Source organism: Vanellus vanellus (assembly GCF_965231255.1).
Source record: "Vanellus vanellus genome assembly, chromosome: 7".
NCBI classification, from domain to species: domain Eukaryota; kingdom Metazoa; phylum Chordata; class Aves; order Charadriiformes; family Charadriidae; genus Vanellus; species Vanellus vanellus.
The window spans coordinates 12,279,688-12,351,776 of NC_138912.1; the positions used below are offsets into that span (position 1 = coordinate 12,279,688).

Below are 72,089 nucleotides of genomic sequence, written 5' to 3' on the forward strand. Positions count from 1 at the left end.
ATGTGATTCCATGTCCAAATTACCACGTGGCAAGAATAAGCATTATTCTGGATAGAACTAGTTAAGGTGGCAGACAGACACCTATGGCCACATAGGAGACTGGGAGTGAAGCGTTTCCCTTTACACTCTACTAGCAGAGTAGTAAAACAAAGGCTCAGAAGCAGCACAAACCCCACACTTGTGCGTGAAAAAAATACCAGAGTTGGGAACCCACACAGCAACACGCTTTCAGTGCCTTTATCTTTTGGGGTGAATGAAAATAACATTTTATTTATTTTTTTTTAAGGACAGAGTTTGGACAAAACAGACAGTCAGCTGCTGTGAGCACTTTTCTGGGGAAAACCAGCAAGTTTGATGCTGTATTGGATCTCTTCAAGAAGAGAAGGAAGGCTGTGCCACCATACAGTGTGACCTGGACAGGCTGGAGAGTTGGGCAGAGAGGAACCTAATGAAGTTCAACAAGGGCAAGTGTAGGGTCTTGCATCTGGGGAGGAATAACGTCATGCATCAGTACATGTTGGGGGCTGACTTCCTTAAGAGCAGCTCTGTGGAAAGGGACCTGGGACTCCCAGTGGACAACAGGATGACCATGAGCCAGCAATGTGCCCTGGTGGCCAAGAAGGCAAATGGCATCCTGGGGTGCATCAAGAAGAGTATGTTTATTCCAACCATAGACATGGCACTGTTTTATACCAGCTAGGAGAACAAAGCCATTACCCACCCCTTGAACTTCAGCATTTCTCAGCTGCGATATGTCTTTCTCAAGTGGCCATTTAAAACAAACAGGCATAACAAGAAGGAGGAGATGCTGGGACAGCTACAGAAAAAGGGTCGTAAATAAATAAATCCCACTGGTATTCAACTCCTCAGCAACAGGGCTGCCAGTGGTCAACACTTTCTAAGAGAATAATAACAATAATAATGATGAATAAATAAATCAGACCTTGCTCCAGCTAAAGTTTCCCACTTTTCATCACTCAGAAGACTGTCCCAAACCTTGCGTCATCCAGAGATTATATGGACCCCAAACAAAGTCCAAGCAGCATTTCTTCTTTGAAAACCCTCAGGCCCCTTTTGTTAACCTAGAGCTCAATTCAGTCTGTGGCAGACTCCTGCTCTTGCCAGGTCACCTCCCAGAAGGAAGAAGAACAGATGTACTGAGCTGCTGGATTACATACACACAAGGGAATACAGATTCAACAACAGCAACCTGATCCAGAATTAGTAAGCAAATTAATTTTAAAAAAACAAACCAAACAGAAATCTTCCATTACAGCCAGGGAAAGATTATTGTGTGTTGTGACTCTTACAGGGGATGACACATTTTGGAGGAGAGTGGGGGAAACATCAGCGTATTTAAACACAGGCAACTTCTCATAATGCAACAGTCTACAGCAGACTCGCTCAGGATATTCTCATCGCAGGATTGAAGGGCACAAGTAGAACAGAGTCTGCTAAAGTGATACAAATAACCAAGATGGAAGAACACGACTCATTTCAGATACAGAAATGTTTAATGGCGTTAAAGTGCTACTTTAATGGGGACCATATGCTAACATTTAAACACAATTCCACTGCACTGCTAAACATGGTTGTCTTTATTTTTTTTATTTTATTTTACCTCTTTTTGCCCAACCCTACCTAAAACAATAAAATAAAATCTAAAGGACTGAAATTAACAACCCATTCAAATCAGCAATAAGTTATGAATTTTATAAAGCATTTTTCCTTTTTTTTTTTTTTCTTAGTAATGAGGGGTAGTTAAATTACTTAAGGATATACAAAGTCTCAAACAATGCCATAGGTGAGGACTCTATTAAGGTTTTTAAAACTTGGAAAACAAAATAATCCTGGCCATTAAAAAGACAAAAATAAAAAAAGCAAAGCCCTCAAAGTGCAGGTTAGAATGCTCGTCTCTGAGAAAATTAGAAAAACATTTGCTATAATAGCTCTTAACAGCACCTGCACAGACAAGATGGCAAGGCCCTTGGGAACAGGACGTGCAGTAAAAACGTTACATTAACATGAGAGACGTGCTGAGCTTAACTAGGTTAACTACTGGACTGGAACTTCAAAAGTCAGCAAAGGGAATGATTCTAAAAAGAAAACCAAAGAAACCCCCACCAAACCTGGCCTCTTCCAGCTAGCACAGCCTTCATCCATTGTGTGCATGGCAAAAAGCATCTTTGCATTTCATTGGGTCAAGTGCTTCATCAAAACAGAGATCTTTTCATGGCATAAATTCATATAAAAGACATCTAAGGTTTCATATGGACGAGCTCTAAAAAGACGCATCAGACTTGGGGTGTTTTCCCTCCCAACACATTTACAAATGTTTATCAAAAAATCTCTTCAAATAAAAAGGTCATAGTGGCTCAGTATCTGGGCATGACTTTCTGGCATATCACCTCTCATATGTGCTGGTTTCTTTCTGTCCTCAGCTGGTTGTGTGCCTGCGTATGAGCACGCATCTACCGGGAGATCTGCTGTCAGTGTCACAGCCTGAGGCATGACACAGCCCATGATGTGCTGGTAGATTACAAGTGTGTACCTCTTGCTTTAGCCACGCATCAGAGGTACTTGCTTTTTAAATGATGTCCAAAAGAAAGCTGAGCTGAATGGTGTTCTCTCCTGAACATCTCTCTTTGCCGCCCCTCTCTCTCTGGGCACAGAATGAGACATTAATCATTATGATCACTGTTATTCCTAGGCTACATAAGCCTTCTTAGATTTCCTAGTACATTACGACAGCATTGGATTGTGATAAACTGTAGGACACGGTCCTTTTAGGACCAGAAAAGCTCTTCAGAAGGGCCTCAACTAGGTTGTTCAACCCGAATGCAATATAAGAAATTCTGACATTTCTCAGATCTCATGACAGAAAGAGAGGGATGAGTCTCTAGTATCCTCTTTCAAACAAATAAATTCAAAAGAAAGTGTTTCACCACTAAGGTCTAGATCCAGGTCCCACAGAAACAAATGGCTTTCAGTGACTTCAAAGGGACTAGTGTTTGGCCTAACTTTTTGCCAGCAGGAATTGAGATTGGTAACGTGACCAAGTGAACACATGTGGGTTTCTGTGGAGGCTTCCTTTACCCGAAAAGCTTTATATACAGGTCTCTCCAGGACTAGCTGTCAATATGTCATTTCTGAAAGAGGATACTGGCATCTACGACCCAGTTTATTAACCTCAGTGAAATCATTCTCCCTGCACTCTTGTCTCACTTGGTTCTAGGAAGCAAACGAGAGCTTGACACTGGCACTGGAGTAACCCTCGTCACTCCCAATACTCTGCAAGCTGCTGTGATCATCAATGTCACTGATGCTGGTTGTGCTGATATTGTCCACTTCTCCATGGGAGAACTCTGTGCTTTCAACGTCCACTTCAATCTCTTCTAAAAAGAAAAATGAGAGAAATGCACACAGGTTAGCACCACAGATCCAACTGCTCCCTTCAAGCCAGCAAGCTGCCAGGACTCCCCCAGTCAGGGATGAAGCAGCAGTCCAGCAGGAAGACTTGCAGTGTTCTCCCTTGGAGTGGGATGGGCTGTTGACAAGATTTATAGAAAGACTTGACAGCAGCTTGGACTTTTTCCTCAGGGCTTGGCAAAGGGATTTGACTCCTCCAGGGTGCAGGCCACGTATCAGCATAGGTGGGCCACCCCATGCACTGAACTTGTTCTGCTACCTCTTTCTTTGGAGCTCTACTACCCCGGCAACAAAGAGATAAAACAGAGGGCAACAGAGAAAATGGAGCATGAAATTTACCCTGAAATGTACTACTTGCTTGATATCATGTTGCCAAAGCTGGTATCACTAATACGGGGCATTACAATGCATTACTATGGGGACCGGGGTTACTCTCAGAGATGCTCTGTGGATTTTAGAACATAAATCTTATTTTTAAGAATGACTTAGAAAGCAGAGACCTAGGTAACCAGATATCTTGGTTCCCATACCATTTAGGAACTTTCCAAAAGGACTTTTTTTTTTTTTTTAAACTACAGACTCACATCCAAACTATACAGCATCTTTGGGTCTGTCATTAGGTATCAAACCATCTATTGTACCTAAATATCTCTCCACAGCTGAGATATTTTAAAAGAAAGTTATCTGAATTCAGTTAGCTATTCAGATCATCTCTATTCAGTTTTAACTAAGACTATGAGTTCTATGAGAAGCTTGTGAAAAAAAAGCAGGGGGGATGTAGAATGACTCCATGAATTTTAAAAGGCAATTTGCTTGGTTCTGTTTGCTTGGTTATACCATGCTACCTTTGTTATACTGTGGCCCAAATACAGAATGAGAAGCTGGATGCTGCTTTGCAACATCTGTTTCAGTCCCACTAATACCTTCTTAGATTTTCCTCTTTGTGCTGCTGAGAGATTCAGTAGACCAAGGAGCACAATGGATATCTCAACTTTACCATCAGGTATTTAGCTACCATCTTGTGGTCACATTATTGTTCCTTACTAATGCTTCAGCATTTTGAAGTGCTTTTCAGAGAAACAGGTCATTTTAAATGCCACAGAAATCAGCTCTAGTTGACAATAACAACACTTCTTCCAGACTTCATGCAAAATACTAAATTCTCCATATATATGTACATATGTGAGTGTGTATATATATATATGTGTGTGTGTGAGCAAAATTGGTAGCCTAAATACCAAAGGCAGTAAGAAGGGGTTAGCTGAGAGACAAGAAATGGATGAATCTCATGCCCTTATTTTTGCAGAGTCCTGGGGATTCAGTGCTAGTTCAGCAACACCCACCTCGCTCCGAGTCCGAGCGATCCGAGGAAATGGTAGATCCAATGCTGTCCATTCGTATTCGCTCTATCTCCTGAGGACCCTGTAGTTGTTCCAGTCTTCTCTTTAGGAATCTGTGTTCTCGTTCCAGGTTCTCAAGCTGGTGTTGGCTTCTCCTGTCAGTCTCTTCAAGTTTCTGACATGACCAAATATGACTCAATAATTAGTTTCATCCTTTTCCCCTTCCCTCCCACCTCCACTGCCCAGCCACCTGATTTGCTTAGAAGTTCCCAGGTCCCAGAAGGATTTAAGCTGCAAAAGAGCCTGGAATCAAGCTGCCTTGCAGTCTCCAACAACAATGCCATCTCCTCACATCTTTTCCACCTCCCAAGTACTGATAAGTCATACACATTAGTATAAAAAGTCTCTAAGGACAGAGGCTCTCCAGGGGAAACAATTTGAATTGCAGCAGTTTGTGGGTCATTCCACATGGGTTCAGCCACTTGCATTACCCAATCTGTCCACGAAGGGGCCTCAATTCCCTTAACCAAACCAATTCAGGGTTATGATCCACTGTAACATAAAAACGTGCCCTGGGAGTTCTGTATTCCTTGCTGCATGGTTTAGTAGGATTTCTCAGAAACAGTTTTCTATTCAGTAAGAGATTTACATAACCTACTACAGATTTCTTTGATCACAGCTGGGAAATCTACCAGGGCACTGTTCTTTGTTTCCTACAACAAGCACATTGCATAAGGAGTCATTTCAGGCTAACTCTGTCCCTTCGGCAGTGCTTTTTCTCCTTCACCACCCATCCTCCCGCCCGCTATCCTGACCTGCAACAAAGCACTTCAGCCTCTTCCAGATACTAACAATGCTGCATTTTCTTTTCATGCTTTGCTCTGCCAAAAGTGAAAGAGCACTGGGCTAGCTGGCAGGTTCACACATGAAACCTCAGCAAGCCAATGCTGTCTCACACTCTTGTGGTTTGTGCTAATGCTTCAGCAGGGGAAACTCACTAGCACATCAGAAAAAAAAAGCTGCATTTCCCATCAAAATGCATTCAACAGTAAGTATGTTTTTCTTTAAAGAGATGCAGCTGTCAATGAACGATCACAAATCACAATACAGAACAAGACCCCTGCTCCCCAAATCAATCATTTCCATAGTTAATGGAGTTCATTACGGACTCTTCCAACAGTGTGGCTTGCAGCAATGATAAATGATTGACCAAAGGGGCAAAGCTTGCTTGACTTTTTTTTTTTTTTTAAAAAAGGTGTTAGTCTCCTTCAACCGAGTTACCTCTAGGCAGCAAGTGTGAGCAATTGAATTGCACCTCCCAACAGCCCAGATTGAAAACAGTTGGGAAAAGCAGCTCTTACCTTGATATGTGCTTTGGCTTTGTTGAGCAGCCCAAGCGTTGTATGCCTGGTGCAGTCTGGTCCTAGCGGTATCAGAACTTTTAAGCGTTCTAGACACAGGCGGAGGTGAGCTCGGCTGCAAGGGGAGAAGAGGAGGTTCAGAGCTATGCTTTCAGAAAGGGAATGTAATTTCCTTCTCTACTTCCCTCCTACGAGGCAGTTTTCATGTCTCCCTCTTTCCACACATCACAAGATTCCCCACAGGTACCAGGACAGACTGCCACTAAACTATTTACACTGCAAACATTAGCTGCTCTCCAATACTTGCATTATTGCTAACCTCTGACAGACACTGTTTATTTTCTTGCTGTCTGAAGTGATAATCTGACTCATCTGGATGAACTTTGTGCAGGAGTAAGGCACACAGGCAAATGGCACAAGTATCTCGTGGGTTTCCTCTATCTCTCTCTCAGCTATTTGCTGTCTGTTTTGTTGAGAAGAACTTTTGTGAAAGCTGTTTTGAATGACTGCTACCCCGCACGCACTTGTGCGTTGCTGGCTTGGGGACATTTGCTATAAACTGATCTAAGCACCGTCCTTTTGCACAAAATTGAGAAGATTCATGACAAAAATGGTCAGCCCAAAACACCCAAACAATCTTCCACAATATGGAAACACGTTCTGGGGAAAGTGGTTTAGGCAGCAGTGGCAAAGCATATCATCCGCAGGCTGCACAGGAAAGCTGTTCCCGCTGTCTCCTCTTCTGTATCACGTATGCAGGAATGAACAGCAGATTTATGGACGACTATCAAGTGTGGGTTGCCTTTTTCCCCTCCCTCTCTCTTTCCCAGACATTAATGATTTATGTCCAAACTTGTCATCCCAGTCAATAACACAATGACATCAGCTCCACCATTCACATGTAAGAAACACCGGTGCAAAAGAGTCCTGAAAGCCTATCCCTGCCCCTGCTCATGCACAAAGAAACTGAATCTTAGCCTGATCCATCTCTATGCAGGGGAATAAAAAAAAAAAAAAAAAAAGAAAAAAAGGAAAAAAAGGAAAAGAGCATGGACAGTTCATTTCCATTTGTTTTTCAAATTCACTATTGCATCCAGTTCGAAAGGGATGGGGGAGAGGAGTCTGTAATCAGGCAATTATGTCAGTGACAAGCAAGGATGATTAAGGGTGGAAGGGTCAGGGGTTTTGCTGATGAACTGTCAGTGCAGGGGACTGTTCACTAGTGGTGCTGTAGCTGTGAGCTCCTCACTGTTTCTATTATAAATCTCTTTACAAAGGGTCCATCATTCTGTCTCAAGAACAGCCACAGGGCTGTGCATGACCAGCAAGGGCCTTGAAGAACATGTGTTTTTCATTAAATATTAACATCCAGAGGGGTGGGAAAAGGGAGATCATAATCCAAAAATCAAACTGAAAAAATAGTAATCAGATCAATCTCATCTTTTACTTCTCATCTTGCTCTAGGGCAAACCCTATTGACATTAAATCCATATGACTGACATGGGGGGATTTTTTCTACCAGGAAGCCCATTTTCAATGTAGAGCTTGGTCAACAGGAGTTGTGTGCACCCAATACAGGTGTTTGCCCAATGTCTCATGACCTGTAGGGTCAGCAATGAAAAAGCATTGCTGGTTCATACTGGCACTATAGTTCATGTCATCTGATGGGAAATTAGACACTGACTTCCTGCAGCTAGAGAAAGGAGGAGGATCTTGTGGTTAAAGACATTCTGGGTTTTGAACCCACCTTTGGCTATGCAACAGATTTTCTGAGTGGCTGCAAAGGCAAGTTACCGAGTCAGAGCTGTCAGAGCGCAGCCATCAACCTGCAGCACAAAGCAGTATGTGTCTCTTACACTTCAATTTACAGGACCGGCCCATGTTAACAATGCAGCTTGAGCAGAGCTAAAGATGTGTCCACAGATCTGGGGACTGAGGAGCAGGGCTGGTTCCACCTAACAGGGGACTTGCTACAGAGCACCTGCTACAGGTAGGGACTGCAGAGTCCCCCCTGCCCTGCTGGGCAAGAGCAGCTCCCAGCCCATGGTGAAAACCAGATTATTTGTGCAACAGAAAACAAAAAGGTGGGGGAATCAACATCTAACCAGTGCCAAATGTATCACAACCCACTCCTGAATACACAGAGAAATGGACAAGATATCTGCAGCCTGAGCTTTGGGCTGAGTCTCAGCACTGGAGGCTTTACCAGAAAGTGGGGAAGGTGCTGCACCAGGAATGGCGATTCTTGGAACCAGCCATCAGCTTCGGGCAGCAGCGAGCACTGGCTGAATTGCTGAGACAGCAGTTAAAACGATGGCACTGATCTGCCACATCAAAAGCAAGGTTATGTGCAGACTCAGTGAGATCAACCATGTTAAGCACCTGAAAGCTATATGCAAAGATACAGCCATGTAACAGAACCCTGGACACTGAAACACTTCCCGTTGTGCCCCAGGACCACAGTGGATCAACAAAGCTTACTGCGCTCTGCAGGAGCTGACAAGGGCAGGGAGAGGACAAAGCAGTCAGAGGGTCTGTCCTCATGAGGACACTGGAGGAGCTGGCAGAGTTACCTCCCCAGCATGTGTGGCCCCAAAGCAGACGTTCCCCCAGTTCTGGATCCACACATTGGCTCTCAAAGCCCAGAAGATTGGCCCAGGCTCACGCATGCGGTTTTCAGAGAACCCACTCCTGCCAGCAGCTCTGCTGGCTGGTCACCAAAGGCCATGGCGGCCATGGCCCACAGCAGGGATGATGGCCTCTGCCGGCACACCAGGCATTGGGAGGGGACACTTGCCTGTGACAGAGGGTGTGAGTGCAAGCTGATAAGCTCAAGAGGGCACATAGCATGGCTCCGGCAATGAGTGTACTGCAGGGGTGGGTGGTGTTGGCTGAGCCGAAGCAGGTTTGGAAGAGGTTTGACCAAAGCAGTCAGTTCTGGGCTGCTGTTGGATTTTCCCCTTACACTGCACCCAGAGCTGAGCCCCACTGAGTTTTGATGCCACCGCAAATGTAAGATGCACTTGTATCTCCAACCACAGCCTAACCAAGGGAAATGCACAGGGCTTTATATTAGCATACAGCAGTGGGACAGCCTCAGTGCGCAGGCTGGAGCAGACCAGGGACAGTCAGGCCCTTCAGACCCAGCAGTCACCTCCTGCTGCTGGGGATGACACTGGTAGAGCTGCTCGGGAGGTCCCTCGCCCAGTGCGGCTGGGATAGCAAAGAGCAACCAAGCTCACAAACTGTTCTGGTACACAAGCATGTTACCTCTCTTCAGAGAGATCAAATCAAACAGCTTCCCCAGCTCTCTCCCCTCCGCAGTGTTCAATACTTTGCCTTTTTATTTTTAAAGTCTAACCTGGTCACAGTCCCTGACCTCTCTCAACTTCCAGCAGCCCAAGTGGACCATGATGGGTTCGTAAAGCACAGCGCACACAGGCAGGTCTGACACACTGATGGGTGGCTTCAGTAAAACCCAGAAATAAAACTCCAGATCTCAAAAGCATGACAGCAAACTAAGGTAAAAGACCATTTCAGAGAGAAAGCAATCACAAACCTATTAATCTTTCTTATCAAGTCCTGGAGCTGTACCTGGACAGCTGTAATCCTACAGATCAGGCCATGACATGAACATCTTTTCCCTTTGTTTACCTGGACTCTGTTGCAATGTGGCTTTGACAATGCTGCAGGCTCTTGCATTCAATGAAAATACCAGCATTGTGCAGGCTCCAGACAGAGCCAGACGGCTTTCCATGTAAACCACTGGATTATGCCAATATTTGACGCATCTGCCAATATCTGGAAAAACAAGTCTAAATGCCCATATTGTTATGTAACAGAGAAACAACCCAGGCTTGGCGCGAAGGGCTGCTGCGTCTCCCTGCCTTGATCCCAGGGAAGACAGAAGATGACAGAAGGAGAATTCCAGTTTCAGCCGAGGTCGAAGCCTTTGCACGCTAGCTACAAGGGAGATGGCAGAAACTGGAGCCCTTTCTCCTGCCTAAGTGGCCTTGGAAAAAAATGAGGCTCTCACAGCAGCACCCTGAGCATATAGTAAGTACTGGATGTGCTGAAGAAAGAATTCATGGAGGATTTGAAAGGAGGGGGCTCTCCTCTTTCCCCAGAGATCAGCCTGGTGCCACCCTCCTGCTCAGCCTAACGAAGGGGAAGATTCCTATTTGAGATTCCCACATGGGGCATCAGGGTGGCCAGAAAAGGAGCAAAGTATACAACAGGCTTCAGAAAACCAGAGCCTAACACGCACCTCTGTCCCAAAGAGCTGAGGACAGCCTTTTACCCTGTTCTACCTGGCAATTCTGGCTGGGACAGAGCCCCTCTGCCGCTTCTGCTTCCTCCCCTGTGCAGTGCCAGGAGAAGCCTAGAAGTAAGTTTCTCTGGGATGCGGAAGGTAAGTAGAGCAAGGATGCCCCCTCTTCTCTGCCAGGAGCTGCTGTGGGAAAAGGTACATCAGCCCTTAAACAGACGGGCCAGGAGACTGAAGCAGAAGAGGGATGAGCAAGCCCAGCTGCCTCACAGCCCTGCCAGCCGATCTGCAACAAGCTATACATGTGGAAGAAGGGGGTGCTGGCCCCAAAAATGGCAGCCCCACTGCTGCCCAGTGGGCATGTGCTGTTCTCCCCCTTTTCTCTTTGTGCCTGTGCAGCAGCTTCTGACTGTATTTGGATTATCTATTTCTACTCCCCCCAGCTCCCCTCCAAGCCTGAGCCCCCAGGCACCCTGTCCTGAGCCTCCATCAGAGAGGAGCCTGGCCCTTGCTCAGCGCAGCCCCTCCTTGCGCTTGGTTCTGCCTGGCTGCAGAGGGCTGTAATTTCACAGCCTGCTCTCCTCTCCAGCTCCCAATGACATCATCTGCTCTGATTATATAAAGCACGAGGAGGAAGCCTTTATTTATGCCTGCTTTTTGCTCACAGCTTCAGCTGTCTCATATGCACCCAAATCCCACTGCAGGAACTGGGCTCCCTTTTGCCTGGATCAAAACTGCAGTGCAGAAAAAGGTGTGGGTGCAAAAAAAAAAACAAAAATCCACGTTTCCTTCCCCCACTCCTCTGAGGCCATTTTTGAGGGGTTTGGGTAGGAATCAACCTACCCCACCACTCTACACCACAACAAGCCAGGCACAAAGCCATCAGCCTCTTCCCTGCCTGTGAGGTCCCTAGAGAGCTGAGGGACCTGTGGTGGCAGCTCCAAGCCCTGTGTCTGCTGGTCACAAAGGGGCTACACAGGGGCTAGCTACCTACCTCCAATGCCCGAGAAGCCCCCTGCCAGGGCCAGCCCCTGGAGAGACTGCAGCTTCTTTGCTAGGACAGGTTTTGGGTTTGTAGGTTTTTTTTTCCAGCTTCCACCATAGGCAGAAGCGATGGAAACTGATACAAGAAACTTTCTCTGCTGAGGGTTCAAACACAGGTGCACACTCAGCTCTGAAGCAGCAGGTTTACCACATTCAGCAGTATCCCCTAGTCAGACACTGCTGATAGACTTTGCTGAATCAAGGCCTGAACAGCTGCAAAACACACACACGCACACTCTTCCCATCTTTAAAAGATCAAGCCTCCCTCCCAGCAGGAAATGACCAACTCGCCTCCAGCAGCATTTAAAAATGCTGAATTCTGATTTTCCTATATTGAAAGAAAGGAGCATCTGAGGGAACAGAAAAGCGTTTCCCAGATATTTTTGTACTATGCCTGCAGGTCTATAGGGCTTGAATTCAACAGTGGATTTAAGCATGTGCTTAACATTAGGAATATGCTCAAGTCCCATTGAGGCTAAATCAGACACTTGATCTCCAAGAGATGTTAAAAAACCAGAACCAAACAAGAACCACCAAATGAACCAGCAGAAGGAAGATCCTAACATGGAAAAGGACATTATCATCCTTCCCCTCTGCCCTCCTCCTCTTCCCTCTACACCTTTTCAAAGTTGAGTCTAATTTAACCCTGAAATTAGAAACTTTGTTTGGATTTCAGAGCTAATAGATTGCTTAAAAAATTCAGGAGGAATCACTGGTTAAAGAAAGCAATTCCTGGAGAAATACAAGTGACCCCACATCAATAATTCATTGGATGAGAATGATTTTGAGATAAAAGTAATGAGAAACACATGCAAAACCCACAGGGCAGGGAAATTGGGGGAAAAAAATACAGTTTCCTTCTAAAAGCAATTCACAGGTCAGAAGCATGCTTATCTCTAACAGCCATCATATGGCAATGTTTTTTCCTTACTCCTGTCTCTAACCCCCAGTCCATCCCTCTCCGCAATAGTATCATTCCCTGCTTTACTGAATGCTTGTCTTCAGCGAAGGAAGAGGAGGTTTTGCCAAGCACCTGGATCAGGAGCAGCGAGGCAGCCGGGTGCTGGGGGCCAAGCTGGTGCTTTCTCTGCTGCAGAGCATTATGCAATTGCTGTGAGCCCTCCAGCCACACGCAATAAAGCTGCGGTGGCGTCCAGCCAGCCTGCAATAAACACACTCACACCCGCTCACCCCAATTCCACAGGACACCAGAGACGAGATGCACATTTTAGAAGGAAATCTGGCTCAGAAATATGCAGTTAAAAGTTAACAATCTCCACCTGAGCTGTGAAATCATTCAGAGCAAGCCTTGCTTTCTGATTTTAAATTATGTCTCTTCTCAGGATTATTTATTTCCCTGCATTTGCTCTGGGTTGAAGGAGATACTTGCTTATTTGCCTCTTTTGTTTCAAGTCAATTTCTACCTATGGCTCCCTGGCACGTATTTGTGTTGCAAATGCTAATAAAATGTACCATGAAAAAGTAATTGGGGAAAAAAGCCTTTAGATCTTTAATTTTTTTTATGCCTTTCTATCATTTAAGAGAAACAAAGAAATGAAAATTTAGGATCAACAATAAAAAGACTTGACAACATATTATAAATAGCAATTTAAAGGAACAAAAAAGTTCTATGGGCAACATTTTCAGCCTTATCTTAACCATACCAGATCTGTCCGCAAAAGTTAAAAGATGAGCATGCACCCAACTGTATTCTCAAACGAAGGGCAGATGAAAAACAAACCACAAATGAAGAGACCCACAATTAAACTATAGCAAAAACAATAATAGCAACAAAAACAAAAAATGAGGCAATGCAGCTTTGCAAAGTCACACAAATCAGCATACCTATGACTGGTGACAAGCTGCATAACTGGGAGATATCTGGTAGTATACTGCTTAAGAAAGCAGCATCCTGATTCAAGCCTATAATCAGAAATTAAATACAAACAGCAATGTATTGATGCATCCTGAAACAGTAATGTTTTGTCCAAAGACCACCTCAGTCACAAAACCAAGACAAGGTGCATTGGGAAAGGAAGCATCTTGCCAAAGAACTGAAATACTTGGGAAAAACCTGGCTGTTCTTACAGCAGGCAAACCCTTCCCCGCATCTGGAACAGAAGCTACAAACCTTAGGGTAAGCATAAAGCAATGATTTTAACTTAAATTACACATTGTACGCCTTGAAAGAGGCTCGTCTACAAACGCTGCCCTGACTATCCTCCTGAGCCCAGCACGGCCTTGCACCTCAGCACTAGCATATGGCCAAGCGCACCCCTACAGGCACACAGGAATTACCTCTACCCCCAGCTCTTCTAGATAGGAAGACTCATCACTGGTTTCAACTTTGGAAGAGCTTCAGGTTCTTGGCAAACAGAGGCTGCAAGACCAATGAACCTTGTGCCAAGTGGTCTGTTGCCACCTCTGCTCTGTTTCAACATGGGTCTTTCTAGCCTACTGTTGCAGTATGGAGGGAGACATGCTCTCCCCACCTCTCCACATCACACAACTTTCAAGGTCTCTCCTTATCCTGAGGTCCTTCTGGGTATAAAACTGAATACTATTGAAAGGGCCCTCCTAATCTCACTACAATTTTGAAGGCAAATTAATTCCTTCAAGGCCTTTCAAAAATCAAAAAAGAGGGAGAGAGGGACAGAGGGCGTGGAAATCAGGGAGTCTCCAACTCCTTGGTGTTGAAGAACCTCTTATGGGATCTGGATCCCTATGGGGGATCTGGATAAAAGATCCAGCTTTTCTGCAGGGCAGGTGTCTCCTGGGCTGCAATATGGAGGGATGATAGACACTTTTAGCTGTATCTCCCAAAGGCTGATCAGTCTGTCCACACTGTGCAGACATTAAGTGTAAATCATGTACTTGGATGGGTGAAGGGGTTGGCCTACAAACACCTTGAGTTATGTGGACACATGGGAGAGCCTCCACTTCCAGGATTCAAGGCCACAGCACTGCAGACACAGCTGTGAAAATGACACTTTTGGAAGACTTGGGGTCCTCCTCTCATCTCGGAGGGCACTTCAGGGAGTAGGACTGCTCTCATCTCACACTGAGTCTCCGTTACCTTCCTTTTCACTCTGTGCTCTGTCCAGCACTGCAAAGGCTGGACTGTTTGGTCCATTTTGCTATCATTAGCCATCGTCCTTCAGCCTGCCCAAGTTGCTCCTGTCCTCTTCTCCAACAGTCTACTGGATTGGAAACTCTTTGGAACAAGAATACAGTTGCCAAATGCACTGACGTCTAAACAGCATCCCGTGGCTGCACTCAGAAATCCTAAATCAAGCAGATCCCAAACAGTAAGACTAGAGCAACATTATGATTCTGAAGCTGAAGAGAGATGTGTGGGGCTATTTTTATTCACACAATAACTTCTGGGCCTTTGGGTCCTATTTGTTGCATATCTTTAAGTTTTTTGCTTTGAACTAGAGGTCTAAAATACAGAAGCTTCATTTAAATTAATAAAATCATAATAAAATGATACCATTTTGGAAGGTGCCACCTCCAGAATGAACTCACAGCTGTTCAGTAACATGACTGCTCATCCCTTCCTAACCCCTTTGATCTTCAGAGGCACCAATGAGACAGAGTACTTCAGCTCAGTAGAAAAAGATCAAATACAACAGCCTGTGCTTCACAATGAAAAGGTGATGAGAGCAGCATAGGTGGCCATCTGCCCAGCAGAGGAATGTAGTAAATCAATGCCTGGCATTTTCTCTGGCCGCTTCATTTTCATCCAGATCTAGCACCAAGCGCTCAGTGCCTGTTCATCAGTTTCTCTTGCCTCCCAGCCCCTCTATGGCTTTCTGCCTTTCTTTGAAAGCAATTTGGACTGTTGTTACCAGATGTCAAATAGCAACAGATGCTCTGGAGTGGAGTCTATTATTATTTATCAAAGTTAATCCCCCCTAAAATTATATATTGAGGATCTACTATTATTGATCTTGGCCATTAGCCATAAAGTATTTTAATCTCTGGTTAATATAATTAACTGAACTTTTACTGTAGCACAATATACAATGCTACCAGCTAAACCACTTTTAGGCTAAGCTGTGTTTACAACAGTATGCAAAACCCTATAGCCATCACAGGCCATAAATGCTCTAGAACACATTCCCCTTTTGACCTATAACCACAACCTAGTTGCCACCAGTACGGTCACATGTAGGTACCTCTTGCACGAGACCATTCAGCACCAACTTTTCAATCACGCTCACTGCTGACCATGCAGGTATTGCAGTTTTGCTACCCTAGCAGTAAGACACGATTACAATCCTGCATTTGGCTATCAGGGAACATGCAATGCAAGCTATAAACACCAACATGCAACCCAGGCCAGTTAATTATAAAGCCCTGACTATCCCAGTCTAATAAAAACTCCACCTTTGTTAAAAGGTGGTTAAAAATATATCCCATCTTTAAATAGCCAATGGTGTCCTGTGCCCTCATTCTCACTAATACCATTGTAATTATCCTTCTAGGGATACTCAGTGTGCTTACAGCCACGGTCTGGCAACACTGCTCCAACCAGCACAGTGTCCTCCTCCATGCCACCAACACGCCTGCAAAGAAGCTGCACCATTCATCAGAAACCTGTCTCACTGAAGAGGAGGCAGTAACCTGCTTTGCTGTGACCTACGGATTTTCAGCTTTACTGCTAGAATTAGGTCACTGGCAAAGATAGCCAAGATTTTCCAAACTCGCCAGCTATTCTTGATTATTCTGTTGAGAGGTTTCCTGGCTAAGCATCATGCCTTTGAAAAGAAATGAGGAGGCATTTCAGGCTCCTGCAAGGTTTCTGCACTCAGACACCAAGAAGCAGGCATGTTCTCACCCCATAATCCTTAACTGCCTCTAAAACTGCCAGGCAGTGGGAAGAGCTCTCCAGATTGGATCTACTACCACCAAGTCCTTGCAGCCTCTCAAGGAGAAATCAAAGATGTTGCAAACCAGAAAACAGATGAATCATCAGGGATCTGCAGAGACCCTTGAAGGCCACCTGCCTGTACTGAAACTGGAAGAACCTGAGATACTAGGGAGCTTCCCACCAAGCAGCCAGCAGGTGCCCCTTGACTGCTCTCCTGGCTGCAGTGGAAAAGCTACCCAGGGTCCACAGGGTGCTATAGCAGCAAAGGCATAGATGGTCCCTCAAATCAGAGCCTCTGTTTCTTTGTAATACTACTGAAAAAGACTCTAGACTTCAGTGCCTACTAAATATAGTCAGGTTTTAAACTAGTAACACCATTAACCAGCTGAAAGAAGCAAGCACTTGCTTTCTAAGATAGATATTTGTCCATCAGTGAAAGAACAAAGGATGCTACCAGCTTGTTATTTGGGAAAACATATTTCCTGTGTTCAAAATAATAAGCGGGGAATATGCTGATATTAAGATTATATTCTGATCTGGTACTAGAAGTTATATTTGTCTTTAACATTTTTTTTTTTAAATTACACAGATAAGCTATTGCTATTAAAAGTATTTTTACTGTTCATTAAGACAGGACAAGAGTTTTCCCACCCCACACATTTATTTTCTGAAGCTATATTCCAGTTTCCCCACCTCATAGAAGAAAACCGCAATTCCTAATGAAAAAATATTCCAAGAATGTGACCATTTGGAATACTTGTTTACACAAAATCTCTTCTGCCAGAAGGAAAGCATGTGCTTTTCATCTAATACCTCTTCACACTGTCAGAAATATTTAAGGAGTTATCAAATATCTACTGTACCTTTCAGGTATAGAGGGCATGCATCTGGAACAGAGGAAGCAGTGCATGTAATTTCACCTTGTAAAATTATTTTGAATTTAACCTCAAGCTTCCCAGGAAAAATAAATTACCAGCCAAGGTCACTATGAGATGTATGTTTGGAAAAAAGCACTAGGAAGGAGAACTTAAGAGATCTATTTTTCCTATTGGATATGGATTTTTGCACACAAAGAACAGTAATACTGTATTTCAGAAGTCTAGGAATTAGCTAACATTAAGTGACAAACAGTTTTAACTGAAGTTAACTATGTAGGTTGCTCAGCAGGGGAACCTGAACAGAGAAGCACAGCTCCCAGCACTATGACAGCAGATGCGTCATGTCCTGATCTCATACATCCAGAGGTACCAGGACAAAAGAATTTTTGAAAGGAGGTACCATAGTGTGAAAACACACCTTGCTTCTGCTTAACTGGTGTGATGCGCTAACACAAACTCATTGTCAACACAGTTCTTCCAAAGAGGAGCAGGGTTTATCACCTAGAAAATTAAAACAATGTAAACTTTGGGGGGAACCCCCCCCCCCCACCACCACCACAACAACCCCCTTGTCTTGCCCTTCGCCTTTAACTACCCTTGACACCTTCCTTGCATTTTCTTTCTCTCCTCTGGGCACATGTGAAGGCCAAGAGATAGAAGAATGCTCAAACCTCAAACAGTGAAAAAGCATGGAGATGGCCACTTGGAAACCACTTCCTTGGGCAGGAAGCAATACAAAATGTATCCATAAGACATGAAAATCGCTTAACTTTTTTCAGCTCATCTACAAAACTCCTAGTGCTTCTAACAGGGCTCAAAAGTCATTATATTAAGCACAGGACATTCTACTTAGTGAACTCTTGATCAGTTGGGGAAGATCATTGTGATCACTGCCTGGGTCAGCAATGCCACAAAGGGATATAATTCTAATTCCCCCAAACCAAGAACAGCTGTAGTTGAGTAAACTAACATTTGTGGGAGGATTAGCTGCCTTACACTTGCTCACTCTGTATTCTCCCAGCAGAAAAAGGGTTAGGATCCCACCTGGGAACAAGCCAAACACTGAAAGGTTCATAGTTTGTTTTGGAAAGAAAAATAATTAAAAAAAGAAAAGAGAGGGATAGGAGCTGGAACACCCTAGTCCTCTTGTTTGGTGGAAACTGGTTTCCATTGCTCAACTATCAGGACAATATTAAGAAACAGAAATACCTGCAGTGGCACTGCACTATAATCACAATCACACCCCTCCTTCCCTGTTTTTCTGTGGTGTGTATGTCCCTCACAAGGCCTCAGGAATTTAGGCAAGATAAATTACTGCTTCATGGTCTGGTATTTTCTATACAGCATCCCATCCTGGGATCACTCCTTGTTGGTTTCAAAAATCATAGTGTTAAAAATAATAACGATGATGATAAAAAAAACAAGAAAAATAACAAAAAACAATTTTCACTGCAAACCATTCACCTGGGGAGAGGCTGAGGTGGGTTTCCTCACCAGGAGAGCCAAATGGCAGACCAGAAGCACAGACTTCTTGACTTTCCTAGTGCTGTGCTCACCAGGAGCCTGCAGAGTTTGCATGTGCTTTCAGGAAGGGCGAAGCAGCAACTGAACAGAGCTGACATTTCAACTCTCTCCACAAGCAGGAAAGGGCTGTGCAGCAGGCAAGACCTTTAAGTGAGAGTCAGGAGACCTGTCTGCAGACAGCTTGCATGACCTCAGGTAAATCTCTTGAGGAACTGAAGCACTCACTGCTCATCCACAAAATGGAGCTAATCCTAATTCCTTCAGAGAGTACCGCACAGCTAAATCCACTCTTGGTTTTCAGGTGCTCATGTAGCTCAGCAATGAAACCAGCATGTGAAGTGCCTAGTGAGTAGGAAACTTTGGGAATCTAATTCATTCAGCCTTCTCTGCTAGTTAATAACGCCCAGAGAACAAGATGGCCACATTTCTCAAAGTGGATCAATAAGCCCTCGCTGCTCCCTGCCATAAATGCAGCAAAAACTATCTGAGGTCTCCTCTTACCTCTGTCCCAAGGAATTCCCAAGATGGAATTTCAGCAAAGTTCAGTTTAGTCAGAATCACAAGATGAAAGCTGGATTGTTGTCTTTGCAATCAATCACTCATAAAACTTTTTACTTCTTCAAAACATTTAGTTTCTGATGTCCTACTGTTAATCCAATGCATCCAAAAGATTATGATTTAGGCCCCATTAAAAAAAAAAAAAAAAAGTAGCTCGGACATCACATGATTTAAAAAAAAAAATAAATAATCAAGCACACACCTACATAGGATGCTTCCCCTACTTTCTGTTTTCTTTTAAATACATACATTACACTGGCTCATACACTGGTGTTACGTGGGGAATAGAAAACACTTAACTCCAGGTGTCGGGATTTGAAAAATCACAGAATACGACCACAATCGCAGCAGAGATTACAAGAGCTGACAAGATTAATCATCTTTTTCACTTTTAACAAATGCTCCTTTAAAAAGAAAAAAATTAAAAAAAAGGAAGCCTTTAAGAAACTCATGCAATTTGCTTTCTCTGGATGGCTGAGGGGAAGCACAAGGCAGCAGCATCTACACAGGCCTGAGGGCCAGCTTGGAGGGCACATGGGAGTCCTCTACTTCTGTACAACAGCTTTGCCCTCCAACCTCTGCTAGCCATTTACAATGACTCCAACCCACAGTATAACCCCTTTCCCAACCACATGTATTTTTCTCAGCGATCACTAAGAAAAAACCCACAACTCAAACTCCAAGAGACACTCATGACTGCAGAGGGCTATTGCATGCTTTCCTGAAGTATATGACACCAGATATGAGATTTCCCCTTTTCCTCCTGTGAAATCCCTTCACTGAAACACATCCCCATATGTGCTTTTTCCAGTGAACAGCAAGCCTGTAAGCGGCTTTTCCAAGCCAAGAAAAGTTTAAAAGAGGTCACGGCACAGAGAACAGGCTCTGCGCATTTCCTAAGAGGGTCATATTACGTAGAATATCCACCAGAGACAAAGTGTTCCCATCCGGTTTCCCACTTCTTTTGGCATCAAAGTTGCTTTTCTGGGTATGTGAAGTGGCAAACACATGTATTGGGAAAAGGGAAGATGAATTCCGTCGTCCCCCCCAATTCCCTTATCTCAACCAAAATTCCTCGGCATACTTCTAGGGTCTAACAGATTGATTCTTGCTATGAAAGCTGATTACTATTATTCAGTGTTTGGGACTCTCCACACACACAGAGGCTCTCAACTTTGGATAGCTTTTTTGCTTCCCTAGAAAAATGCTGATGTAATTTTCTTATTAGTAAGATGTCAGGAAAAAAACTTTCTAGTGGTAACAACAGTTATTCAGGGCAATAAGTTGCACTGCCTCCCTGGGCAATCCTGCTGACAGAGGTTTTTAAAGCCATGCTAGATTGGCATCTGTCTGGAAAGGTTTAGATAGAGATTATCCTGCCTTGGGGCGAGGGGACAGACCAAAAGAGCGCTGCAAGCCCCTCTCAGCCCCATCTTTGACAGCTTCACGAAACACCACCTATGTGTGAAGACTGCAGTTTCTTGCCCTGCTTTAGGCACAGCACCCAAGCCAGCTGCAAGGGCAGTGTGCTGAGTCTCTGGGAAGCAAAGGGGAATTTTGCCTCTCTGAGCTACGATCCTGGTGACAGAGCAGAAGATATGCTCCAGAGCGGAAGCTGTAGCTGCTACATGCAGCTGGAAAAGAGCAGTAATGCTACATGTGTGGGAGCAGGTAGGCAAGGTAAAAGTGAGGATCTAGAGGCATCTGCAAGGCACAGTTTCCACAACCACAATGAGACAATCCCCTGCCCTGCAAAGTGGTGAGGAAAGGACAGCAACAAAGCAAACAACAGGAGGTGCTGCAGGGAAGAGGAACCCCCAACCCCAAGCCGCTGAAACCAGTTACACCCCTGTCACCCTAGCGAGCTTCTCTGTATGCAGTTATGCAGCTGCAAACATGGAAAAGAACAGCCAGCTCTGAGCAGCGCCAGGATCCAGTCTATGAGAAACACTGGAAACAAACACAGATCAAAGGGAAACACCAAGCTGTATACACAGCTGGGGCTGTCTTCCCCTGTTAAAAAGAGATGGGCACGTAGATTTTAACTGCAAGCTCTTTGTGTGTGCTTGCACGTAACTGTGTGCATCTGTGCAAATCCGAGTATTTGCCCTGCATTGGGCCTCTTGACATTACCAAAGTGTAGCTAATGACTGGTATTTTCCAAGCTGTGTGGAAGATTCCCATACAGCTGGGCAAAATCTGACTGGGCAACTCACAACTCAACCCACCCCATGGAACAAGGCCAAACAGGCGGGAAAGACAGACATGGGAGATACAAAGCAACTTCTTTTTAACCTCCTATTTCCACAATAAACCTGCTACACTGCTCCCCCTTTCAGAATAACTCATATGGAGAATTTCCCTGAGTTTTCAGAAGGAGCAGAAAGCTTCCCATCTAAGTGCTGGACTTTGGCCATGTGGAATTATAGTGAATTACCCCAAGCATTCAACAGGTTGTGCCTTTAGGTAGCATTGGAAAGTCTCTCCTGGGAGGAAAATGTGCAGGACACATAGAATCATAGAATGGTTTAGGTTGGAAGGGACCTTAAGGATCACCTAGTTCCAACCTCCCTGCCATGGGCAGGGATACCTTCCACTAGACCAGGTTGCTCAAAGCCCCATCCAGCCTGGCCTTGAACACTTCCAAGGATGGGGCCTTTGCAACTTCTCTGGGCAACCTGTTCCAGTGTCTCATCACCCTCATAGTGAAAAATTTCTTCCTAATATCTATTCCAAATCTCCCTCTTCCAGTTCGGAGCCATTACCCCTCATCCTATCATCCATCATCCATAACTTCCTGGGTGAGCTGGAGCAATCCCTCCTGCATGATCCAGCTCTGAGTGGAAAGAGCAAGGGAACACACTATAGTAGCAGATTAAATGCTGACAGCTGCTTGGTCTCAGGTCCCAAGAACACTCTTGGCTGATCAGGCTCTTCTTAAAGACTAGGGACAGCCACAGTGAGCTCCTCGGGGCTGATCTCACATCTGAATGCTCCTGTTCTGTGCCTTTTCTTTCCTGGGCTGCTCACAGGGAGAGCTACCCATACACAAATAAGCAGCAAAATCAAGTCCAGCATCAACTTCCTTTTCCTTTCCATATGTCTCCTCTGATGGGCGTGGGGCTTTCCCAGACTTCACCCTCGTAGAAGGGTCCTTGCCCTTTCTCTACAAATACATTCACTTATTCACATTAAGAGCAACATTCATCAAATTCCCTCCTTTCGTTGTTGCGTTATTCCCTGTACTGGACAGTAATCTGTTCAGTATAGGAACCCTTGGCACTGCTATCCAAATGACCAAGCACAACTACAGCACTGCAGACACAAGCAGGGGGAGCAACAATTGCCCAAGGAGCAAGTATTCATTTGAGAGTCATTAAGAGCTGTGCTTCTAAATGATTCAGATGCTTTTAGATATTCCACCCTAGCTCAGCAACCAGCCAACTCAGAGATAGCAGCCTTGCACTTGACTTCATAAGCATGACTAAGTTTTGTGCAGCTGTTTACTACCTACCACGATAAAAACCACACCCTTATCATACGAACCGTTATCAGCCTGGACCATGCGTGAACCCACTGATACGATTCACAGAGTCTATTTCTATGAAAGTAACACTGCATTTCAAGCTCACGTCCTGTTTCCACTGGAGGTTTCAGTGCGTAAGCTTTTTTCCTATCTATTTCTGTTATGACTTCTTCAGCCCCTTCTGGGCAGAAACCCTTGTACAGGCAGACAGTTACAAGATCACTACGCAACTGCTACATCCCCTTTCCTGCCTCACCTTCTATGAGCTGAACGTGCTCATTTGCAGAATCTCCCATTCAGGACAATCCCTTCTTCACCTTGAGTCCTAAGGTACTCTACTTTAACTCCCAGACAAAAAAAGTAAGAGCAAAAAGCATCCGTCCTTTGCATCAGCTTTTCATTTTTCCCTAAATAAGTCATGTTGCCTTATGAATGCACTCTCAAAGGTAAATAATTAACAGGCAAGAGGGACAGAAAATCTTATTACACAGCTAATGAGAAGCGATGCTCAGGCAGCAGTGTACGCATGAAGGATACCTTCAAAAGACAGCCCTTAATTTTTTTAATGGAACATTGGGCAGAAGACCTGACTCATCCCATCGCTCTGGGATCCAGGGATTCCTCAGTGCTCCTCCAGACTCAGAGAAACCCAAAACCTTTATATGAGATTCAGCCTGCATCTGATAGACTCAAGTACGTACCACCTTTGAAAAAGGGGATACTCTAATTTTGCAAAGGCACTGTAAGGATTTTCCAAAGAGCACACACACAGTGCTATGCAGAGATGATCAGTATTTCTACACAAATTCAAGCTCTCAAGACACACAGAAAGACAGGCAGATAGATGACACCATCTACCACTATGTCCTGCCATGGCCATGACTTAGCCCTGTCCATGTTACCTGATGGTTTTATGGGAGGAGAATTCCTGACCCTTGGTTGCACACTGCCCATTTAATTGTTTTATGGTTGTCATGTGCATCGTTTGGGAAGAAACCTGCCTGGTCTGTTTGCCCACAGCTATGCAAACCGCTTGGGGTGACCAGCGCCATTTGCAGCCAGGCAACAACCACAGCAACTGCAAGATGAAGCCCTTTGCTTTCATTTCCCAGAAAAGGCTACGAACACCTGTTACACACTTGCATTACCCATCACAGCACCCAAAACTAAAGGGTGCTAAGACCATACTGCACCAAGCCCTGCTAGCCACCCACAGCAGCAAAGGGACCTTCACTGTATGACCCTCTCCACTTTTCAGATGGGAGAAGGTGCGAGGGCAGCAAGAAAGTATCATGCGGCACCTCCTGGCCCTGGGCAACACTGACAGGGAGGACACTAAGGGGGACACAAGTAGTGAGGATGAAGTTTTGAAGGAAGCAGAGGTGGGACAGGCAAACTTTTGTGAAGGAGAGGAAAAGCAAGCAACTGACTGGAGATGTGGATAGATGCAAATTTGTTCCCACATGCCCATTACTCCAGACAATGGATCTATGAGTTTCTGCTCCTCACCTGTTAAATGGGGGTGTCTGACTCTTCCCCCCCCTCCCCACCCCAGCATATCATAAGGTTATAGGTTCTCAAAGTTGTGATACTTTGGTAAAAATGGGCCACACACAGAAAGAAGAATGAGAAAGTTTCTTGCCTACATTTCCTATCCCACACTGAATTTCCTTTGGTTATCACAAGTCTGCATGGGCTATGTTGCTATAGTACACTCAACACACATACCAGATATAGATATAGATCAGCAGACACAACTCCAACTTCTGCCCCAAGAGTAGAAATTCCCGAAACTTGTAGTTAACAGGTAATGGGTCTCAAAATTATATTCCTATTACCTCATCTAAGGCAGAAACTCACCAAGTGGCTTTTAGCTAGTAATGCTTTCAGGCCCATGAGCAATGTTAGTGACTTGAACAAGAAAAGTGGCTGCATCAGAATTTCTGGCTGTTGGCACTTCAAACAGCACCCCAGGAAAAAAAAAGACAAAAAAAAAAAAAGCACCTGCAAATTCTCCAGAGACGCCTTTGGGAGAGATGTGGCAAGTATAGAGCCCCGACATGACTGAAAACTGAGCCAGGAAAGCTGAATGCTTGACTTCCTACCTGGGACCAGATTCTTCCCCAATCCAAGCTCACTGATTACAGAGGAGATTCGCCCAGTCATTATTTTTCTCAGACAGCCATAAACATACAGAACTGGAGCATGTTCAGCCTGAAAGAAAACTGTAGCAACACAAGTAGAAATTCGAGGATGCAAGTTCAGGAAGAGATTCAAGAACCAAAGCTGGCAATGATGCACTCCAAATCAGATACCATCTAAGTACATAGGACTGCTTTCATTACACATCCACAGCAGCTACCAGACCCCTTCCTGGCTCCCTGAAAGCAGTAAATAACCAGTAACATACCCTTTGATACCTCTTCTATTCAGTACTCTGGAAATCTTAAGTACGGGATGCTGAACGAAGAACTCAGCCAGTAAGTGGGGAGACCTGACTGCAGAGCATGTTTCTTTCTAAGATGGGTGTCTCCTCTAAACTCTCCCCTCTGGCAGGCAAGATGACGAAAGGATTCTCAGCATCAGACCATTATGGTAAGGCCAAGCAGATTGTGCTGACAGTTCTTTCCACGCTATGGGAGGAAAACACATCAGAAAGCATCCCTAAAACACATCTCATTTGAGAAGGTCTTTGTAATAAATATCTGCTTCTGAAATCTGGCTTATAGCAGTGATTTTATTGTGCAACATCACTGAAACAAAAAATTCTGCTTTGCGACAGTTTATCCAAAATAGTAGTATTGTTCTTTTTCCTTCTTTTTTCTCCAGCAGCTATTGGATTCATAAGGGAGGTATAGAGATCTGGGAGCAGAAAGGAAGGCAGGCATGCATTCATTCTTCACTGCATCACTCTCAATATGATTTTTTTTTTTTTATTCAAACTAGAAATTCCAATATGAGCAGTACTAAAGGACTTCCAATAAGATGAGGATCATTTTGTTTCCTTCAAATTTTGGCATGGAGACTAACTGTCCCTTTTCAGCAGCTTTAGTCAGAGTTCAAAATGTTCTGCTGCCCAGCCAATGTGAAACAAAGCTTTTGCAGACTTTTGATTGTAACAACTGAATCAAAATGCTGCTTCTGCACAAGGAGGCACTTCTCATGAACAAGTGTGGTGGTCAGCCAAAGAGACCGATCCCAGTTTTACAGCATCTGACCAACGAGTTCCCAGAGCAATGCAAAGAAACAACTGCAATACAGCAAAAGGAAGACTGATGCTAGATGACAATGAAAGAGCCTAAATGTATCCAAAAGGAATCTCTCTCCAATAGCCTTACTCCACAAACTACAGACTTTGCTCTCTCCAGGTTGAGCAAAAACAGCAGTGTAATAAGTTATCCAGCTCTCCAAAACTAGAGGAACATGCTTCAGCTCTGCTGAAAATTCTTAGTTCCAGCTGAAAATGGAAGTATCTGTCATCCAAGTGACAGAGTTGAAGACAGCTGGCTACCCCCAGACCTTGTTCCATACTGGCCACAGAGACAGGAGGGTTTAGCTATAGTTCCCACCAGGAGCAAGTTGGATCAGTGCACGGTCTGACCTTTGGATGTGTCAAAGAAAGATGCATGCTCAGCTGTGTTGGACATGGTTTGACTGCTGCAGGGAACTACACAGGTTCCAAGTTTTATTAATGAGGAAAACAATATGTACTGTCAATGTTTGCTACATGAAATTAACATGAAAACAAAGCCCACTTCAGAGAACAAATGAAATTTACTGGATTAATTTCTTGTTCCTGCTCTCCTGATAAATAGCACTGAACTCAACACCACATTGATTAGTTGCTTCAAGACAAACACTGATCTGATTGCCTTGGCAAGTATATATAGCACTACAGAAGCACAATCATCCATGTCTATCCAGAGTAGGAAGGATACTTTCATTTCCCTTCCCTCTATCTTTCCCAGCATAGACAGCATGTCTGCACTGTTTAAATGCCCTGTGTTAAATGCTTTCCCCTCCTCTTCTCTTGCATTTTGCTAACAGACACACTCAAACCCCTTTTCTAGAGAAACAGAACTGAACTGTGCAATTGCTGCAGAGCCTCAGAAGGCCCCACATTTCAGTGCAAGCTGACCCAGGTCATGGTTTTCTCCTAAACATTCAGTAGGGTTTTTCCTTTATCTCATATATGCAATCTAGCATAACAGGCAGCTCTGCGTGAGAAACTGTTTTGGAGAAACACTCTGCAATAAACAGTCTCTCACGTTAAAGAGAGAATGGGTGGGGAATCACAGAAGATAGATGGGGGATCCTTGCAAGAGTCAGAAAGGCTAAAAAAACACAGTACTCATTGCTATGTGTTTGTTGTCTTCACTTGTTTCTGATCATCTCAAAAGATATCAGAGAGAAAGGATCTTACATCACTTCATTTTGTGCTTTTATACTAAACACAACTCTTTAGCAGCTTGGTTTAGAAGTTTTGTCTCCTTTAGACTTTCACGTAATTTTCAGAGTTGGAAGGGACCTCTAGAGATCATCTAGTCCAACTCCCTGCTAAAGCAGGATTGCCTAGAGCACATTACTCAGGACTGCATCCAGGCGGGTCTTGAAAATCTCCAGAGAAGGGGACTCCACCACCTCCCTGGGCAGCCTGTGCCACTGCTCTGTCACCCTCACCGTAAAGAAGTGTTTCCATGTATTTGAACGGAACTTCCTGTGTTCTAACTTGTGCCCATTACCCCTTGTCCTGTCACTTGGAACCATTGAAAAGAGCCTGGCTCCATCCTCCTTCAACCCACCCTTTAGATACTTGTATGCCATAATAAGGTCTCCCCTCAGCCTTCTCTTCTCCAGGCTAAAGAGTCCCAGCTCTCTCAGCTTTTCCTTATAAGAGAGATGCTCCAATCCCTTAATCATGTTAGTTGCCCTTCGCTGGACTCGCTCCAGCAGTTCGCTGTCCCTCATGAACTGGGGAGCCCAAAACTGGACACAGTATTCCAGTTGTGGCCTCACCAGTGCAGAGTAGAGGGGGAGAATGACCTCCCTCGACCTACTGGCCACACTCTTCCCTATGCAGCCCAGGATTCCATTGGCCTTTTTGGCAACAAGGGCACATTGCTGGGCCATGGATAATTTACTGTCGCCCACGACCCCCACATCCTTCTCCTCCGAGTTACTTCCCAGCAGGTCCACCCCTAACCTATACTGGTGCCTAGCATTCTTCCTCCCCAGGTGAAGGACCTGGCACTTGCAGGACCTTGGACTTTGTCCTTTTTCATTTTAAACAAGGTATTTTTGCAGAGCCACAAATTCTGTGAGAACTTCAGAAAATTCTAATTTCAGTGATCCTCCCAAGGTCTCTTTCCGTCCTTGGACCTATCTTTTGTTTGAACTACATTACTGTTACCATAAGAAAAATCTGCCCTAATAACTCATTCTTTACCCAATTACTCAGCTTTGTTTTCCTTCTGCTGTACTACAAAGCATCCGTTTGGTTTTGGTGATGATTGAATCTAGGATATACAGGAAAAACATATATATTTTTTTTAAATCTGATCAACAGCTTTACAAACATCTTTCTTGTTCTGTCAGGACACGTAACTTTTCTGCCAGACACCACCACCATGTCGGTCTACCAGAACTGCCACTTCACAGAGTGGCAGGAAAGTCATCTCAGTGCCCTGAACCTTCTCTTAATACCGCACTGACCACATCCTTCCAAAACTGGTGTGTGTCTAAAACGTTCACAGACAACAGTTAATTCTGCTATCTATATAACACACATCACTTTACAATTCAGGCATAAGTTTTTACTATCCTTTTTTGAGAAAATACTACACTAGCAAAGTTCATTTTTCAGTCACTTGCTTTATCACGTTTTCTTTTAGAAATTTTGCTTACGAATCAGTTTTTTGGTAGGTGTGTTAAAGGACTAAAAAGTATTGTTTTAGTTATGCCTTGCAGCAGATGAGAAGCAGAATACTGGTTTCTTGTTTAAATGCAAGCTATGACTCATCCCAGGCAGAGATAAACTGAAACACATACCCATTAAATAAAAAACACAAACAATTTTCCAACATGAGGATTAATGACAGATAATAACTATAAATTAACTTTAATCTTTTATAAATCAAACAAAGCCCCTCATATAAATGTCACTGCAGTATCTTCAGTTAAAAAAAACAACAACAAACCACCAAATCAAAGCAGAGAGAGAAGTCACTTAAATATTAACTGTAATATTTGGTACCAGATCAAACAGTTCCTTAGCAGAACCACTGGATTGTTCATGAAATATTTCAAGACTAAGAAAAGGAGTAGAGCTTAAAACATTGCTTTAATTTTTAAATATATTTTTAGTTACTTTTCAACATCAAAGGGGTACAAGATTCTTAATCCTGATGCACTGAAAAATCATCAGCTCTGCAATACTGAGTCCAAGTTAAATCACATATTCAAAAAGGAGGAGGAGAGCATTTTGTTTTTCTACTATTCTCTTGCTACTGCTTGAAAGAAACTGTGTAATTGCTGAATGGGTTAAAACAAAATTTAAGTGAACATAAGAAGGCTGCTATTCGCAGACAAGAGGGGAAAAAACAGAGTCAGAGATCTAATAGTGGACAATTTTGAAAATTATAGTGTGTGTCAATAATGGAGATAACCGTGAGATTCAAAAGGAATAATCTCAAATAATAGGGAAAATGAGCACCTGCCAGCCACAAAGCCATTAGTATCAGGGCTTTTATCTTTGCAACAGTTAAGTCTGTAGACACTGACAAACTTAACGACACAGGAAATAAAACATGGTGAAAATCTAACCAGGAAGCTATCCCCTTCACTCAGAAAACACTGCCGTGGTGTTTGAAAATAAATGCTTCCAGTATGAAACTCACCGTCCAAACCGTTGGTAACAAACACTGCAAACCCAGCAGAGCCACTATAGGGTCTAGCTGGGTTTTCAGATGCGTGTAGCTGATCAGGCCATAGCATCTGCATTGAGGGACAGACAATCCCAAACTAGAAGCAACAGGGGCCTGACCAAAGGTCCCAGATATAGGAGTTTGCCTGTACAGACCACACAATGTGATCAAATGTGTGCCCTTCCCAGAAGGATGAAAACCAAGGGCTTGTAAAACCATGTCTGAGACACAGATCTTGAATACAGTGCCTCAGGAATGGGAAGCCCTGGAGGAAAGACCTTGCTGAGAAGGCTGATGGTTTGGAGTCTTCAACCTGCAGCAGGTGGGGACTAGGGAGCATAACTGAGACAGCAGGAGAGGAAGAGAGAGATATTACATCAACTGGGAAGGAGAACACAAATTCTGTAGCAAGCAAACAGCTTGTCAACATTCAGAAAAAGGTGGCATAAGGGGAAGCACAGGAAATAATACTCCTCTCACTAGTAACATATATAAAAAAGAGCTGGACAGTAGTCAAACCTCATGATATCCCCACCCCAGGTAGTATTACTGTCCCCAGTTAAAGACAAGGAATCAAGGCAGAAACTTCCTCAACTCATACACATAGCTGGTATCAGGCATATTCTCAACCCATTAATACTCGCCAGTCCTTAGCTGGACAGTAAGTACGTAATGCTAGATGTGGAGATCTCACTCACAGAGAGTTTGAAGCTTCACGGCCTGCCCCACAAGCCTGAGGGTAGAAAAAGATGGTTGCATATCCGTGCAAACTTGGCCAATGTGAGAGGACCAGGCTGGTACAGGGAAAGACAGAGACAGCTCTGCTCTAAAGCTGTACTGAGAGCAAGCAGCATTTGCAGTAACAATTAGATATGCAAATAACCACACTGAAAATTAGTGACGGTTTACTGTTGTCATGGAGAAAAAAAAAGTACCCTCCATTCCGGGTCAGACCAAAGTACTGCATTTTCTTTTCCTTATTGGTAAATAAAACTATAGAGAGCACTGGAAAACCCAGGAACCAACACTTCTCAACACAGCTCAACCTGAGACTGGAAAGGTTGAGACCCGAGGAGCAATGTAACCCCAAAAAAACCTCCCTGCACCACCCCAGAAAGGCAGGACCATGACAACTCTGTAGACCCTCAAAACTACCAGGACGCAGAAGCACAGCCTGGAAGAAAACACCCACCCCATGCAAAGACCAAGCTGCTTCCCAGCACTGCTGCTGCTGGGGGAGGCAGACACGGGGAAGCCAAGGGCAACATGATGCACGAGGTACTCAGCTCTGATTCCCTTGAAGCTATACAGGAAGACCTTTTCTGAATGGAAATACACATTTGGCTTGAAGCCTCGGTGTATCTTTGGCCATACTTACATTCCTCCCATCCCTTGCTAAATGATGGCTGCTAGGAGGGAAGAGGAGGCAATCAACCTATTTAGACTCAGCTTTCCCACCCTGGGGGTTTCTTCATAGAACCAGCTGGCCAGAGGACTGCCTTTGTTCCAGCAGCCACAAAAAAATCATACACCCCCTCTCAGCCCTCCTAAAATCCCACAGAAGAGCCAAGATAAGTTTATAATGGGAACACTGACACAACCTTAACTATAGCATCCTGAATGGAAGGCGATAATCTGATCTGTGTGTGAACTAGCTCCTCTTGTCTCAATGGTATTTATCTTACTTTAACTCCTGTTACAAAAGGGTTGAGTCATAGCAGAGCTAGCCAAGTAACAAAACTGCAAGGCTTGCTAAAATTTCAGATTCAAGGATAAACAGGCGCAATCCTAAAACAGGTTAGAAGAGAGAGTCTCCACAGGAGCATGGGTAGCCAGACCTCTAAGCCTCTGGACAATGGTATTTTCTTCTGCGTTGCAGAGATTATCACAGCCCAGCACAGGGGTGGGAGGGAGAGAGTGTATAGCACAGGGCTTTGCCCTTGGGTTCGTGGTAACATGTATTACCCAGTGCCCAAGAAACCTGATCCCGTAGCAACCTCATGTATGGAAAGTGCCCCAATCAGATTTCACTGTGTCAGGAGAAGAACAGTATTTACTCTGCATACAGATTAGTCACAAAACTGGGTCACTTCATGCTTTTCAGAGAGAGAAAAAAACAACCAAAACCGAGGCTTCTTTTTCAGATTTTTTTGTGTTTTACCCCCTGACTTTTAAAACTACATGATGCAGTGTGGTCATTCACAGCTGTCTAAGCTGATCAAACAGCATCTGCATGTGTAAGGTTAAAGCACACTGCACTCACTAGGCTTGCATTTCTTAGAATTCAGCTCATTAGCTACTTACCGGTTCTTTTCTAGTTCATTGTGCGTAGACCTGGAAGATAAACAAAAATTTGGATTAGCCACCTTTGACCTCTTGGCACCAAAGTTCAATCATTGCAAGCTGTACACATCCCAAGTGGCATATTGCAGTGTAAAGCAAACCAACTACCTACATTAAAATCTACAGCTATAACTTCAGCTCCCTGCCAATAAGAGATTCCTCCCCTCTTAAGTCTGTATTTACCTGCTATGTGCAAAGCTGGCACTCTTACTGGTGCTACAGAAAATGTTCCGTGGAGACTTAAATGCACACAAAATCTCAGAGAGGCAACGATTAAAACAGGGGACCAGAGTCAGCCATTTCCAGACTACTTCTGGCTCTGCCACCAACTCAGTACAGGACTGCAGTTACATTTCTTTGTGCTTTATTTTATCCATCCACCCTATAAAAATATTGGTATAATCTGCTAACACAGGAACTCATGGAGTATTAATTCATGCGCATCAAATACATGGGAACCTTCCAGCAGAATTGGCTCTGTAAGGACAACCCCTGCAGGCCTTCAGTAGTCACATGCTAGATTTAGCAAACTTAGTAGAACTCCAGATATGGCCAGCATTCGGGCACGAAACGGGATGGCCAGTACTGCCATGTTTGCAAACATCAGCGGCACTGAGTAGCACTTTCAGGATGCCTGGAAACCCCTCAGGGATTGAAACAGCACTGCCACAGCGCTAGCTTGCAGCGAAGCAAGTGACCCATAGTGGCACTGTGACCACTTGAAAAGGAGGGGGCTTTGTCTTTATACCTGCCTGCCACGCCAAGCATGCTGCCAGCACTCCCTAATTTAGAGCTTGCAGCCTGAAAATGAGACAACTAGAAACAAAAGGGAAGCGGGCAAGTTCATTCTCCTGGTCTCTGTGATGACAGCACGAGTGGCAAAAAAAGCTTAAATCCTTGCAGGATTTCTAATCTAACGATGTTATTAGTAACCCAGGTAAGGTTGTTGAGGATTATTTCAAAAGGATAGCCATTTATCCAACATTTCTCTTTAACAGAAGGTCACCTTAAAATAAGAGTAAAAGGAGCCCAAGAGCTTAATAAAAAGGATCTATTTTCTGTAATTTGGCATCACATTTCTTCCGGAGCTCTGAGAAGATTATCCTCTATCCCCCATCTGGAGAATCCCACAGAGAATTCTACAATTAGGGAACTGAATGAAGGATGTGCTCCAAGGGAAACCCTGTCATAATTAAATGCTTCTCCAAAAAAAGGGAGGAGGAGCATTTAACAGGTGTTAGAACCTCACTGAAGATGACGAATAAACCACAGACCTCTGCAAAAAACAAGGTAAGTAAGTCTTAGCTAGCCATGGCTGAGAGCTGCAGGTGGCCAGAGGAAAAACAAAACCTTACTGTGCAAGATACCTTGCACTGCAGGATATGGGATATCCTAAAGGCAAGGTATGCTATAGCCAAACTCCTAAAATGGAGGAAACTCCCAAAGCAAACCCTTTCCTCCCAAAAAGAGAGGATCCTTTAAGTCTGGTTCCCAGGAATCAGAGACATGAACGTAATACTTAGTCCAGAAAATCTCTCAAATCAAACCCACATCCCCCACGGAGTCTAAACCAGAAAAATCCATTTGTCTAGGCAACTTGGATGAAAATTAAGCTACCACCAGGGCTGAGCTGAGGCCCTTTAAAACCACTGCCCGTATGTTCTTTGGAACATGCTCATTGTTCTTATTTACTGTATGTTTCTGCAGGAGACTTTGCACTCTTCTTGGCTATGACATTAGCAGTTATAAAGCCAGAGATATGCAATGGCTTGAATTCCTATATTATATTGAGCCAATTATCAAGGCCAGCACTGAAAGAACAAAGTTTGGCCCACTGCTGTGAACAAAATTAAAACAGCAGGTTCTCCCTACTCCTCTCACACAGGAGACTCTTTATTACCTATCTGCCTTCTGATGAACAAGACAACTGAGAGGGGTCACAGGCTTTTCACCAAGTCAGGAAATTTATGCTTTGACTTTTAACCATATCAGTGGCACGGATAAAAACAAACACCAGCCTTCCCCCCCAACACTCTCCCACTAAAGCTGAATGCAAAAGAAAGAATCTCAGCAACACTGAATGAATCCTACAGGAATATAACTTCTTTTACCTGCCTATGCTTTGCTTAGTCTTACTGGGGACTTTTGGAAAAGTTTTTTTTCTTTTAATCTAAATTTAGGAAAAGAAACACCCAGCACCACTCCCCACTACCACCATTCACTAAGTCTTATTTTCTGTGCCAGTTTCTCTTTGCTTGGACAACAGATACAGAAAAAAAAACCCCTCTCTCTTCTGTTCATAATTCATTTCATTTTCTGTAGCGCCTGATCTAGAGATTAATTTTCTCCCCTCATCTTTGGGCTGCACATGTTACTAAGATTTATTTGGAGTTAAACAAGGACAGTGCTGCCAGTGAAGTGGAAAAAAAGTACAGGAACCTCTATTGATACTACATTCAGAAAAAAAAAATCTTTTAAATAGGTAGAGAAACAAATGTAACTGGACCTCTTTAAGGAAGCTGGTCTTATCAACTGAGAACCTAGACAGTATCACCAGACTGAAATCAAAACTCCATCCTTGTATGCCATTGCCAGCTTTTTAATGGGTACAGGATGAACACCACAGCTGTAAACTATTGCAGCACTCAGGGAACATTTCAGGGTTACTTGTAACACACTGCATTTACACAGGCAAGGAACTGGTGCATTCTATGTGACGGTGCTTTGCTGCTGTTGATAGTCACAGCCTGTGTCACCCAGTGAAATAAGGACACTGTGCTGAGCATGGACCACAAACCAGAGAAGCTCACATCCCTACTGTTAGACCAACAGGGCAAGAAGGACCTTGCCCCCACCTACAAAGCTGAAACCACAGCCAAGCGGGTACAGACATGTTCAGAGAGGAAAACAAAAGCCCAAGTACATGTACCAGCACTCCTCAAAACCTCAGCTGCAATGTAAAAGTAGCTCAAGCACAAACTGTCTGCGGGGTTCTCATTTACAAGTCAGGTTTCTATAGCAGTCAGTTCTTTAACAATAAACTTAAAACATCCAAACTGATAACTACCCCTAAAAACTGAAGGAATGTTATATAAGGAGGAGGATCCTGCTGACTACATTTTGAAAACAGCTTGGGAAAAGATCAAGAAAGAGTTTTAGAAGCTTAACATAAGGAAGCCAAGCAAATAACAACAAAAAACAGCAGAGCAGTCCCCATCACAATTTTGCACAACAAAAAGCTGGAAGAGGAGAAAGTTAAGTTTATACCTCTTTACCCAAGATACCTGAAACTGCATACAAAATAGGAAGAAACAGGGAAGCAGCAATTGTCAGTCACTCTAATTTAAGATCAGATGCAACAACCTTTTTACGCCAGTTACGATGATTCTGCCTGAAACCTTACTATCCAACACTGTAACAAGGTGTTCCCGAAACATTAAGCTACACTGAATTCTCCCAGTGAAGAAGATACTGTAGATAATTTACTACTTTTTCCCATTTTCTTGATTTAAATAAAACCCCTGCCACCATGGTAGAGGCAGCCAAACTTGCCCTGAGCACAGGTAAGCCAACAAAACAAACTGCGTCAGGGAGGAACAATCTCTAAAGAGCACTGAATTCATTTGTCACTGGGTTTTTTACTGTAATTAAAATCACAAAGCTGCCACATGACATTAAACACAGCTGACCTTTCTGGTTTACACGTTTAATATTGATAAATAGCCCAACAAATGCATTTTCAGCAAATCTGCATTTTGGTTTGGCTTCCTAGTGAGCTAACTATTTTCTAGTGGGAAAACACAGCACTTGAGAGTCCTTGTCCTACGTGATACACTTGTAGCATTTAAACCCAATGACTGTCATCTCCTTGCAACTGGTCACGCTCCTGTCTGTATCTGGCACCAGCTCTTGGCTCCAGGGGAGCCTGGGACTCCAAGATTTCCATCTGCATTCCAAGAGAGACACCAGTGGCTCAGGAGATGCTGCTGGCCATAACTACTACCAGGTAAAGGGGGCAGGAGGAATAGAAATCACCTCTTCCAGTACATACCCTTAATACCAACACAGAGCCAGTGCTTCTCCTCCAAAGTCACTCACCCCACTCTGCTTTAGCAAGAGATTAATCAGGAAAGAAACATTCCATCAGCTTGTGCAAACTAAGGCATAGTTACCCAAATCATGTTTACCAGAACAGCAGGAACATCCATCCACAGACCAGACAAACCACTTACTGCCTTACTTCATTCAGGTTCAGCCACCTCTGCTGCTTATGCATCATCACACCACATACAATCTCATTCTTCCTCATTTTATAGACCTTTCCCACCTTCTGGGTCTGTTGACACCCATTCATGTGGCCACCAAATTCCCCTGCAGGAAATGCCTTCTTCCATTCCCCAAGCCAAGATCAACCACCCTTCTGGAACCAGTGAACTACATCACTGCTGTCTCTTTTATGCAAGTTCTCCCTCAGAAATTACTCCCATTGGAAACAGCCAAGTGACAAAACAAAGCAAATGAAAAGGAAGGGTGATCAACAATTTTTTTTTCAATTTTAAATCCACCTGTGTCCACAAAACAAAACTTACTGGCTGAAGAACCCCGGTATTTTGCCAGGGGTTCAACTAGCAGTTTCAACTAACAGCTCAACACTGTAAGTAGTCTATGAAACCAACTGCACAAGCCATAGTCAGGGAAGCTTATGGAGAAGCTCCACCGTAGCAGTGGGGTGAGGGTTTCAGCCCAATGGCTGAAACATGATAGCTGCACAAGACTAAGACACATGATAGCTGCACAAGACTGAAAACTCCCTGCCCAGATGGAGATGCTCAAGGGCTGAGTTTCTAAGGCAGTTGTGAACCCACCTCACCTCTGGGAGACCCAGGACCCTGGCTCTGAGAGGGCTGCACAGCAGCCTCATGAACACAGCAGCTTATGTTACTCAATGCTGCCAAGAGCTCCCTGGAGAGGAGTGGGATGCAGCTGAACAGGAGATAGCATAGCTGGAGCAGAAGTCCTTCTGCTGCCATCCTTATGCCCTTTGCAAGTACCAGCCTCAAGTCCAACAAGAGCTTCACCTCAGCCTTACACATCAGCAAATCTAACAAAACATTTCCTTCCAAGCAATACTAGAGCCAAAAGTTATCTTGGCCCTTACTATCCCATGATCCCCCTACACTGTCTGGCCTTGAGGTCCAGAATAAATGCTTCTGCATGAGGAGCTGAAGTGAGGAGACAGAACAGACTGTTTCACCTTCTTGCTGACGTCAGTGGAGATGCACCAGATTAGCCAGAGTTTGGGGCCAGGTTAGTTTTTCTGTCACTCTTAGATGGACATGGTATCAGATTCCTCCCAAGGCTCTGATCAAAGCTATTTTCCCAGGATTGAGCCAGACCCTTTCCAAAGTTCGCATTCTCTGTCTCCAACAGAGAAAGGGACAGAGCCGTACTGGCATCTGTTTGTGTTTATTCATCTTTGGAAAAGGAGAAATGGCCCCACAGTCTCTTTCGAGCTCAACAGGGGTAAGAGAGCTCCTTCGTGCAGTTCACAACTGTAGAAAGTTACCTACCCCTGGGTTTCTACACAGTATCCCAAAAGCCTCCTGCAACACTCAGTCAGAAACAACTTTAAAAGGTATGATGCACACATCCCTTGAAGAAGTAAATGTCTTCAAAGCCACCTACAATATTTATACAGCCCCTCTCAGTTTGGTGCCTGCTCCTCATAATCATTATTTCTGTTTGCAATGCTTCAGAAATTAACTCTTCCCTAACACTGTCTATGCAGGGGGAACATCACCAACACACAGAAATTCTAAATTATTTTCCCAAGGTCACAATGGCAGAGCAGGGTATCTTACTTGGGTTCCCTGAACCCCAGGATAAGGCACACATCGGTGGGTTGCTGTTCTCAGGCTCCCCAGATTGGCATCTAACAAGGACATTTGTGCCATCTGGTTCTTGGGTCAAAGACAAAAAAAATGACATAATCTTGTAGGCTGCAAGTGGGTAAAAGGGAGAAAAAACCCAAAACCACGAAAACCAACAAACCAGCCCAAACCTAACCCAGCCCTCATGTCTTGCCCACTGTCTGCCAAGTGAGCCTACCCTCCTCTCAGACACCACTGTATGAGGTGCCAGAGAAGACTCTAAGCTGGGAGCCAAGAGCAAAGCAGTATTTTATCAATAAAACTCATCCAATAGACACATAGGGCACAACCCTCACACGGGGAAGGAACTGCAAACACAATCCCAAACAAAGCACGCTGTTCTGTTGGCACATATTCTGCTTTTTCAGCACAAGGGAGGAAAGAGCAGGAAGACAGCTCTTCCCTGCTGAGCACCATGAGTCTCTTCCAGTCCTGGAGCTGAGCTCCCCAAAACCAGAGGAACACCCTGATAAGCAGCACAAGGTAGCACCCTGCAGCGGAAGGATTTTCCAAGCCAGGCCACAGAACAGCAAGAATGTTGTTTTGTGTTCACTGCTGCAATCTGGGGCCAGCAAAGTAGTCCCCAGCTGGCTTCCGTCCCCACTCTACAGGCTGGGAGGAAGTGTGCTGGCGTGAGCCTTCTCCTGTACCACCTGAGACCCTATGTGCAGAGGCTGGTCCTAGCCCTAATTGCCAAGCGAAAACTGCCCCATCTCATATACTCCCTCATACAGGGCCCTGCATGGCCAAGAGGAACTGGGTTTGCTGAACAAGCAGCTATTCAATATTTTGTTTTCTCCTCATTGTTCAAGGAGTGGCCTCAAGCCAAGCCCTGCTCTGAATACAGAACCGGTGGTTTCCTTACAGTCTTTTCGACAGGCTCACCAAGAGCAGCAACTAGGCAGTTTGCAAGCATGTTTACTGTCAAGCATCCTCGCTTATCAAATTGGAAGCTAAGAAACACGGAAATCGGAGTTGCAGCTTCTCGCCCCTTTGGGTGCCTCTATGAAGACCCCCAAGGGCCTGGTTTTCTGGGCCACTTTACACATTCAAAGCACAACTGCTGATGGTGCCCCTTGCAGCTGTGCATCATCAGCACTTCTGCAGCTCAGATCCCAGGTTCATACCTTGGAAAACAAAATAATTTAAAAAATGAGGAATAGACTGTTTGGTGTTCTAATATGACAAGCCAGGCTGAAAGGGACTTGCTGAATGCACACAGGGCTGCTGACTGGGCCCAAGAGCGAAGCTAATTCTCCAACGAGCTATTCACTGCTCCATTTGTCTGCCTTCTAACTTCTGTGACAAGTGAGCAGAGGTCCTACAGAAACCACCTCCTTCCCTTCCCAGCCCACAGTTAACCACATTAGAAGGGGCTCATGCACACAGATTGGACGGAAAGACTGATGTATATTCATTTTGGGAGGTATGCTAGCCATTTCAGCAGAGAAACCCTAGCCCACCTCCCTTGGACACACAGCAGCCAACATCTTCTATAATGATTTATAATTTTATAACTATAACTATAATCAGGTAGATTCTCACAGGTCAGGAAAAAGTATATTCTTTGCCTTCACCAAGGCAAGATTCCTCTCTATGATCCATGATGCAAGGGAGTTTGAGCTTCTTGTAGACAAATTCTTGACTTTACTTTTTTTTTTTTTTTAAATACATTGACAAAACCATGTTTTTCAGGACCTGGTGAGGAGAAATGTCAGGCAGCTTCACCATGGCACTTCCAAGCTCCCCCATGAACAGAGAAGAACACGGCACATAATAAGGACAGAAAAATACAGACATTTCCTCACACTAATGTCAGGTGTGCGCTGTCCCCCAGGTCTCTCCCAAGTGCTACCTGGGAAGGACACCCTCCCTACATGATCATCATAAACAGATCATTCAAAGCAAAATGAATTATTTAAGTAGAATGAGACACAGACTTCATCCATCCCTTTCCAACACCTTAATATCTCTGTTAATGAAATTTTCTCTGTTGAATATTCAGTCGTATCACAGAGCAGGGTAAGGCCTGATGCTGCTGAAAGCTCTATGCGGTCCCTACCCTGCTGACTTGCAGCAAGCTCCATGAGTCTCACTGCATGGTCAGGGACTCAGTCTCTTCCAAGGCCACTCCAAAACCAGTATCAGAGTTGCTGGTACTTGCACAGCAGATAGATAGCAGTGATTCACAGAAAGAGAATAAAGGCACAGGAGGCAATTTTCAAATCTACCTAGAAAACTTGGGTTCCTAAGTCTTATCTTCTTTCAAACAGCCACAAGCTCCAAAACACCAATTCTGCTTCCTGAAAACAGGATTAGAAAAGCATGTGCATTACCCCATCGTACAGATGGGGGGAACCGTATGATGTACAGATGGTAGGACCCATGTAGGTCATCTGACGTGCCCAGATCTTGCAGCCTTTCGGCAGCAAACTCAGGAAACGATCCAAGGGCACAGCATGCCAGCCCTTTGCCCTATACCACCCTTCTTCCCTCACAAAACATTACCCTTTCGAGGAAGATGGTCATATCCAGAAATAGCCTTAGTAATGTCATCCGCAGAGAAACAGTCTGTTTGGGGAAGATGTACTTCTCTGCAACATGCATCTTCTGACCTAAAGAAACTGCCTTCAGATGCACTGGGGAAAATGAGGCTTTTTGAGTAAATGCCACCTGACTGAAACGCACTTTGTTTGAAAAGAAACTGATGGCATTTGTATGGCTGTGGGCCAGGCCAGACTTTCTTCACTTCTATTTAGACTTGTTATTTATCTCTCATGTTACAACTATATTGCTGCAATACTGTGCCGGGAGATGAAGGGAGGGGAAATACACTTGAAAATACATTAACATCACTGTCAACTACACACTGTATTAGGGAAACTGAGGCATAAAGACTTACACAGGCTGTAACAATATCAGGAAAAGAACCCAGATGTCCTATGTCTGGAGTTATATTCTGTCAAACAGAGAGATACTCATCTAGCATCTGGGAGATCCATGAAAAAGGAAGGTTGAGAAAAACAGAAGAGATCCGATTTCTTCTGTTCTTACATTTCTGGCTCACAAGCAGCAGCAGCAACTAACATGAAGGCAGCGAGGTGGATACCTCCCACTGCTCCCAGATGGCCAAGCTACTTGTGAAACAGTTCATGAACTGCTGCAGTTTGTACCCTAACTGTTAAAGGCAAACCAGAACCAGTTCCATGTTACCTTACAATATCTATACACTGCTTTACAGCTGCCCAAGCAACTGCGCAATGATGACTGAAGTAATAGCCTCAATGGCAATCCCAATGTCATCTGTCCCTTCCCATTACTTCTCCCTTCTTGATGGTGTAACAGATGGAAGGAGATAAACGAGAAGTGTTCAGAAAATAATTGACTTATTTATGCAAAGGAAGTTTAATCAAAACTGAGGCAAAAGAATTGCTCTCAGTCCACATGCCTGCTTGTCAGAGAGCAAGCAGCAAAGTATAAACAAGTAATTAAGATAATGTTGGAAATCATCTAGGCTACTTCAAACTGAATTCATAAAGCAACAGAACTGAAGTGAAATCACTTTCATATCAGAGAATGGAAGTACAGGACGGAGCACAGAAGTGAGAGATGGGAATATATCCAGCAGGATGGAAAAAGCAGGCCTGTTCCCTCTGAGCTGATCAACAAGGCAGTGTCTCATAGAGTAGAGATCCAGGCAAAGGGCAGCCAAGTGCACAGCCCCAGAGACCCACAGCCTCTGATCAAGAGAGCCCAAAATAGTCAACAAAAACAAACCCTATCTTTGTTGGTTCAAAAGGAGTAGGGAGTAGAAGCGAACACTCTCAAGAGGAGAACAAACAGAAGCCAGTCTTTGAATTTGGGAAGAAGTTTGTCAGGAGGGATCAGGAGATGACCAACGGCAGAAACTCCAAGAAGGAAGACAATTAACTCAGAAGCATGACTGTTTGGGTCAGAGAAATGGAATTGAAAGGTCAAGGAGGAGTAAGAAAGGAAAAAGTCAGTCTTACCTACAAACAAGGGAGTAGATGGCAACAACACTACAGGTGACAACCAATTCACTGTCAAGCAAAGGATCAGGTCAGGTTAAACACCAGCATGAAGGATAAATCCTTGCATGCGTTGTGGTTGAGGCATTACACAGAGAAGATTGAAAAAAGGTACAAACGTGGCAGGAGGGGAAAAAAGCCCCCCAAAACCTGACAAACAAGGCATACTACTTAAACCAGTGAATTGACTGTACACTGAATAGAATAGGAAGAGAAAGCGAGGGAATTCCAAGAACAGATGACCATGTTTGGCCCCAGTGTCCTCCACACCATCCCAGGGCACCAAATCTAAGAGCTGCAGCTAACAACCTTTATGTTTCAAAATACCCTAAAAACCAAAATCTCAAGTTTCTTGTCACTGTTCCAGCACTGCTATCAGTGATGCAAATCAGCCCACAGCAGTTGCAGCACGGCCGTACCCAGGTAGAGTGCTGCAACATGAACAGCATAATCCCTGACTAACTCCCACTGCTGCGAAACAGCATGGTCTTGTAGACGCTTCCCCCAAATCTGGAAGGACAAAGGGACCATGAGCCTTCAACCACAGAGAGTGACAATTCACAGCAGACAGATGCTGTAGCAGTGAATTATAGCTAAGTTGGAGATAACAGCAACAACTGAGCCTGCTTTTAGTTTACACAAAGGCCTATTCGTGCAACTCAGACAGAGAATACAAATTAAATTTTATACCTACTGAGGTATCAAAGTATAAATTCAGCCCAGAATCATGGCTTTCTGCATAGACTCCCTGCCACAAAGGTCTTCCTTCTATGTGTGGCTATATTACTAATACAAAAAGGAAAGCACAAATTGCAGCTCTGCAGGATCTTCCCAGTTGGAAGGCTATAAAATAAAGAGGGTGACAAAGGGGAACACAGTGGGTTCCCCCATGGAAACTGCTACATCAGCCCTAACACTTTTGGAGGTCTCATTCCTCATTAGGGAGCAGTGTTTATGCTTCTCATGTCATTTGCTGGGATCACTCTCACTTTCTGTATTTTGCATTGTAACCTGCCAGTTGTAGTACTGCAAAGCCAACCATCACTGAAAAGACACGGCATACAAAACCTCACCTACACAGGGTATTTTTTTTCTCCCCAAATCATTGGCAGGGTCTCAGCTTCTGCTGTAGATCAGCAGAGACAAGGAAAGGCACAACTTAGTGCCTGCAGGTTCAGAAACTCCAGCATCACTACAACTTGCTTGCCTACGCTTGCAGACCACATTGGGGCAAATTACATCAAATGGGCACACAGGATGTGCTGAGGCTGAACCGAACTACTTGAGTACAGCCCAACCTGCCAACCTGCTCTGATCAACTGTTCTCCAGTACAAACCTATAAAAGATAGAGGGATTTTAACAAGGGGAGATTCCGCCTCTCATGCACGGATCAGCAATCCATTTTCCCAGTCTAACACTCAAACTGCCACTATGCTTTCTCAAAAAGAGGCCATGCTTACACCTAACTATAGTCAACACTGATGGTCAGTCCCCTTCAACATCTCCAACAGCTCAACCTTGTCCAGTTTTCCTTTCTTGAAAAATTAACTAGCACATTCATATATACCCTCCAGTGGAGGGCAAGATCACATCTCCATCTAGAGACAAAATTTCTAGACAAAATTTCAACAGCAGGAAGACTCCAGATAGCAATCACACTGTTTGTACATTATCAAAACATGGCATAAATCAAATCATGGCACAGCAAATCTCATCCATTCTGTGTTTTAAACATGTGAATTTGTACTATACAAAGCAAAGCCAAGTCCTGAGCCATGAACACAGCTCCCTGGCACTACAAGGCTTGAGACAGAAAGCAGTCTCTATCCCCAACATACTACACAAGGGCCAGATTCTAAACCACCTACACACAGGGAGTCAAAACTCAACTCCCACTAGCTGTGGAGTAAGGTGTGATCCAGTGCAATTGCAAGTGGCTAAACAAAAACAAACAAACAAACAAACAAAAAAAAGGCCCCAAACAAAGTATCATTCAGAAACAAGTAATAACTGATAGATGCTAGGAAGCAGCAAAACTGTCAACAAAAAACCTCAGAGACCAGCTCTCTGGCATGTGAAGAAGGAGTAAGGGCTTTGTGCAGAGAAGTAGAACAACACGGGCTGACACAGCGATCTGTTCTTTCAGGAATTTCTTACACAACATAGGCAAACCACTCAGACCCCCGTGCCTCCTCTCCCCCAATAACATCAGAATTACAGCACTGTCCTAACTCCAGAGGCTGCAGGAAGGACTGAAAATTGCCAGGTACTCAAGTCATCAGGGCAAGGAGGGGGCGGTGAGGGATGGGGGGGCAGTGAACCTCCTCTGACAGAAAGAGGTATTTAAATCTGTGCTTAAGCAAATGGTTACCAACCCCCCTACTTCTTCCAGTTGTACAGCACTACTGTTCTGGTAAATCAGGCTTTCTTGTGCACCAGACAGCCAAGGCTGACTTGCAGCTACACATGCCACATCCTGTTAGCTTCTGCGCCCATGTTTGTGATCCTGTGGCACATGAAGTCATCACCTGAGGTACCTAATGCACACCTACCTGCCTCACTCCCCCCAGTCCTTGCTCAGGGACACTGTGAGCAAATTAAGCTTAAAGCCAAGAATACCTGAGGGTTTCTATAATACAGCCCCCAACCCTCAAAAAACAGCTTTAAAGGTTACAAGAGTGGAGGCCCACAGAGAAGATTCAGCACAAAACCAAGAGATGGAATTCAGAAGTGTGGAAAAAAAGTTTCAAATACGGAGAGCGCAACAACAGAGAAAATGAGGAGGTACATCACTAGAATAACCAGAAGGGCAAAGAAACCCAGGCATCCAGATTTTCAAGACACCATGTCCAAAATTCCTTACCATACCCATTACAGCTGCTGATTCCAAGCTCTGCAGGCAACCTGCGACCGGTCTGTAGATGTCTGAAAGGCCCTTGGGAAGCAGCCTCAGACACAAGGGAGGACAACGGGAAGAGAGGAAAATGAAAGGAAAAAGAAACTGGACAGAGATCAAACCCTCCCCCATGGAACTGAGTAATAGATTCTTTGAGTGCTCTTAACAACACAGGCCTCCCGGGAGAGCTGAGGGCTCCTAGCACTGCTGGGAGGGTGCTTGGCATCTCCCCAGCATCAGACCAAAAAATAACAGGCTTTTCTACATGCCTGAGAGTCAAAAAAAAACCAAACCACAAATGACAATCTAATATTGTAACGTAATTTCAGATTCCTTTATAAATCTTAACTTCATTAAACTGATTGTATTACGGGGAAAAAAATCATTTAGCATCCCTGCTGTTTATTTTATTTCCTGCTGACACAACAATTTAAATTGATTAAAAAGTCTTCTCAATTATTTTCAAAAATGTATAAATATAAAACCAGTCTAATGCTAACTAACTATAACGAACCTTTCAAATAACCTTTTCAAATAACTATTCAGAACTGCATATATAAGGGCTGTAAGAGCAGTTTCCAGTGACATCGAATGCAAGCTAATGTATCCACAGAACTGTACTTCTAGCATGGACTACTTCACTTCTCTAGCAAGTTTTCAGAACTCAGCTTCTGTCCCAGAAACGTTGTCAGAAGGAACAAGCATTAAATAAGTGATAATGTATGTTACAATAAATCTCTGCTAATTTTTCATCCCAGACCAAAACCCAGAAGATACTTTTGTCGAGAGCAAATTAAAAAAAGAGGGAAAATTAAATTCTAATTTAATGCAGGTTGACTAATTGATTTGCTCAGCTTTTTGCTTTCAGATATGTATTGAACGGGATCTTTTTTTTTAAAAAAAAAGTTTCCCTAATTTATTATGAACTCCAGGCCACGATGACTGTGATTCTCCACATATTTTTGCACGTGGGTAATTTTCAGTACCTAAATATCCCTGGCTAAAGAAAGACTGCATATTTTTAAATATATTCAGGTTTTAACTCACAGCATGCAACACTAGGTCTTTAAAATACCCATGCAAAACACTATACATAAATATAGATAATGTCCTGAGGATTGCAGAGGGAAACCCCTCTACAGCAATCTGCATGCTGCTGGTTGCACAACTGAGACAAACAAAACAAGAGAGAACCTGAGCCAAAATATCCTTCTTTAAAAATGCATCATGTTAATTAGAAATAATGGAGTAACGTTCTCCCTCTTATCTGCACACCCCTGCTTTATGTTTTCTACCCCTGTTTGGGGTAGAAAAAATATTTTGCTGGGGCTGGGAGACCCTCATAGCTCCATAATAAGATTTGCTCCACCATTGCCATCCAGGACTGGGCTGCCTGTCCCTCAGAACTTTCTGGGTGTTTGTGCTGTAACAGCACAGAGCCTGTTGGGAAGAAATAGCTGTCATGTCTGGGCTGCAAATGCTGAAGGGAAATACTTGGATTTAAACTACAAATTAAAGACCATCTAGGCTCACATAATCATGGATTATTTAGTTCAATAAAGACCAGCAACAATGCACAACTGTCAATTTCTGTAAGTGTATAAATAAAGAAAAAAAAAAAAAAAAAGGAAACTGTGCTTTGCCAAGGTTGCTTGACAGACATTTTTACAGGAGGCTTTTAAATGACAAGATCTGCCCAAGATCTAAATGCATCATTTCTCTACGCTAACTAAATACTTTTGAGACAAAGGCAATCTAAGAAAATCTCTTGTTCACACATGAAATATAAGTTTTGCCCCTCATCAAGGGCTTGATATTTAATTTGAAGTCCATTCAAATTCCACTAGACAGATCTTACTGAATTGTCCCTTTGATTTTAACAGAAAGGGATGATACTGAGCCTTCCTTAAACAAGGCTGATGCTATGCTCAGCATCACACAAAACACACAATGAATTTGGAGGCATCCTGAACTTCACAGTTGTCACTTCCCAGCACTGCAGCCATCTGGAAGGCCTGCCATCTCCTACAGCAAGTGCAAGCTGCTACGACTTGTGCTAAAAGAAACTCCAGTTTCCAACTGTGTAAGGTGTGAGCTTCCCACAAGACCTGCTCTGGTCTTTGCCTAGAGCAGACCTGATGCTGGTCACTCCCTGAAGCCGAAACAAGCAAGGCAGGCATCACACTGGGTAACACTCTCACCCTTAAGGTTCAGTTTGGCCCCAGTGTTCCTTGCATAATGAAGGTTTTAAATAATACTAGAAAGTATCTTTTCTGTTTCTCTGTTCCCTTTCCCTCCACATCAATACATTCAGCCTGTCATGCTAAGTGGCCCAGTGGGCTGATCTCAACACAGAAAGGTGCCCATGAGAGCCGTGCCTGGGGCTCTGTGTCAGCAGGGCATGCTGAGCATCCCTCTCTAGCCTACAGGCTGCTGGATTCAGTGCTAAGGAGCTCCTGAGGGGGATGTGCTTCCAGCCCTCCTCTGGAGAAGGGCAGGTTGCCATGACAAAGGCCTTTGAGAGAAAGAGGTGTGGGATGGAAAAATAGCATGTGAGAAACCTAGAGGGGAAAAACACAGATCTCAATGCAGCATTTGCCACCATTTCCCAACACAAAGTGACTGGGACTTGGGACTTTGGTTCATGGGAAACAGTAAAGGGCTACAACTGCGCTGAAATCAGGAGAGGCTGGATGAAGGAAGGAAGCAAATATAAACACACAGCATACAAAGAGCTCAGGATATGCTGATCCTGATGAAGAAAACTTGCCCACAACAAGGTGTCCTGATAACACTTCAAACAACCTTTATTATCAAATGCTGCCAAAGCAGAATCACTGCAAGCAAAGGCACCTTTCCCCTAGGCCTTTACAGGTCCTTCCCAAAGGCCTTAAGAAAGCTTTAATCACCTGAGCAACCTGCCACCATTTTATGCATTGCACAGGCCTTGCTGCAGTAAAAGCAAACTTGCAACTGCCTTTTCAAAATTACACTTTATGCTTCTAAAGTTTCTCTATCCCAGAAGGTCTCAACAAGGTCTGAACAACTCTACAGAAGGGAGCAAAAGAAAACAAAAACAGGAATGAGGGGAGAGGCAGATCCTACCACAGCACCAAGTGGTAGGTTTAATCCTGTTGTCTCTTCTAAATTTAAGAAACTAAGAAATATGGCATTGTATAATAAGAGAAGTATCAAAAATGTGGATTTCTACAATTACCAAGCAATCAGAAAGCTAGGAAATCCCACTGCCCTGAAAGGCAAAGTGAAAGATGGCTTTGTTTTCCTGAAGTGAATTTTTAACACGTTGCATGTAGCAGCCAGTCATCTCCCTCTCTCCCATTTGTTGTAGGGGATCCATTTCAAAACATAATTTCCTTGCTTCAAATCATGCCTGTCACTACAATCCCAAAGCACTCAGGCTGCACGCAGACTATCCCTTAAAAGTGGTGATTTATGGGTTGGAAAGACATCAGCTGTATATAATGGGAATAGCTATTGCCTACCTCCTCCCTGAACCCTAGGAACAGATCTCCCTATTCCCCTTCCCTCTGCAGCATCTAAGCCTTGGCACAGAGTCAGCTGGCAGTGCCACTTCAGATACAGCTCCCCTGTGTCCCCTCTGCTCTCAGCACTATGGATCCAGAAGGGATGCTGTACTTGTGTGTCCCAGCTCCAAATCCCACTGTGCTCAGACTCTTCCCATTTTCCCTGCAGGGTAACTTTCTCATCTCTGCCTCCAGCTTTTCTCTTCAGCTTCATCCTCCCGGCCAACCCTGCATCCCACACTTCTCTGCCCGCATCGTACCTGTTGGCAATACTTGCATTGCTGCCACTGCCGCTGTGTTTCCTTGCCCGGCTCAGCCTCCGTGTGGGCTTTGGGTCTTGTAGTCCAGGACTTGGAACTGAGGGGAAGGTCGAGGCATAGCCATGTTCGCACTCTGCATGAGAATCAACAGGCAGGACATAAAATAAAGGGTCATTAAAAAAAAAAAAAAAAAAAGAAAGAAGAAAAAAAAGACAGAAGAAAAAAAAAAAGAAGAAAAAAAAAGTCAACAGGCAGGCCTCACCACTAACCCGTCAGCCTAGCTGGGGAGGTCCTTAACCACAACAGCTCAGGGAAATGAGTGATGATGTATTCAGAGGGAAGTGGACTGGGAGGTGGAGAAAAGAGGAAGGGGAGTGTAAAGGTTCTGCCAACCTTGGAGGAAGGACAACACCACTCAAACACCTGAAAACATCAAAAGAAAAGGTGACAGCCCAGAGAGCACCTCCTCTCTCCTCCTGTCCAAGCTATCTGAACCAGGCAAAACAGGCGTATTTCATTGTGCCATCGAGGTCTCTGCAAAGCCAGAGCCACCCACCACCATCCTGCCCAGTGGGAAACTTTCACACCAATCCCCACTTTTCCTTCCAGAAAATCACCTCAATCTCCCTCTTTCTGCAAAAACCTTCCACCTCAGCCACCACCACCTCCAGCAAGACCTGTCAGCCCTGTCCCTCACCAAACCCCTCACTGTTGGGTGATTCACCACCAGCCCACCAGCAAACCCTCGCTCAGATCCCCTTCACCAGGGCCGCTGTTGCCCCTCCATGAGGATCTCTGACCCCAACCCCGCTCCCCCCAGGGGGGTGCTGTTATCCCAGCACCCCTCCTACCCCCATTACCTCTCTCCCTTCGCTCCAGATACTCGGCCGCCTCCAGCAGCCGCTGGATGTTGATCATCTGGACCTGCTCCATGGCCCCCAGGCCGGCAGCCGAGGGACTCCGCAGCCCCAGGCCCCCCTCCGCCCCCACGCTCCCAGCTCCCCCGCTGGAAACGGGGGCGGCTGCGGGGGGGAGGAGCAAGAGATCGCCGTCTCTCCCCAGCCCCCGGGCCTCCTCACACCCACAGCCCTCTCGTCCCGGGAGGGGGCGGCTCTCCCGGGAGGGCGAGGGGTGGCCGCACGGAGGTGGCAAAGGGAACACGCGAGGAAATGCCAGAGGAAGGCCGGGCACCGGGATCCTCCCCCCCGGGGGAGGCAGCGAGGCGACAGCTATTCCTGACCCAGACCTGTCCCAGAGCGCTGCCCCCACCCGCAAACCCCCACCCCGGCCCGGCCCGGCCCGCAGGTCCCGGCCCGGATTTACCCCCACTTCGGGCCCTGCCAGGATCCAACCCCCTCAGCCCCCGCACTGGGCTCGCCCCCAGCGCGGACCGGCCCCTCAGCCCCGCGGCGGGAACGAGACCGGCCCCTCAAGCCGCCTCGCCTCGCCCCGCCCCGCTCCGCGCGCCCGCCGCCCCCGCCGCCTCGCACCACTTTGTTTACCTCTGCCCGGCGCTCACGGGAGGGGAGGGGCGAGGCGCCGCGCGCCGCCGCGGGGCTGGCTGGGAAATGTAGTTCCCCGGCTGCCGCCGAGCACTGTGGGACGGTGGCTGTCTTGGCGGGACCCCGGCCAGATGACCCCACGCGTGGGGGCCCAAAGGCCCCCGGGGCAATGGCTGTGTGCCCTCGTGCCTGAGGTGGTGGCCCTGTGCCCACCCAGGCCCTGAGGTGATGGCAGCCAGGCCCCGAGGTGATGGCCCTGTGCCCACCCAGGCCATGAGGTGATGGTGGTTTGCCCTGTCCTTCCTCCCTTGCTGCTGCTGCAGCCTGCAGACCAGAGGTCCACGCTCCACCAACACGCTAGGGGAAAGATGGACGTCACCTAGGAGGCAGGAGGGACCTGCAGCCACTTCATCCCTCTCCTTGCAAACACCAGGGCTTTCCACACATGGAAGTGCCAGAACTGTGGCAAGAATAGAGCAGGGAGAGGCTACAAAAGAAAAAGCTGCAGCCACATGGTGGGAGCTTTCCACACCTCACCTGTGGAGATGTAACTAAAGACAAGGTGCCAGGCTCTGGGAAGTCACACCTAGAGTGACTGATACAATGTTTCTGATGGGAAACAGAGGTGCAAGACCCATTTTTTAATGTGAACACGGCCCTTTGAGATCACAGACAAAAGATGTCACAGACAACAATCTCGCTATATGTGAAGCAGCACATAAACAAGTAACAACAGTGACCATCTCAACATCTTAATAAATACTGTTGCACCTTTATGGTGCAGTCTGATTACTCTTCTCAGCATCTTAACAATATATTTACATCCTGTTTTTCATACAGGCACTTCTGTGACTTTGAATTTTAGCAACGTCAACGTTTGCTGGAATGGAGCCTAAAAACCTGTTAACATTTAATTGTATGATATCTGTCTCTAAAATGCTTGATCTAATCTCAAAAAGGGCACAATCAGAGAATATTCAAAATCAGAATCAGACCATTCAGAGTAAAAACCTGAATCTCAGACAGATACTGACTTAGAAACCCCCCAAAGATTGATCTGTAGTTCTAAACTGGGGTTATGTTTCGTGGGTCTGAACCTTTAGGCTGTGACTGGTTACATTTGCAAGCATTCCTCCATCAGAATGGGAGCTGGAAAAGTACCTTGGAAAAAAAAAAAAACAACAAAACCAGAAAAGCTGAGATTCTCACTGGCTTGTGTCTGGTAGCAAAAGCTTTGAGCAGAGCACAAAGTATCAGGAGACTCGTGATGAAGTTGCAAGCGTTGGCAGCACTCAACTTGAGAAGACCTGAACATAAGTGGATTCAGGGTAGCTAACTTTTCTTTAAACGCATTTCGCTGATTCACCATTTCTGAGGTTTCCACAGGAAACTGCAGGCTTGCAGCTGATGGAGGTAAAAATAATATCACTATTCAGTTCTTACACAGCCCTTTTCATCTCTGAATCTCAAAGGGCTGATTTGTTTTGTTTCTCTTAAGATGGGATAGTTGAAAACTAAAGGAAGTTGGGACACCTTCAGGGACATACCTTCTTCACTCTGCACTGCGGAAAAGCAAGCCCCAGCCCTCGCTCGGGCAGGACAGCCTCCACTCACGTACCTACACCGAGCCAGACCACAGCGCTTGTAAAGATTGGCTTTTGTCTGGGGCAGAACTCAGGGAAGGAAGTATTCTCTCTCTCCCCACCTCTTTTTTCTACACTGGTAACTGCCGATAGAGCAGATAGATTGCTAAAAGCACATGGAAAGTTTCAAATTTGAGCAGTCTCAAAGTACTTGGATTACTCACAAGGGGAAAAGGACACAGGTGCACACAGCCCTCTGCAACAGCAGGGTTAATGCTCGAGCGTTTCTGGGCTGTAACTGTGCTTCCTCTTAACCTGCTTTCAATGCCAGGGAGCCATTTGCCTCTCAGGATTAGCAATACTAAGCATTAAAAAAACCCAACACAACCCTTCCAAAAAAACCACGATGAAGCCCCAAAATCACTGCAAGCCAAGTTCTTGTCAGCATCCACTGCCACTAGCTTTTCTGATGGCACATTTCAAGATACGTGGGGCCACTCTAGGGATTAAATAGGGAAAGCCACGTCTGGAAAATGAAGGGGTAGTTTAGGAGCACATCAAGTGTCAGCCTCCCGAAGCTAAAGTTCAAGATACAAAATGAGAAAGTATGAAGGAGAGGGACACTGATACACACAGGGAATTAAATCAGCACTGGAATGAAGTAACAGCAGGATCAGTTCTGCGTGAAATGCTGTAGGATCAGCTCTTCCATTTACACATCAGCTCAGCTTCCAAGTCTTTGTTTCTGAACTAAACAATGCACAATTAGAAAAAAAAAAATCTGTGTGAAACAATGACAAATTTGAGAGTGAGCTGTGGGACATCTTCCCAAAGAAGGAGCCCTGAAGAGGCAAGGCAAGCCAACCGCAGAGCCACAGTAAAATCCTGCAGTTGCCATCCCAAGTGCTCGTGTGGGCAGGTCAGCCTGCAAAGCGCTAGAGTTGTAAGTGACAGAAACAAAAGTGGGTGGAAAGTGAATGGCACGAAGAGACCCGATGCTATTCAACGGCTGACCAAAAACCCCCCAAAGTCACATTTAAAATGTGGTTGAGCAATCCACAGGCAACGCTGGGGAGGGGCTAAGGGAAGAGTATTTTAGGGGAGAATGAGATCATTTAATTTAGTGGCTCCGAATGATCTGTAAGTACAGTTTTCTGATTATAAGTGCTTGCTGCTTGGCATCCCTTCTGGCAGCTGTGATTCACTTTCATTGTGTGTTCTGCTGCTTCGCCCTTTAGAAAAGGGCTTTTTACATTTTATTAAATGGCACTTCGGCAGCCCTCCATTTCCAGCCTTAATAATGGATTTGTTAATCTCCCTGATAGCCTTTCCCTCCTCCTTAGCAACAATTTAAATATCCAAGAAGAAATCTGCAGTGCAGAAATCAATTAATATTTACATCTGAAATGCTGCTGTACTATTTTAATCAAGTAGAACAGATGTGGTCTGTTTTTTACCAACACCACTTGCATTAAACTAGCTTCCTCCATCAGGGAAATCTTCTAAGAGCTTTCCAGAAAGTAATGTTTGAAGCTTCTCAAACCTGCAATGACTTCAAGTCTTTTCTTTCCACTCTGTAGGAAGGGACATTGAGGTGTAAGCAGCATAATAGCTCACATGAAGACACACCCTCAGCAAGAGGTGGAACAGGAACACAGCTCACCAATCAAGATGCCCAACCCTCTGCTTTGAACACAAGGCTTAGAAACAACACAATGCTTTGCAACGTGGGAATTATTTTCAATAAGGGCAATCGCTTTGGCTAAACTGCCTAGTTTTCCATCCCTTCTTTGGCTTTTTCTAAAATCTTCCTATCCCCAACTCTTTGCAACCTCTGGGAGGAACAGTTGCAAGAGCTTCCTTTGCCCACCTTCACACAAACCCAGCAAATTCTTAATATTGCTTTCAAAGCCTTGAAACCCAACACTCCCCCAACCAAGGCATGACCAGAGATCCCGGGTAGGAACCATTCTCTGCTACTCTCAAAGCAGTGAAAAGATTCTCCAAATTTCTGGGGACAGCAGATCCACAAAGCTCCTGTTTTTCTAGCCAGGGGATCAACTTCTCTGGCATACCTGAATATCCCACCTACAAGCACACACTGTAACAACCAGGTCTCCATTCTTGTACTCCTGACTGTAACAGCTTAGCATCGGAGGACTTGCAGCAGTGGGCTGGAGAACATCCCAAGTTCCACCTACTCAACACCCTTCCCATGCTTGCAATACCTTAGGAAGGGACCTACACTGCCTACAGGACATGGCCTCATTTCTCATCTGGGAGCCTCATTCTTTCTCAAGGCATCAGATAATCCCTTTTAGCACTCCCACTGGTGCCTGGAACCCATCCACTGGTAAGGACAGATGTTTCTCAGAGCCAAACCACCTGGATATCCAAGAGTTCGAACAGGAATAAAGCGCATGCTGTATACCTCGCTCTGATTCAAAGATCAAGCTCTGCCAATCAATAAGGCAAAAGCCACAGGTGCACCGGCTCTTCGGGCTACTCGCTCCTCTCCTCTGGGAGATGTGTTGCTCTGTTTTCAGACCTGCGCTGTGCCCCAGTTTATTCTGAGTTGGTGACTTCTTCTGTGACTTTGGTCAAGTCACTTGACTGACCCAGCTGCAAAATTAAGTAAGAGGACCTCCCATGAGAAAAAAAATACATCATATACAGGATGGGGTCCTTCAGCTAAATAAGAAGGCAGCAGGATTCTCCAGCCAACATCAGAAGGTGCTTCTCTGCCAGCTCTCAGGATGCTCTGCTGACAAAGGATGTGATCGGTTCTCAGCAGCGCTTCTGGCACAGTCCCACAGTTTTACCTCTGCCATATCATTTCTCCTGCTGTGGCTTCCTTCTGGATTTTATGCAGAGGTCCAAACAGCGTGAGTCAAACTAACCCAACCTGGAAGTGGCTAACAAATGAATCACTGTGGCCAGGTCATGAACCAGGTCATGGCCAGGAGGAATGAAAGGGGTTTATTGTGAGCTGGGTGAAAAATATATAAATAAAGGAGCCCTGTACTGCTGCATAGATCACATCACCGTAAGATCCAAGACCATCTATACTGACCTTGAGCCACGTGTTCAGCTCTCATTGATTCAATGGGAGCTCTGCGCACAGACTGAAGGCAGTCTTGTCTCCTTCTGCCCTCCGCTAATTATAGGTTTCTGATACATCTTTACTTTGGCTTGTCAAAAAAAGACCCAAAAGAGCGCATAAACAATGGAAGGAGCCACCTGATGAAGATACTGTTGACTCACCTTCAAAGCTCAGTTTTCCTCTCCTTCAGAGAGGATTATTCAGGAGCAAAGGGACAAATCTGAGGTCACCCATATGTTATTCCTGGTCAGAAGGCCAACAAACATAGCCAGCACTTGAAGAAGATCTAGCTATCTTCTGTGAGGGGCCAAAGTCCCATGCATGCGCAACTCCACTAGACTTGTGAACAAGGACACTGCTGTTACAGTGGTTTGCTCGCCTTCATGCTTTTAGAAGAGGATATGGCAACATACATCTGTATCTGTAGAGAGATCAGGATATATTACATACCCTGTCTATTACAGATAAGTCATCATATCCGAAGAATTCATCATGTGTTTATGCAACTCCTACTGACAAAGCGTGAGTGCACACACGCAAAGGGGATGCTTGGCACATACTAAACCTCAGCTGCGTTCACTCCAGGTCCCTCCAACATCTTCCAAACTCCAGCATTTCAGATGCTACAGATTTCCAGCCACACTTATTCATGAAGTGGCATTTGCAGAGGTTACAGATACAAAACAGAGCTGCCCTCAGCACAACTTTCATTTCTGAAAACAGCCACTGTAATATTTTTCATGTGATGTTTCTATTCCTTAGATACCAAGCTCAAATTTCTAGAAACAGGTCATATGGAAACCTGTACATGTCAGTTAGCAAGGTGTGTTGGGATTGGGTTTTGTGGTATCGCCATGAGAATTGCAGCAAGCAGGCAGGCAGCACTGTTACTCACTTCCAGAGGCTCAACTGGAAAAATAATTCAGCTTTATTTCAGTAGCTAAAATACTCCAGTTTACCCAAGCAGTCTGATAACAGGACTCCAGCTTCCCTAATCACTGTACTGTAATACAGATAATTTTTATTCCTTTTTTAAAAAATAACGGTGAATGAACACTAAAAGGGTGGTTTCACTGCTGGGCAGAGGTGCTCAAAGGGCACTGCTCAAGCGTAGTCTCCCAGTGCCATAGCCCTGATGGTACATCCTACTCTGCTCTGTGACTCTCAGCCCTGTGGTTCTGTGTCCACACCATCCAGCCAACCCATGGCCCTTCTGCTATTATTCATGACCAAGACAATGGTATGTGGGACCTATACATGTAAAAAAATCATACCCTTATTTCTTCCTGGCACCCAAACAGGTAGGAAACTCCTGCCTTAACTGAAAGTCCTGCCTTGACACAGAAGGCTCCACCACCCAACTCGCACCGTGGACCGGCAGGCAGAGGTGGGGAACTGGCTGAAAAGGGCCTCATAGCTGCTCTTCTACCACCAGAATATGTGATATCTGGGATATCCAAGAGTTTGGACCCATACGATACAGGGTCGCCTCCACCTCTCAGGGGACTCGTCCTTTAGATAGCATCCACTCCTTCCTGGGACAGTGTTTTAAAAAGGTGAATAACCTGGTATGGCCACCAAGGGCTTGGAAGAACAAACACTGATGCTGAGCATGGTTTATCAGAAGCTGCATAAAACCACTGGGAAAACCACTTGAGCTCCCCTAGCCATAACAGCCCTTCCTTAAATTCCTGACTTTGGCTCCTGAAGCCCTTCAGCTTCCACACAGCTGTGATGCTGATGCCAGCCAGCACCCTGGCGCTTCACCCAGCCCTGTCCCAGTCCACCGCCCTGGCCAGCAGTAGACAAACATCGACCTGTCACCTCTGTTTTTTTAAGACTGCGTTTCCTTGGGGCAGGGTGCTGCCATTCCCCTACGTGTACAGCACCTAGCACAACAGGGCTGTGACTCAGCCGCCGTCCTCATGGGAGTAACACCAAAATAGCTCGTTACAGCCCTGCGTAACACCGCGGTCAAATGACCTGGGCATCCTGCAGGAAGCAGGCGAGCACCGAGTCTACCTGCGACCACGTTTGGCTGAACTTTTTTTTTTGTGCTGGTCTCCTCTGTTATTGCTAATCTCCAGGTCATAGACTGTAACGAGGAGTGTCCAGCCATTACCAACGTCCCCGCCAGGCTGCCAACATGGGGCGCACTGAGCAATCGCTCCTGCGCTGGCAGACGAAAGGGCACAGCATCCTCTTGGTGCAATAACCTCAGCGACGCATGCAAATCTCTTCCCAGTAAGACTGTGTATATACGTTACGATATAACCCTCCTGCTTCCACAGCTATTCCTTAGTTTAGACAGGGCCCGGAACACTCAGAGACTGCTTTCCAATCCCAGCAGCATTTTTCTTTGTTTGGGAGCAACACGTAAAAGCCACCTGGTTTACGACGGTCACGTTCTGAACAGCACGTTAAATAGTTGAGCCTTGGGTTAAATGGTACTTTTCAACCTAAAATGTCCCGATTGCAAATTAAAATGTTGAAAGGCTTTGCAGAATTGCTTAATAAAAGTGAGGATTTTCGGTACTATGACCATGATGATGGTTAGTGAAAGCTTCAGTGGAAACAAGTGCTCAGGAAGGGAGCTGTTTGGATGCAAACACCTCTTTTCAAAATTTAGCCATAAAAAAATCCTGTATCCTGCTGTCCTGCTCATTTTCCAGTTCCTTCCAAATGAGGAACTGCATAAAATGATGCATTTTTAAATGAAGCGTATAAAAGATGAGATACTATCCACCTCAATGGCAAAAAAAATTCTTTCCCCCCTGAAAAAAAAAACATGATTTTGACAGTTCCCATTCAAGACAAGAGCACTTTTAGAGCAAAAAAAACAACACCCCCAAACCAGCAGTATCGCACTTGATTTCCAAAGCGGCGGTGCTGCTGCTGCTTTCACACGCAAACCCGATTTTTGCTGGTAACTCCTGTCATTTTCCTGCTCGCAGCCGCCGGCCGTGGTGCAGCTTAGCTCCTCAGACGCATGACTTTGGCGATTCATTACAAAACAACAATTAGCACGTGAGGGGAAAAAGAAAAAAAACACCAAAGCAAAACACCCCAATATTAATTCAACTTTTGAAAACGCAAAAAACCAGCCTGCATTTGTTCTGGGCGAGCAGAGGACAAGGGTTTTCAGCCCATCATCACCACCACGGCTTTAGCAGTTTCCCCGCAGCAGGATCCCTTCTCCGCTGCGTGCGCACAGAACAAGGGCACCCTATATCGTCACCTATAGCTGCTATAGGGGGGGAGCGGGAGAGGGTGGCGGGGGGATGGAGAAGCGCGGTGGGGGACCCGCCGATGCCTTTGTAAAGTCGAACGACAGACAAAACGCAGCACACGCTCCGTGAAGAGAAGGGAAAAAGGGGGAAAAAAAAGAAAACTGGGGAGGAGAGAAGCAACATAAAGAGAAAAAACCCGAAATAAAATAAAAAAATAAAGCGAAATTGTCCCGCTTTGACGAAAATAAAGACTAAAAGAAAGAAGAAGAGGGGGAAACCCGAGGGAAACAAGGGCGGAGCGCCGCGGGGGAGCGGAGCCCAGGGCTCCCGGCGACGTTGGCCCGTGGCACCCCCGGGGACAGCGGCACCGGCGCCCCCGGGCTCGGCCCCGCTCCCCGCTCGGCAACGCGTGACGTCACACCGGGGACCCCGCCGCCGCCCATTGGCGGAGCGCGACGCGCGGCCCCGCCCCCGGGGAGGCCGCCGCCAATGAGCGCGGCGGGCTGCCTCCATGTGCGAACCATGTGGCCGCGGAGGGCGGGGCGCTGGCGGCCGCGGGTGTCCGCTCCGCGCGTGGGGGCTCCGCGGGCGCGCACCGCCGCGGGGGGCACGGCGGCCCCTTTGTTCCCAACACAGTTCGTTCCCGACCGTGCCGCCGGCCCTCGCAGCCCGCGCCCCGCTCGGGAGACCGCTCGGCAGCGGAAAAGGCGCGGGCTACACGCACCCTCCGCGCTCGCGGAGCGGGAGGCCGGCGGCGCGGCCGGCCGCCTCCCCGCACCGGGCGCTTGCCCTGCCCTGCTCTGCTCTGCCCTGCCCTGCCCTCCCCGCCGGCTACCTGGCGAGCGCTGCCGCTTGCCTACGTGACTCTGCCCATGCCCCGGCGGGGGGAGCGGGGACGTGTCACCGCCTCCTCCCCCGCCGCTCCGGCTCCGCGCGGGGCCCGCCGCCATCCCCCCCCCCCCCGCCCCCGGCCCCTCTCCGCGCGCCCCTCTCCGCTCCCCGAGGCAGAGATGCGCACCCCCTCCCCGCACCGTCCCGCTCCGCTTTCCATCCCAAACTTTCCCCCCCGGGTCACGGAGCGGGGAAGGGGGGGGGGGGGAGAATCCCACGCGTGTCTCCGCCGCGAAGGAGAAGGGGGGGGGGGGGGGCAGGCCGGCCCGGGCGTCCTTTGTCACTGTGTCCCCCGGCTCCTGCAGCCAGCCAAAAGTTTGGGTGGTTATTTTTCTCCCCCGCCCGCCCCTCCCCTCCCCTCCGTCCTCCCCCTTCACCCCTCTCTCGTCGGTCACGCACACGCGTGGCCGCGGGCCACGAGCCCACACTTACTTTTATTCTCTTTCTCGATCCGCTCCAGGTAGCTGGCGGCCTCCAGCAGCACCTGCACGTTGTAGAGGAAGGTGTCCATACCCGCGCTGGTATTACAGATATCCCCCAGGGGACACCGGGTACCCCCGGCTCCCCCAGCGTCCCGCGGTTCCCTCCGCGGCCGGCCGCGCTTCCCCATGCCCCCCCCCCCCCCCCCCCGCACGCCTCCCTCTGCGCCGCTGCGGAGCGCGGCCGTCCGTCTGTCCGTCTGCCGGCAAGACCGGCGGCCGCCGCGGTCCTAGCGCCGCCGCCCGCCCCGTCGCTCTGTCACCCCACGGGGCCGCCGCCGCCGTCCCGCCTCCCCCCTCCCCCCCCCCGCGCCCCGAAGGGGGCGCGGGGGGGGGGAGGGGGGAGGCGGGACGGCGGCGGCGGCCCCGTCCGCGCCTGCGGAGTGCGAGCGTTTAATATCAAGCAGTGCCCCCCCCCCCCCAAAAAAGCCTTCTCCGGGTTCATACTCCAAAAGCAATTAGTAAATGCTTTTTTTTTTTTTTTTGATTTTTTTTCTCCGAGCAAATCAGAGCAAGCAGGGGACCTTCCCCCCCAACGCGTGTCAGGGCCGGGCACACCGCGGAGGGGGTGTTATCCTTATTTTCCCCTTGTTTTGCAGCCAGGCAGGTGGAGGGGAAAAAAAAAAAAAACAAACCACAAACGCCTGTGTCACCCTCCCCGTGGAGAGAGTGAAGGAGCTGAGCTGGACTGAGGAGGAGGAGGGTGAGTCTTCGCACTTCCACAAACCATCTGCCATCTCGGCTCTGTCAGTTTTGAGGGGGCAGCAAGGAGGGGACCCCGCTGGCGGCCCTCTGACACCCTCCTGGCTCCGCTTCCACCCGTGACGGCAACGCCTGAGAGTGAAATCCCGCTCCTGCCCAGCCGGTCAGGTTGGTCTGCATCCACCGAGGAGCCCTGCGGGAGCAGCCGGGGTGAAGCATCACCCCAGAGATGTGCTCGGGCATGGGGACCGGCTAATGCCTGGCTGCCGTGGGGCTCCGTGGGCCTCACCGGGCTCCTCAGCCTCGCAGGGACCAGCACTAGCTGGAGGTAAGGAGAAAAGAGAGGTCTCGTGGTGTTTAAAAGATGCCATATTAGTAAGTGTTAATTGGTACCTGAAGCCCGCAGCATCACGGGGACCTGAATCATCCAAGAGGGGACGATGTCTCAGACAGCAACGCATGCAACGAAGTCCCTCCGGCTCCCAATTGCTGGGGGCCGGCAGGCTATTTTTGGGAAGCATGGCTGCAGGATTTGGTTGGTCACACACCCTTCCCAGGGCACGTGCCGGAGCCGGGCTGGCTCTCCGGCCAGCTCAGCCCAGCCTCATCCATGGCCACGTGGCACCTCCGTGCCGGCAACACCACGTGGCAGCTGCCCCATCAAAGATACCACCACTTGTCCCATCACCGCATTTGGCTGAGCGCTCCTACTGCCACCTGAACTGGGCTGGTGGATGGCACAGGATGGACCAGGAGGTTACAGAGCTGGGAAGTCCATGGAAAATTAGGAAACAGGGGGGCACGAAGCATCAGCTGGATTTAGACATGGCCTGGAGAAGTGTGAGGAAGGCAGAGGTGAGAGCCCAGTGTGCTGGGAGCAGAGTGGGATGGCACACTGCTGCTGGGCTGGGGTGTGCTCAGCACCCACAGGCATCTGGCCATCTGCAAGAGCAGGATTTCGGCTGGAAGAGCAGGGATTGACCAGAGCAGGGGGAGGAGACGGGAGCCAGGGCTCAGCCGTAAAGTACATCCAGGCAAGCAAAGGACTCAAAATATTCTTGGCTTTTATAAACTCCACTAACGAGCTGAGATAAGACACAATTCCTGCTTTACAAGTGTGCATGAGCAAACACTCCCATTAAAACATCAAGCAGAAAGTCTCTGGCTTTTTGATTATGCAGGGACCGACCGAGCTAGGGACGTGGCTGTGCTCTAACCAGGCTGCATCCGCTGGAAACCTGGGCAGAAGCAGCTGCCCGGCTCGGCGGAGCGCTGAGGGCGTCTTTCTGTCTGCTCACCAAAGGGGAGAAGGCTTTCCGTGACCTTAGCTTAAAGTACGGAGAAGTCGTTACTGAAAACACATCAAAGGCAGCAGAGGCAGCCAGCATCAGATTGCTTAAAAATCACGATTTAAAAATCTCGGCCCCTCTCCCAGAAGCAGCTGAAGATGCGTATGGTCATCTGGAGTTCATACCATAGATCCTGCGCCTAATGGCAGCATCCTCTGTTACCTACTGCATTTCTTGATCCTCCTCATGCGCCTGTGCAACCCTTCTGGGATTTTCTGAATGCTTTGTATGAGTCGGTGCTGATTCAGCCATTGGTAGCAGGTACTGCTTTCCCCAGTGTGACATCCCCAGGGTTTGAAGCCAGAATAATCATAATTTTTATTCCCCTCCCTTCTGGGTTAATTCTGAGATTTTTTTTTTTTTTTAAGTTTCTTCCACAGAGAAAAGTGATCTGAATTATAAGTCCCCCCAAACAGCTTGCCCTAGGGAGGGTTCGAGCAGCTCTGCCATGGCTGGCCAGGCTGCAGGATGTCCCAGATGCTACCAAGAACCGTGGTAGGTCTGGCCCAGCTTTGAGCCCCAGCTACCAGCCCCAGAGCTCCTGTCTGGGAGGGGACCATGCCCCGGACCCTTTGATGCTCTGTTTCTTCTAACATTTTTTTCTCTGTGTGTCCATGCTTGTCCACCAGTGGCAGGACACTGAATCAGCCTGGCTGTCCTCATGCTTTGCTGTAGCAGCCCCAAATCACAGCTCCCATCTGAGTCCTGGCAGCCCGTGCACGGCTGAGTCCTTGGTGGAGAAGTGTTGGAGGCTGCGCCTGGACACCTCCCATGGGGACGGTCCCTGTCCCCATGAGGTTTGTACTGAGATACAGCCCAGGGCAAGGCACAGCTCAGGCTCTCACCCATCGGTGATGCCAGGAGGTGCGAGAGCACTTGCCTGGCCGGGCTGCTCCCGGGACAGGGGAGGGTCACGGCTTGTGTTAGGGAGATACCAACATTTCCAAGGGCATGGTCCAAGGCTGAGGAGAAATGGGGTTTCTGGGGGATATGGGCTGAAGGAAACACTGCAAAAAAATGGGCAGGCAGGGGAAAGCACCGGGACAGCTCACAGAGGCAACACAGAAGGAGTGGTAAGGGAGGTTTTGCAGTATCGCCAGCTCTGCACATCCAGCAGCTGTAGTCCAGCAGCCTCATCCATGGCAGCCTTCTACATACAGCCAGTTAAGGGCGTGCTCTCTTTATTTGCCTTCTCTCTTACTTTGTTTAACCTTTGAGCTCATCCTGAAGTCTTACTGTCATTTTTTTTCTCTGCAAGGCCATGGGGGGGCTACTTTTCGGACAAAGGTGGAGGGACCGAGTGCAGTGCCGTGGGCCCGCAGGAACAGGAGCTGGGGTGAGCCGGGGCAAGTTGCCGGCACAAACCCACTGCCCAGACTTTCAGCATGGCCGCCGGTGCCTGGAGCACGTTGCCAAAGCATCGCTCACCACGTGGGAGATCCCTGGACTTTTTATCAGCTGCCTGTGGCCACATGCTACCCTTGGTGTGGCACGGCACGGCGAGGGGACCGTGGCCCGGGGGTGCAGAGGTCGGGTGCCTGCCGTGCCGCTGCCAAAGTCACGCTCGTGGAAGTGGGAAAAATATCCACCTTATCCTTTTGGGATCGGGCCAGGTAAGAGGTGAGATTGCCGGAGTGCTTTTGTTTTACAGTGCTCCGTAACACAGCAAGGTGTGGCGCTGCTCAGCAGTGTGAGATGTTGTGAGAAACCCCTGCGCTAGAGAGTGAGCATCCCGCTCCGCTCTGCCGTGGGCACCTTGTGCGTGTGTGTTGCGCCCTTGTTGGGCCGAACAGTGCAAAACACAGCCACCGCTCTGGGCACAAACGGTGAGTCCCCTTTGCTGGGTGTATTTTGACATTGTTCTTGTGGCATCGTACACTCACGGCCGCTATTTCCCCACATCGCAGGTGTTATCTGCTCAGTTTCTTCCAGTGACCGCACCAGTGTAAATCACCCCCTGGACAGACCTGGCAGGGTTTGGAGGGGGTTTGAAAGGGTGGGGGCCAAGACAACTCTGGATTTCGGTCTGCAAAGGCTCCTGGAGGCACCTGTTCTCTCTCCTTTCTGGCTAATCCCATTGTAATCCTTTTATAAAATTTCACCTGCCTTTAAAAGTTTGCTGCTGCCCTTTTGGAAGGATGAATCTTTTCCAAGCGATAATTGTGCTGCCCATTATCCAAGGGCAGGCATTTCTCACTGCACAAGAGTAATATCAATATATTAAGAAGTTGTTTGGAGGGCTATCACAGCTCTTTTTTTTTTTTTTTTTTTTTTTCTTTTTATGGACACAGTTGTTGTGGTGTTGGGCTAGAGCTGGTCTGGAGCAGTTTTACCCTGGAGGGGGAGCAGATCTCTGACATGCCCTGGGTGACTCCTAAAGGCTTGACTTTACAGCTGGACCCGGGAAGTTTATGAGCTCAGGCCCGAGCCAAGAAGCTGCTGCCGCTACCAAGATGGTGATTCCAGCAGCGCTAGTGGGCACCGTTAGCCCTCGCAGCCCTTTGGGTGCCCACATAGAATGCCCAGCAGTGCCCCAGAAACTGCTGTGTGCTGGTCAGGATCTTCCCGCACCATCACCTTCACTAGGACACGCTGTGGGTTGCAGCAGGGAAGCACAAAGCCTCCATCCCTGCTAGGAAGCATGGCCACGAGGAAGAGCATTTTGGCTTTCAGCATTTCTTTTCCTGCTGTGATAGCAGCCTTTTCACTTCTAAATATCCAGGCGCTCATTTTCATATTTGCGACCTGGTTTGCAAAAAAATCAGCCCCTGAACTTGGCACTCAGTGGTGTGTCAGGCCGTAGGGACTTGCTGTGCAGCTGAGCTCCATCCCAGGAGATGTGTTACTGGCATCGCTATCTGTGGTCAGCCAAGTGGTCCCAGTCTGATGGCAAGCACAGGTGGGGCCCGGCTCCTCACCCAGGCATGATTTAATCAGGGTACAGAAATCTGCCATCACCAAGCGATGCACAAAGCTCAGTGAAATCTCGTATTTCATCTTTTCGGTTTCCCATCTTTGTTGGAGACAATTCATGATTCTGCTAAGGCCACCGCTGAGTGTCTCCTCCATCATCACAGGTCCAAAGTGTGGTCTCTGTATTGTAGCCAAAACCAGCCTTGGGGTCTGGCTGCCAACAGGTTTCGGCTTTAGGAGGTCAGGGAAGAAGTGGTCACCAGCGTTGGGCTTCCCCACCAGCCTCTGTCCCCTGTGTGCCCACAGCACATCCATAAAGCAGATCCCGAGCCCCTGGGAACGGGTGCAATGGTCCATCAAAGCACCAGCGTTTCTCCAGATGTTGGGGACCCAGTCACCTCTCGGACACTTCCCAGTGCTCCCCCTTTCCTGATGATGTTCATTCCCTCAGTAGGTTATTTATGGGGAAGAATCCAGTGTTACTGATCGAGTATCTCTCTTGTTCAAAGAAAAAAGGGAAAAGGCTCATGGTAAGACAAGAAAATTGAGGAGCGGTTTAAAGAAGATTTATTTCTTCTTGTTCCAATCAGACTATTTTTTTTTTCACTTTTTCAAAGCACAGATAAACCTCATGGGTCATCAAACACCTATCCTCATTTTGAAGAGGAAGGGCAGAAGAGGAGGAATGTTGCTATTTTCATTTCTTCTATGATATTTATCTGGTTTGTTTCAAACTTTCAGATGAAAGTTTCCAATTCGACCCATGGATTTTGCAAGGAGTCAGCTGGGAAGTTTTATGGGCAACATTTTAATGGTCTGTGAGTATCTCTGCTCCTGAGTGTCTTTCACTAGTCAGTAATTAATAAACCTAACTCTCCCCAGCACTGGCTCTCCTGTCAGGCCCTTGGCTGCCACCCTCTATTGCCGTCTGTTGTCCCCAGTCCCGAGGTGTGACACGGGACAGGGATTTGCAGCAGGGCCACATGTCCTTCGGTGAGGCAGGTAGGTGTTTGCGGCCAAAGGCTGTGTCTCTCCTTAGAGATGCTGTCAGAGCCCGAGTCTCACTTGGATGGACCGGGAGTGGCGGGACGCATCCAGCCCTCTGTTATGAAGCCATCTTTCACATCCCCAGTTGCTCCCTAAATTTAAACAAGAGATCGGAATGACTTGGAGGTGCCCCAGGAGAATGACACCTGTCAGAGTTTCGGGTGCCTGCTCCAGCAGCCCTCGCATTGCTCCTTAGCCCCGTGAGCGGTCCCCACGGCTCTTTGCTGGGCCCTTGGGCAGCGCCGTGGTTTGGCTGGGTGGATCTGCTGCTGCCCGCAGCACAGCAGGAAGCAGGGAGGGTCCATCACCTTTGCGATCGCTCATTTGATGCTCTGTTTTTTTTGTGCGCTAGAAATAACTAAGCTAAGCTAGAAATGGTGTTGATGCTCCCTCTTGCCTGCTCCTGTCTTGACCAGCCGCCACTGTTTCTCTCAGATCCATTTATGCTGCTATTATTTACAGTTTTATCCTTCTAGCACCTCTAAAGCTTCTACTTCATTCCCTTTGAAATCCCTCCTTACCAGCTACCTGTGTGGTGCTTCCCGCTCTCCCCCAGCATTCATTAAGCAACTACAAGCTATGATCTCTCCTTTTACAACAAGCGTTTTCAAATTTCGCACCCCTCCCCTTCCCCCCCCCCCCCCCCAGCCTCCTAATTGCCCTCCTTGCTCTCCATCTTTGCAATTGTAGGTTTTCTGCCTCGGAGGCTGTGAGCTGGCACGAGCTTTTCTTGGCTCTTAATAGTTTTTCACCGTTCGTGCTTGGCCTTTCACAGTAGTTGCTACGCAATACTGATATAAAAATAATAAAGAACTTTTTCATGCCTACCCTTAAGGGAAAGCACACATATGGTCTAAAATTGCGTTGTGCCAGCAGAAAAAAGCACATCTCTTGGTGGGTGGATTCACTGCTGAATATTCCCGGTGGGTCTGGGTGGCTCCGTAAGGGGTGGATGGGATCTGCCGAGGTGAGTGGGAGGATGAACAAGGCTAAGACGAGGGGTAATGGCTTCAAACTGGAAGAGGGGAGATTTGATTAGATACCAGGAAGAAATTTTTCACTCTGAAGGTGGTGAGGCACTGGTACGGGCTGCCCAGAGAAGATGTGGCTGCCCCATCCCTGGAGGTGTTCAAGGCCAGGTTGGACGGGGCTTGGAGCAACCTGGGCTGGTGGGAGGTGTCCCTGCCCATGGCAGGAGGGTTGGAACTAGGTGATCTTTAAGATCCCTTCCAACCTAAACCATTCTGTAGTTCTATGTGCGTGGTGAAAGGCCCGAGATCGTGTCCCTGGTGAAATGGGCCAAGAGGAGGATCTAGTTCTCTGGCTGCTGAACTGAAAACTTTACACCACTCCTAGGAATACACTGATTGATCCTCAACTCTGGGCTGGCAAATGAAGAAAAGGTCATTTGACATTACTCCAGGCAGGAAGATCTTGTAATGTTCGCAGTGTGCAATTTTACATGCTCTGGCTTTGGGTTTTTATGTCAAATTCAATATCTGTGACATCCAACACATTGAGATTTTTGCTTTCTGGGCCAGGGCTGAGGGGCCGTCAGGACAAGCCCTACAGGATGCACGGGGGGAGAAGAGCATGGAAAGAGGGACCCACACTACTGATGGATGGTAGTTTGAGCCTCTTCTCACTTTGGAAATATAACATCTCCCTCTCCCTAGATGGCCTTGACTGATTTCATAGCGCATAACTTCCCAGTCCCCCCTGTGTGTTGATGCATTAGCTCAGGATGGGCTTCCCAAGGTGCTGATGGCTACGAAGCCACATGTCCCTTGGACCATGCACGGATTTTAGCTGCTCAGGTGCCTCATTTTTCCCTTTGAACCCCCCAGGTCTCATGTCTCAGTGAGCTGGCTGCAGAAAATAGGCTATAAGAAGAGAAAGGCAGCAGCTTTACGAGGAGAGACATCCTGGGAGGTTTCCAGCCATTTTCCCACAAGATGACAGAGTGTGCGGAAGCAATGCCCAGGCATTCGGTGGGGCCAGGGGCTCTGTTTCACCCTCCCGAGGGCTGTCCCTTCAGCAATACCTTATTTCTGCTTTTCCAAGTTTTTTTCAGTGCTTGGTCTCACCACACGGTCTGTATGAAGAGGAGATCCCAGCATATGCACGGACAAGTTAATTTCCTTGGATTTTGCTGCTAAATTGGGTTTTGCAATAGCTGGGGCTGTTAAGGCGGGGAAATCCATCAGGACGCAGCTGATGCTTGACTCCAGTAACGGCAGCAACAAAATAACAGTGAAAAATGACCCTCTGCCTGTCAAAGGGGCTCCCTGGTTATTCTGAATAAAAGGATGGATAAAGGTTTAATTTTAGAAAAAATGTCATGTGCTAAAGGGGTCATGCCCAGACCTGGTGTTATTGCACACCTGCAGGTCAGTGCCCAGGGAAAGACTGGAGGATGGGCACAGGCTGCTGGGGTGGTTTTGGGGGACCAGGGGACATGGGGACGCTGCTCTTGGCCCTGCTGCCGGGCTGTGGTGGGCAGGGGAAAGCAGTCCCCGGCCGCGGTGCCAGCAATGACGCAGACCGGCTGGGGAAGGGAGCATGTGGCTCGGAGGTGACAGCGCTTTTGGGAGGAGCTCAGCTTCGAGAGGAACCTCGGGAGCAGCCACCAGCCACTGGCTCTGCTGGGTTAGTGTGGGAGCGACGCATCGAGAGACAGCTCATGAGTCTCGAGGTGTAATTATGGTCGCCTAATGATTTCCTTAATTTCTCACCAGCATCTCCCTCCAACACCTCCGTGGCCTGCGGCACGGCTCGCTGTGCCTCTGCGGGGTGCCGGCAGGCAGGGTTTGACCCCAGGGGCTGATGCAGGAGGGATTCCTGGCACATCCCAACCACAGAAAAAATACAGCAGCGTTTGGATGCAGTTTTGCTCATCTTTACTTGCTTAACGTCTTAATATTGAAATACAAATAGATGGGCCCTGCTGCGACTCAGAGCACCTGGTATCATATGGGGAGGGCGAAACCGGAGGGGATCCGCTGGGGCATTTAGTCCAACTCCTGCTATTCTGAGCAGCCACGTCATATAATCCCCGTCACAAATTTCCCAGCCTCCTGGCAGCTCCCACCAGTTAATACCCATTTGTTCCTGTGCCAACATTATCTGCGGTTTAAAAGCTATTCTCTCTCCCCAGTATTTCCCCAGGGCTTTCCTCTTTTGCTGTAACTAAGGAGAAGGATCATCCATGCTCCCAGGTTGATCCCACCTGGCACCCCCACCTTTGCCCCTGACATGGCTGATCATTGCACCGGCACCACTGGCAAGTCACGGCATCTCAGCTCCTGGTTTGCCACCCGCAGCCATGCCACGCGGATAGCTCCTGATTTCCTTCCAATCGACTGAGATCCCCACCTCTCACACCCACCATATCGCAGCAAAACCCACTGCTGCCAGTCCCGACTCCCCTTTCGTGCCGGTCCTGGCTCTGCGGAGCCGGGGGTGACATCCCCAGCCTCTCTGCTCCCCTCGGCCAGCGCGTTACCCACTTTGCAGCTCATTTACTAATCCTCATCTGCTCTGGTTCCACTAACAACTTCTCACATGGCACTGTCAGATACGTGTCTGAAGCAGAGATTTGATCTGTTGCATTGCTTGGCCTAGAAAAATCACTAAAGGAAAAAAATCAGTGTGACCTGTTCATTGCACTTTTAACCCTTTCCCTGTCCTCTCCAGGCCTCTGACTGTTGTTTCCCCCAGAAGCTCAGATGCTGTAGGATCCCTCAAAGAGCAAATTGCTTGAAGAGTAACACCAAATAAAATGCCTTGCAGTGCCCCAGCTGCCCCCAGCCTAAGATGCAGGACAGGAGGGAGTGACAGCGTGTCCCCGGCAGCACCTTCAGCAGGAATGTGTTGGCTCTGTGTTATCAACTCGCTGCCCTCCGCTGGGTAGTTCCTTGCCCGGGCACTCCTACGGCCACCCTTCATTCAGGGCTCATAAAACACCCTACAGACCTGCGGGTGTTGACTCTCAGAAAGCCGGTGACAGAGAAGGGTACAAATTATCTGCTCTGTTTTTCAGACTGCTGAACTCGGTGGCAGATGACTTGGTCCACATCAGCCAGTTGAAATCCGTGGCTGCGGTGAGACTCCAACAGCGATTTTCCCATCGCCTGCTCCAGCTGCCATGAGCTTCGCCATGAGCACCTCTTCGGTGCTGTTTAAAGATGCTGTTTGCAAAGGTACCCCTCTAAATCCACCCAGAAATGCCCTCGGCACCTGGAGGAAGCCAATCCCAGAGATCCTGGTTCAAACCTACCTGCATTTATTTGTTTAACACCGAGAAAACAGCCCACAGCGAGATGGTCCCATCCCTCAGAGCGCTCACAGCCTCCCAGGTATGGAGAAAAAGGGATGTATTGGGGTGCCCAGGATTAGCAACAGGATTCGTTGTCTTCAAAACACTTGGGGTGATTCAGTGTTGGAGGGAAGGTGCTGCGGGTCGTGGTGGGTGAAGCGGGATGGGGACAGCAAATCCCGCCTGGGGATGGTGCAGGAGGCTGGCGGCGGGATGGCAGCGGCACGAGCTCGGTGCCGGGAGCCGGGGGCACACGGGTGCTGAAGAAGACACTGTAGAAAACCAGGGTTGATTTGATGGGCAACCGGGCTGAAGCACTGAGTTGTATGGGGGTGTACAGGACGTGGCCACCGGTGCCACCGCCAGCTGGAGCAGCCCACAGGGCTTCAGCAGCCAGAGAAGGGTAGAGATGGGGCTGCAGGGCGAAAGCAAAGAGTCCTGCGGCCGCCGGTGAGCTGACCCAGCACTGCGCAGGATGGGCATCGTCGGCTGTTTAGGCTGAAGCCAAACCGGTGAAAACTCACCGGATCCAGGCGTCACCCCTGCCTGCTCCCTGCCAAACCCTGCCCGGCGCAGGTTTCACCCAGCCGAGCAGCCAGACGCGGCGGAGGTTAGAGCAAAGACATAAATAAAAAGGTTAATATTTTCCACCCGTCTCTCCCAGCTGCCGTGCAGATTGCAGCTGTTTCTCCCCAGTCACGTTGGCCGCAATACTCGTTGGGTTGGTATTTAATTGCCTCTCCCTAACGACGCATTAGGCAGGGTGTAATTTGCCAGCGCTGGTCAAACAATACAGATAAACCCGGTTTGCACACAAAGGCAGCGGAGCGGGGAAACTTTGCCGTCTGGTTCTGCTCCGCTTTGGAGCTGGTGGCTCCAGACACGGGCGGGATGTGAAGCGACGGACGTCTCGGCCTTCAGGAGGAGGAAGGAAAATGTCAAATAACAGGAGACACCCGCTTGCCCTGCGGCAAGCCGGTGTGAAGCCCGGAGTGCCCCCAACGCCACCGGGGCTGGGCTGCCGTGTGCCAGCTCAGGGGGTGGCCACGGGTTGGTACAGCTCAGCGCACCCCTTTTCTTGGGCTTTCTTTTCTTTTTCCTGAATTTCGGATGCAAAGGTATTTTAAGATTTCTCTCTCTGCTGTTTTTTAACCTTAGTGGTGTGAGCACATATATGGGGGGTGGCACCTTTGCTCGCGCTTGGGAATCACCCAGCTGGAGATTAAAAACCCAGCACGTCTTTAACTTAGGAAGCAGAAGGGCTGTCATAACACCAGTGTGGGCCCTCGGTGTTTCTCAGGACCTTGGCTTCAGCAGAAGCAGGTAAAAAAGGAATAAACAAGGGAAAGCTTCATCCCACAGCCACAACATCTCCCCTCAGCTCTGCAGCACCGTGGTGCTCAGAGCATCTCTGCCATCCCCGGCTCCCCTCGCACCCCAGGCTCCGGACAGCGGAGGGAGATTTCACCCAGATGCTACAAATAAGTGAGAAGGAGAGAGTTAAAAATTAGCCTGTCCTCACAATATGAGCACTGAAAAAGCAAAACACACCCTTCCTTGTACTGGCCCGGGGCACAGACCTGCGTTTATGACCACGTCTGATACAGCCATGTATTATAAAAATAGATAGAAATGGGGAATCTCCAATATTGATACAGAGAGAAGGGCCGTTGCGCAGATCGTGGGTGGATTTGAGTGTTCCTTAAATATTTACACAAACTATGCTGCTAGTCAGAGTCACTCCTAAAGGACTGCAAATTTCCAGCATGCAGTGAGCTTTAAAATGCTCAGAAAGGAAATATCGCCATTAAAACTAATTGGGGAATCACCTGCTTTTGGACACCCCCTGAGTATTTTTAGGATGGTGGGTGGGCAATCCTGCCTGCACAGCACTGACTCCCGTGGGTTACCCACTTCGTGCGTGGCTCTGCAGGAGCCCAACTGCTCTGCCTCGCCCTGCAGAGGGAAGACTTGTTTGGGATGGCACCCGGCTCCTGCATCCCATCCCTGGACTGCTCAGCATCCTCCTTCTTTCGCTAACACGCCACACGCACGCGATGAAACCGGCTGCTTTGTCACCAAGTTGCACATTAACGTCCACACCTACAAAGTGGGGTAATTTACGGGAGACGGTCAGATAACCCCGTCCTGGCGCCCGGCATCCTGGCACCTGGTACCCGGCACCCGGGGTGCGCCTGGGCACAGGGGACGCCACCGACGCC

General features: G+C 47.0%; 1 protein-coding gene across 2 annotated transcripts; it reads right to left on the reverse strand.

Moving 5' to 3' along the window:
* Window positions 1–1,495: 1,495 nt before the first annotated feature.
* Window positions 1,496–59,669, reverse strand: MXI1 (MAX interactor 1, dimerization protein; the record flags this gene model as incomplete). Of its 2 annotated transcripts, none has more annotated exons than XM_082486385.1 (6): window positions 1,496–3,395; window positions 4,773–4,944; window positions 6,131–6,245; window positions 32,031–32,060; window positions 48,751–48,883; window positions 59,492–59,669. In XM_082486385.1, 6 exons carry the CDS (start codon window positions 59,667–59,669, stop codon window positions 3,232–3,234), a joined length of 792 nt encoding a protein of 263 aa, XP_082342511.1. In that variant the 3' UTR covers window positions 1,496–3,231. The 2 variants fall into 2 exon arrangements, with proteins under 2 accessions (XP_082342511.1, XP_082342512.1); XM_082486386.1 differs by lacking the exon at window positions 59,492–59,669 and adding an exon at window positions 49,611–50,000.
* Window positions 59,670–72,089: the final 12,420 nt, after the last annotated feature.